Here is a 71,838-nt window from a genome sequence, read left to right on the forward strand (position 1 = left end):
AAAGAACCTCCATACGGGACCGCAGCCATTGCTTTGCGGACCAGCGCGGTGAGCGCACGCACATGCGCACACACTCACACAGTTGTCCGATGGCGCTCCCAGCTTAAACTCGGAGAGCGGAAAAAATGATTCGATATCAATCCACAAGGCTTAAAAAAAAAGTAAATGAAAGTCAGTTTATCGATAATTTCAGTTAGTTTTAGTTAGTTTTGTAAACTCACAATTCAGTTTTAGTTAGTTATCGTTTTTTCCTTTTAATTATAGTTTTTATTTATTTCAGTTAACGACAATGTTTTTTCAATTTCATTTTTCATTATTTCGTTCGTTTTCGTTAACTATAATAACCCTGCTGTAGAGTCTCTAAACCATCTCAGGACCAGCAAATTAAATGGTTTTAGAGTCTATATTTTTCACAGTTTTACATATATTTAATTAAGCTATAGCCCTTAATAGAATAATAACCTTTATATTGCTGTTATATTGTATGCATTACTTAGATGTATCATAAATAATAAAAACTATATGGTTGTGGCAGACTTAAAACGTAATTTCAGGTCGTAGTTTTGAGCGTTTATTTCCACCATCATGTTCATCCAGGTCACATTTCCATCCACATACATCCGAGCTTCTCTCAGATCAGACACACATGAAAATATCCCTACGATGAGCCACGTTGTAGATGGTAGCTAGATAATAACAGCATCAATCTTGAATTACAGTTGCAACACGGTCAAAAAACCTTATTACACTGCACTTGGCTCTGCCGCTAATCCACACTTCTATTCTAACATCTGTGTCCTAGTGAGCATGCGCAGTGCTTAGTTCAATAGCTAACTAAGACAACATAACAAATGGATTTTTACAATGAAATGTAATGCCATTTAAGGCCTTACACGAGCAGTAACAGCAACAACCAACAATAACAAATGAAGAACACACTATACACCTACAAACTGAAGTTGCACCATCTTAAGTTCACATTGGCTCCTACATATATAGACCTGATAGACTACACGTAGGCTACAAAACACATAAAAAAACACATACATACAACCTTTGCATCTATCTAACACATCTGTGCTGCCTCCTGAAATAAAATATTACATCAGAAAAATCAGGAAGTTGAATTCAGATATAAAAAAAGTTTGTTTTGTTTTGTTTTGTTCGAATGTATTCATTGTGCATTACTCTGTCCTTCCAGGGTTTTTCTCAGTGTCTTCCACCTCGGTGATCTCTTCTTCAGGCTTAGCTGATGTGGTAGAAGAGAAAAACTGGCAACACAAAACAAGAAACAAAACTTTTAAACTATTTGTGCAAAAACATTTGGGGTTTGATGAGAGGTAAAGTGTGAGCAGTGTAAGCATGTCTATGTATGGTGCACAATGTACTTACATTAAACGCATCACTTTTTTCCAGGAAATATTTGTACTTTGGTGGGGGGCGTGGAATTGGAGGAAACAGGATCTTAGTGACCCTGAAACACAAAAAATGGTGACCTTGACATGTATCGAGTTTTAAAAAGGAAAACTGGCAGGTAATTGTAATAGAGGAAGTCTATGTGTCCCTTTCATTTTGCTTGTTTCCCTTATTTGGTTATTTCACAGCCCTCTTTTGTGTGTTGGGGATTTTTGCGTGCATGTTAAAGATGTTTAGGGTGGATGCTGCAGCTTATCAGAAAAGAAGAATGATGCCGTTCTCTCGCTTCTCCTTTTTTTTTTAGCTTAACCTCATGTTTGTGCTTTTTCTGACACTCATCACTTTCATAATTAAAAGTCAAGACAAAGTGCATCAGAGAAAAACAACACACTGAGGTGGGTAAAAAAAAAAAGTAAGCAGAAGAAAGATAGGATAAAACAGTACCTCTGATAGCGCACAAACAGCAGCACAGCCAGGAGGATCATGGGTATTCCTAGACAAATGAAAGCGATCACCAGAGGACTGAGTGTGCAAACCGGCGGTTCAGATGGTTCCACCGCTACAAACACACAACACAAAAACACCAATCATTATAGTGACATTTCATAGATTGTAACACTGTGTATTCAGGCTCCCAGACAGTAATTAGTGAACATCTAGTTCAGCCACTGGTTAAACTACTGTGCAAAAAGACAGAGCACTCACACACTGTGACAGTGGGACTCCATTCACTCCACTGACGTGATCCTTCGCAAAATTCATTTAGTATTCTTGTCCTCATTCTCACTCTGTGGGTGTGTGCAGGATCTGCATTCCGTGTTATAAAATTCTGCTTGCCCACCACGTGTTTTGGTCCATCCTGTTTTAAAAAGATTCATCAAAAAAATGGTAGATCTCACTCCAGAAAGATCAACTCTGATTGGTCTGACTCTGAGAGGTCTAAGCACCCCGAACCTCAACCCTGATTTTTATTTTTTTACAGCTGCTCTTTCAGTGCTCGGCAGTCAGGGATCCATTTTATGTCACTGCAAAATGAGCTTTCAAAATCAGTTATATTGTTTTAATGCCACCTGCTACTTTGGCATGATCATAACAGTTCAACATCATTTTTTCTGTTTTCACGTGGACGGAGATGAGTGGACGTAGCCTTAGACCTCACAGGGTTAAAATAAAGTTTGTCTTGTTCATGATTCCTGCTCTGTGCACACCAGACCGAAAAAAAAAAAGGAATGGCATATGTTATATGTGGACTATTCAACACCTGTAGTGATGCATACTGTACCTGGTCACTTATGTCCAGTTCATATTCAAAACAGGAAGACTTTGCACGTTGTCTGTTGTGGGGCAGATCCCAGCTCACATTCAGGACTCTGTCACTGAAGGATGCAGAGATATTCGGAGGTGGAGAAAGGAGCTCTGTCACACACAAGCACATGATTAGTACAGTAAAAGTGACAACAACACAACCTCAACCTGACCTAAAACTTCAGCTTACCAAAGTAAATGATATCATATACCTATATTTGACCCCCATTTGAATTAAAGGGGTCAAATAATAGAAAACAAATAGAAAAAAAAAATCAAACCACTGAAACCACAAACTAGCTGATGTATTCCCAGATTGCTGGTGTATCAAATTAAAAATTAATTCCACTTACACTGTACTTTTCAAAATCAGTGGATAAAACCTGTTTGTTGCTGACAAGTAGACAATAAATACCCAATGACAACAGTAGATATTTGTTATCTGCTCTACTGGGATACTATCACAATATAACGCAGAAAACACACCAAATGTTTACAGAGAAAATGCATCATTTTAAGAAAAATATTAGCTTATTTTGAATTTGATGCCAGCAACACATCTCAAAAAAGTTGGGGCAGGGCCTTGACTGCGTAGCATCCCCTCATCTTTTAAGAAAAGTCTACAAAAAGCTGATCTGGGAACTGATTCTTGTCTAATATAGGATTCTAACTGCTCAGCAGTCCTGGCTCTTCTTTGTCATATTTTCATTTCATGATGCTTGAAATTGGTCAGAGTTCTGGATGGCAGGCCAGTTCAGCACCTGGACTCTTCTAGTATGCTGCTGTAAAAGCTGCAGTATGTGGTTTAACGTTGTCTCGCTGAAGGCCATCCCTGAAAAAGATTCCATTTCGATGGGAGCATACATTCATCCAAAACCTGTATATGCCCTTCAACTCTGATGGTGTGCAAGCTGGCAGTTCCACAGGCATTAATATGCCCACATACATGTACCATCAGAGATGAAGGCTTTCGAACTGAGTGCTAATAATAAGCTGATGGTCCCTCCCCTCTTTAGTCTAGAGGACATAGTGTCCGTGTTTTCTAGAAAAAAATTCAAGTTTCAATTCATCTGACCGCAGAACTGTCTTTGGCTTTGCCTCCATTTTAAATGACCTTTCAGTGCCCTCTGAGGGCACAAAGATCACAAATATCCAGTGTCGATTTGGGGGCATAAAGAGATTTCTCCAGATTCTCAGAATCTTTTTGATGATATTATGAACTGTAGATGATAAGATATTCATAGTAGTCTTCACAATTTTACACTGAGGAACATTATTCTGAAATTCCACTATTTGTAGGCAGTTTTTTGCAGATTGATGAACCTCTGCCCATCTTTACTTCTGAGAAACTAAGATGCTCCCTTTAGACCCAATAATGTTACTGACCTGCTGACAATCAACCCAGTTCGTTACAAAAATGTTTAAACAAAATACAAAATAATGTTTTTTCCTGAAATAGTAAAATGTCTCAGTTTAAACATTTTAAACGTTTTCTCTGTCCTGTTGTGAATAAATATGGGTTCATGAGATTTTCAAATCATTGCATTCTGTTTTTATTTTCATTTTAGACAGCATTAATATTTTAGACAGATATAACTACTCAACAGTAACTGTCTTGTAGAATTACCTAGTGTCAACACGTCATACACGAAGGTGTAAGATGTCCAGTTGTTGTGCTGGGACACATTCAGATGGAGGACTACTGTTGATTCTTCTATTATATTCTCGCTGAGAGCCAAAGGCATCCATCCGACTTTTTCCACAGAAGTGCAGTTTGTAGAGTCAGTTTCTGTTTCGTCGCCACAAACACTGAGAGAAGAACAGACTGTAAACAACTTGTAGCCTTTGAATCATTAATGCGTGCCTTTAAAAAACTAGAATACCTGATACAAACAGTAAGCTGAGCATCCATCTCTGAAGTGTTGAATGACCAGGAGCAGTTAAGCTCATTAGTTGGGTAGAGGAGGCAGATAAAAGTTTCCTGTTCGAGTGTAGGATCTTCATCACATTCCAGCCCTGTTGAACACTTGATGCTAAGCCTAGACAGCTTCACATACAAGATCAAAACATTGAAATGGAAAAAGCATAAATTAATATAAATCTACAGTATATTTAGACAGCACATGTGATATCTGTGAGGTCCTTCAAAGAGAAAAGTGTAAAAATGTATATTCTCATTTTTTTACCTCATAATCACCAGCCATATACTTCTGACACAAATCCAAACTGTGGCCCTCGGCCTCTGCTATAAGAAAACACGCATGTAGAATAAGAGCACAAGAGAAAAAGAGCATAACTCTATGTGAGCAACAATAAGACGAGCGATAAGATGAAAACACACTGCACAGTGTCATCTGCAAATGTTTCATTCATCGGCATTTTGTAATATTTTTTCATAAACCGGGGTATAGAGGAATCTAATTTTCTTGATTAGCTTCCTGAAAGAGGAAGCAAACTTGGACTCCACCCTGATTAAAACACGCTTAGAGAAAAAAACATTATTAAAACAAAGCCCTGATATTTCCTGCAAAACATGTTTTGATGGTCACAGTTCCCTCGCCCTAACACCATTTGCTCGCTGAGTATGCACTTGATTAGTCATCCACCTACCACTCTGTAGCAACCACAAAACCAGCAAACTGGACCACATTACGGGATGAACAGGAAACACAGCCATAGGCAACCTGAGTGTTTTACACACACAAAGACAGAGACACAGATGTAGATTAATCAGCATACGGTCTTCAGCCACCATACAGTTAGCACAAGGGACGCTGTTTTTCCACTTTATAATAAGCAGTTTCCTGTGTTTGATACTTCCCCTTTTTAGATGCCTACACGTAGAAGCTGGGTGATTGTAAGGTTTCTAAGTGGACACATTCAAACACTAAGAAACTTCTGTCCTCATACGAGTCTTAAATTTTAACTATATCACATTGACTTGTCCGTTGTACACTCTCTACAGAAAAGAGTTTGCTCTTAGACAAATGGACCTAACTGTAACTCATTATTCTGGGTTAAAGCTCTCTTATGAATCAAAGCTAACACAACAGTTTCCTACCAGCTATATTACAAATCCCAGTAATAAGAAGCTCTCACCTGCTGTCCCTCCGCCGTCTCTAACTTGTGGTTCTCTGTGCTCTCGCTGTCTGAAGACGATGACACGTTTCTGGGAAAAGAAGAAGCATGACGTCACATACTGTACTTAGAATCAGGAAACCAAGAGTTTCTTTCTGTTTCTTTTTTTTTTCCTTTGCTTGTAAAACAGATCAACATCTTGTGGTTTTGCTCATGCAAACCACAAGATGTTGATCTTAGTTTATTTCGGTTTAACCGCAGGTTTTCAAAGTCAAAACAATAACAACTAGATATAATAACAAGACAGAATACTTGCTGTTTTTTTTTTTTTTAACATACTTGCCAAATTTTATAAATGTCATTGTCCTCTCGTCCTACTGGCCCAACCTACCTTTTCTCTCTCTCCTCTGTCTGTATGGCAGAACCACTTTGACACAATCTAAACCTGCTTCAGCAACCTTCCCCGTCTCTCCCTCTGCAGCCCGCTCTTCATCCACCACCATCAGCTGAACCTGCAGGAAAGACTCTCCTGACACCTGAAGTCTTTTCCAGTGAGTTGGATAAATTTTGAGGTTTTCTCACCTAATGTGCCCTGGTGTTTAAGCAGCTCCACCACTCCCACCGATCTTTCAAATGAAGCTAATGCTTGTTTTATGCTTGAGCGAGGGTAGCATGAAAGCGGTCTGCAGGCAGCCACAGACTGCACGTCTACCTGCAGAGACTGTTTGTTGTCATTGGAGGCAGCGTACAAAGCAGTGTGTGGGCCACTCTTCCTTCTGCTGTTTTTGATCTGTCAGCCAGCCAACAACACATTCCAAGCACTAGTGGATTCAGGGGCCGAGCAAAGGTTTTTGGACACAGGTCTCGCTACTGACGTCTCCCTGGAAACTCTGAGTCTCTCCAACCCCACAGTTAACTGGGTGAGTCACAAACGACATCTGCAAACATCTGCAGACAGGGGCGTGGTGGCCACAGACCCGTCGCTATGGGCGGGCCCTAGGGGGCCGTGCCCGCCCACTGATACGCTTGGGCCCGCCCACCCAAGCCAGATCACTAATCAAGCTAATAATAGTGGTGAACCCCCCGTTGGATTTCATAAGCCCCCCTTAAGACTGAGATCTGGCGACAGGAGTGGGTGGCCATCGGGAGTTTCGGGAGGTTTCCCGAACGGCCGGTCGTATCCAGGCCAAACCGGCCGGTGATCAGATTTTTACAAATTTTTTTTTACCCAATTAAGCACTGCAGCGCTCGTGCAGCCGCAGGTGCAGACAGTGATGGTCGGTCGCGAACGTTTCGGCTCGAAGAGCTGGCTGTTTGAAGTGAATGACAGGAGCTGGCTCTTTTTTCATCAGGATAGGGCTACAAACACAACAGCCCAGCAGTGTTAATCCGGTCTTTAAGTCTGACGTCATTTCCGGGTCCAAATGCTCCTAAATAAACAGCAATGGCATAACCAATGACTGTTCACTATTAAAGATGATTGTAACATACCTTATCAACTGCAGCTATTTCTGTTTCTCTTTCTCATCGGTAAAATGACAGCTGAGTGTGTTTTTTTTAATTAAATAAATATTAGGTTTTGTCAACGGCCCTTTTTTTCATGACGAAAACGAGACGATAACTAAATAAAAACTACCTAAAAGGATAAAAATGATGATGAAATTAATTGACACTTTTGTCAACGAATGAAAACAAGACAAAAATGCTTGTCGGGGAGGACATCCAATCAGAACTTATTTAATTTTGTGAAAGGCAGGGACAAATTAGGAAAACATCCAATCAAACACACAGTTGCGCAAATTTGCTCTAAACCCGGGAAGACCAAACTAGCCTGTGATTTGTCTTTACTTCCGATAGAACTAAGTTATGTAAACAATGTCAGCAGGGAGAAAGAGAGGAGCCGATGTATGGACACATTTGTCCTTTGACGTTGTGACAAACAACGATGTGTAAACCATGTGGGGCGACTGTCTCAGGTAAAAACACAACAAATCTTAAACATCTGGAAACCAGTCACCCAGATCTCCATGCAAAGGTAAGCATTTGAATGTCATGCAGGTTAAAGTGTTTTTTCCAGTTTAGCGTTTGTGTTTAGAGAAAATCTCCACACCGCGGTGGATTAGCCTTTCCTAATCTTAGTCCTGAACACTGCCCTGTACCTTTCAGAGCGTCCTGCTGTAAAACGCTCGGATTATCTCAGTAAGGAGGTATTAATGATCAGGTGTGTGGGAAGCAGGTGAAACACTAATGTTAATATTATTAATAATATTTCATAACTTTGAATAAATGTTTAATTTTGTGTAAGTGTGTATAATGACTAATTCAAGGGAACTGAGGAAAAAGCATTTACATTTTACACTCTTTATATTTTAGTCGACTAAATTAACTGTAGATTTAGTCGACTATATTCTTACGATAATTCGTCGACTAAAACTAGACTAAAACTAAAACTATTCAAATGACTAAATTATGAGTAAAACTAAATTACATTTTCGTCAAAAGACTATGACTAAAACTAAACCAAAGTACAAATATTTCCTGGAAAAAAGTGATGCGTTTAATGTAAGTACATTGCGCACCGTACATAGACACGCTTACACTGCTCACACTTTACCTCTCATCAAACCCCAAATGTTTTTGCACAAATAGTTTGAAAGTTTTGTTTCTTGTTTTGTGTTGCCAGTTTTTCTCTTCTACCACATCAGCTAAGCCTGAAGAAGAGATCACCGAGGTGGAAGACACTGAGAAAAACCCTGGAAGGACAGAGTAATGCACAATGAATACATTCGAACAAAACAAAACAAAACAAAACAAACTTTTTTTATATCTGAATTCAACTTCCTGATTTTTCTGATGTAATATTTTATTTCAGGAGGTAGCACAGATGTGTTAGATGCATGCAAAGGTTGTATGTATGTGTTTTTTTTTATGTGTTTTGTAGCCTAGTCTATCAGGTCTATATATGTAGGAGCCAATGTGAACTTAAGATGGTGCAACTTCAGTTTGTAGGTGTATAGTGTGTTCTTCATTTGTTATTGTTGGTTGTTGCTGTTACTGCTCGTGTAAGGCCTTAAATGGCATTAGATTTCATTGTAAAAATCCATTTGTTCTGTTGTTTTAGTTAGCTATTGAACTAAGCACTGTGCATGCTCACTAGGACACAGATGTTAGAATAGAAGTGTGGATTAGCGGCAGAGCCAAGTGCAGTGTAAAAAGGTTTTTTGACCGTGTTGCAACTGTAATTCAGGATTGATGCTGTTATTATCTAGCTACCATCTACAACGTGGCTCATCGTAAGGATATTTTCATGTGTGTCTGATCTGAGAGAAGCTCGGATGTATGTGGATGGAAATGTGACCTGGATGAACATGATGGTGGAAATAAACAATGAATACGTTCAAACAAAACAAAACCAAAAAAAACAAACTTTTTCTATATCTGAATTCAACTTCCTGATTTTTCTGATGTAATATTTTATTTCAGGAGGTAGCACAGATGTGTTAGATGCATGCAAAGGTTGTATGTATGTGTTTTTTTATGTGTTTTGTAGCCTAGTCTATCAGGTCTATATATGTTGCTGCTCCCTTGTACCATCGAATAAAAGGCCTCTCTCCAAACCAAGCTCCCGGGCTGAATTTCAACCCCAGCCCGCCCCTGTCTGCAGACCTTGCCTGCTTACCTTCCATCAGACTGTGGTGGGTAGTGCACTGTTCTTTGGTGTGGTGTGCTGTGGGGAGGGGGTTCGCACTTAAGAAAGGAACAGACTGGAAAAGCTCATAAAGAAGGCGAGCTCCACAATCGGGGCTGAACTGGACTCTGTACAGCAGGTGGCTGGGATGAGGATGTTAAAGAAACTGAACAACACGCTGAACAACAGCTCACACCCACTGCATGACCTGGAGGTGCTCCAGGAAAGCACCTTCACAGGAAAGCACTGATACCACCTCAGTGCAAAACAGAACGCAGTAGGAAGTCCTTCCTGCCGGCAGCAATCAGACTCTTTAATGCAAACCACTAACCAGAACGCACAGTTGTATATAGTATTTATATTTATGTTGTGTACATAGCTCTTATATTGTGTATATAATATTCTTAGTCACATAATATTTATATTGTGTATAAAGTGTGTAGTATTTATATTGTGTCTTTATATTAATGTTAATTGCTGCTGCTGTAACAAAGCAATTTCCTGCAAGGGATCAATAAAGTTCTCTTCTTCTTCTTTTTCTTCTGGCAAGCAATCAACTTCAAGAGTGCACCGGTGATCTTCTACCTGGTGTGCCCTTGCCTAGCAGCCAGCTCTACAGACTCTGAAAGCCAAAATGAGAGGCCATGGAGAAATACATCCATGATTCACTGGCAGCTGGAATAATTTGTCCATTGTCCTCTCTGCTTGGTGGCAGATTTTTCTTTGTAGAAAAGAAAGTCAAGACCCTTTGCCCTTTCATCAATTTCTGAGATTTGAACAAGATTATTGTAAAGAACTAATATCCTTGCCTTTGTTGCTGTTTCTGTCTTTGAACACTTACAGGGACCCACCATCTTCACTAAGTTGTCTGCATAAAGGAGGAGGATGAATGGGAGACAGACAGACGCTCCCATGATGAGGTCTGGGAGTAATAATTTGGGGGGGTTAAGGATCCAAATGAGGCTGCTGCAGTTATGTTACTGGTTCTGGTAGCTATATGTTAATGTGTGGTGTTGTGCGGCTGTTTTCGTTTTGTGTCTTTCAACTTTTCAGGTATGTTTTTGTGCTGGGTGGGAGTGGGAGAAAGGGTAAGAGGCAGGGTACACCCTGAACACAGAGACAGAACCATTCACACTCACACCTATGGGCAATTTAGGATCAGCAGTTGACCTAACCCAACTAACTGCATGTCTTTGGTCTGTGGGAGGAAACCAGAGTACCCGGAGAAAACCCACACAGAAAGGTCCCGGCCAAGGTCTATTTGAACCCAGGACCTTCTTGCTGTTAGGCAACAGTGGTAAACACTGTTATGTTTACACTCCCTGGCCACTTAATTAGGTACACCTGTTTAACCACTCACGATGCAGCTAGTTACATAGAAGGTATTCAGTGAATTTAAGCATGTAGATAATGTGGCGATGAGGAGAGAGGGGTAGAGTAGATGACAAGAGTGACTGTATAAGAATTGGGAGCTTGAAAGCTTTCCAGTCACCTTAAAAACCGACACCACCCTGGGAATTTCACCCAGGGAATCTAACTTCAAGTTATAGCAGTTACCAAAAAGGCATTCAGGTTCATTATACTTCAGGCAGAGATGTTCAAGTTATAAAAAGTTTTTTATTGACAATAATAAAAAAACAAACCAATCACTCCAAGTTGTGGTTTACCAGTGGCTGAATGGGATGCCTGAAGAAAAGGGCTGAAAGAGTCACCAATTCACGTGTGCGTCTTGTCTCCTACACCTACACACAAAAACTAAAGTGCAACAATTAAAAACACCTGCTTACTATGGAGCAGAATCAACAAAAATGTAGTGCAAAAGAATACATATTATACCAGAGATTTATGACCGGAAGGCTTCTGACAAAGTTTCCACCAGCACTTTCTGTAGCACAAGGTGCAGCAATCAGCAACAGCACAATGGGAACCGAAGCAGCAGCAACATAAACATGACCCTTGCCTGTGAGAGCTGGGGAAACACAGGAATGGAAACCTGGAAGTGTACATCACAGGAGAGTGAGATGGCAATGCTCAGGTGGCCACTACCCTTTATTCTGTGGCCTCCTAACACTATGGGCCAGGTGATTAATACCAGATCAAATATCCCTTCTGCTACAATAAGCATATACTAATGTGGAATGAAAGTGATTTTTATAGATTTTTAAACATGTGCGTGCTGACATGTTGGTGCCAGCAGATTCTGAGTATTTCAAAAACTGCTGATCTGCTGGCATTTTTCCGCAAAACTATTTTTAGTGTTTATAGAGGATGGCCTGAAAAAGAGAACATCTCTAGTGAGCGGCAGTTCTCTGGGTAAAGACAACAGTAACTGAAATCACCACTTCTTACAACCAAAATACGCAGGAGAACATCTGAGCACACAACACATCAAACCTTGAAGCAGCAGATGGGCCACAGCAGCAAAAGACCACTCTAGGTGCCACACCTGTCAGCTAAGAACGGGAAACTAAGGCTACAATTTTCACAAGCTCACCAAAATTGGACAGTAGAAGACTGGAAAAATGCTGCCTGTTCTGATGAGCCTCGGTTTCTACTGCCACAATCAAAGTGCAGGGTCAGAACTGTTACAATAGGAACTACTGTTTGTAGATGTGGGCCACTCAGACGTGTTTGTGTGTAGGAGTTGGAAAATAGCAGAGCATCCAGACCGAGCTGTATTGTAGTTTACCCGCCTGAATTAATAAAGCTAATGAGCCGCAGGGTTAAAGTGGACTGAGTCTGTGCTCTAAGAACACAAAAGTAGCAAACAGAATAAAACAAGAACTAGGCACAGACATGAAAGCATGGGTCCATCCTGCCTTGTATCAGTGGTTCAGACTGCTGCTGATGGTGTAATGGTGTGGGGGATATTCTCTTGGCAAACTTTAGGCACATTAGTACCAAATCATTAAAACATTTAAACACTGCAACCCACTTGAGTATTGTTGTCCCAGTCCATCCCTTTATGACCATTGTGTACCCATATTCTGACGGCTGCTTCCACCAGGATAACACATCATATCACAAAATTCATATTGCTTGATAACAATGAGTTCAAACAGCCTCAAAATTCAACACATCGCAATCCAGCAGAGCACCTTTGGGGTGTGGTGGAATGAGAAATTCACATAAGATGCAGCCTAGAAATCTGCAGCAACTGTGTGATGCTAACATGTCAATATGGACCAAAATGCCTGAAGAATGTTTCCAGAATCTGGTAGAGGCAGGTGCTAGCAAGTAACAAGACTTACCCATTAAAGTGGCCGTATTTTTTGTAATGGATGTATTCAATGACTCAATGAATAGTTTCATGAAGTAAAATAGCATTTCCAGTTAACACATATGACTGTTATATGTGTGTATGTGTGTGCAACATTTTGCTGTCTTCTTATAAACTTTTTGTAATATTTTTTCTATGAATTGGGGATTAGTGGAATCCGATTTTTTTTTTTTTTTTAAATGGCCTTCTATATGCATCGAAAGAGGAAACACACACTGATTAACTAGAAATCTTCTTTTGGCTCCTCCTGTTACGGGTTGCCACCGCAGGTCATCTGAATCTTGAATGTCCTCAGCTGATTGTCCTGCCACCTCACTTCCTCCTTGTCAATCCTCAGGAAGTCCTGAGGAATGATAAGGAGTGTCCAGTCTCACATAATCCTCACCACAAACCTTTTCCTTTGCCATCTCTCTTTACTGTATGCCTAACCTTCAAGTAGTCCTGTTTATTTCATTTCTCATTTCCTCACTCCTGTTTACTTACACAATCTCACTTTATCTTTGCTAATCTTTTCCCTTAAATACCTTTCTGTACATCCTCATTTAAGGCTCCTTATTCTCTTTCCTCTGTCTACAGGATACACCAAACACCTTGGCAGTTTCCTTCACCACTACAGCTGTACTTTCCCAGTCATCTGGTAACTCTTCCCTACCACTCTGTCTCAACTCCTCCATGAACTCAGTGCAACATACCTTCTTTTTCTGCTTCCACCATTTAACCCTCGCCTCTACCTTTATTCACTTCCTGTTCTTTACCTCCAGTCATTCTGCAGACCATCCAATGGTGCGTAGCTACATTCTCCGCTGACCCCACCTTGCAGTGTGCTATCTTTCATATTGCACTTTCTGCATAAGATGTGGTCTAACTGTGTGCACCTTCCCCCACTCTTATACATCACTGTCTGTTCCTCCCTCTTCCATGTTTCCCAGAGCCATTTACATCCCTTTTGAAAAATCCACTACCATTAATCCTTCTACATTTCTCTTCACCTCCACAACACTTGTCACATGCTCTTACCCCTACTCCATTTCTCTTCCTATCTACAGCATGGTTGAACAGTTTGAAACCACCTCCGATGGCCCTGAGCTTGTTTCCTTTCCACCTGGTCTCCTGCACACTATCTGCCTTCCCTGTCATATTACAGCATATTATTCTCTTCACCTTTACCATTCATAGTCCCTACAAATACAGTCCCTACTGTCACCTCCACTCTCCTGCCTTTCCTTCACTCTTGCTGCCTCTGAATATGCCACAGGACCAGAGGTGGCCATCGTTAAACCTGGAACCCAACTTATCTGAGATGAAACTCTCATTCTGGAAAAGAGTTTTGGCACAAATTGCTTTCCTGACACTATCCTCCCCATTTATCTGGTCTTGGGACCGGCACGAGGAGTAAACTAGCTTGTGGCCCTCCCATGGCTGTTTTACTGATTAAATACAAATACTGATGAGTTAGCATCTGCTGCTTCCTTCTTCTCTTCTTTATGTACACATTCACTATTTTATTTTGCCTTTTATAGCACAGCCATAGCTAGCTCCTGGCTATAGCGGCATATTTTGGTGAGAACAGTACTGGATATATTTCTCAAGTGCATGACACGAGGGTTTCATGGTGCGACAATTTATAAATATCATGGTTATGGGCACATTCAAGATAAGAAACACATTGGAAACATTATTGTTCATATATGTATTTTCTCTCCTCAGGTCTCTTTTTTAGCTGTCAGTGCAACGCTTGTCTTGTTTTTCTGTCATGTCTGAGGTGCTGCTATCACCAGTACACTTGATGAAATGACTTGTCTTAAACACTCCAGAAAATATCCAGTTTTATCTGATATGATGCTGTACTCTGATTGAAAAATGTTCCTTTAATTTCTTTTTTGAGCAGTGTTTAAAAATGCTTGACAGTTCATACATTTAGATATAACAAATATATTAATAACATCTTTATATACTTTCAAACATCTTTTTATAAGTATTTGTGGTTGGATAAGTAACATGTGCAAGAAGAATGTGAAAGAACCAAACAGAAGAGTCCATCGGTGTATCTGCCCTTTATCTATTTCTATTTTCTGTTTTTTTTTCCTTATTTGGATATTTTACAGTCCCTCCCTGAGAACATCTGTCTGTGGTTAAGGAAGGTTAACTTGGATAATGTGGTGTGTTTTTCTAATAAAGAGGTACTAAACCATCCTCGCTTCTTCTTTCTGAATTATTTTCTCACATTATATTTTCTGCTGATGCTGATGTTCTCCCCCCACCACCACCACCACCACAGTAAAGTTCACAGAGTTTAAAAGACAAAGTTTATGTCAGATGTGAAACAGCCCAACAAAACAGATTAAAAAACAATCAGTGAGGTGAGACATCTGTGGGGAGCTGTGTGCACACTGCACATCACGAGACAGGTTAGTCCTTCAAACCTGCTTTTGTTCAAGACACTACTGATGTGCTCAACAAGATCACAAAACTGGACAGGGTACAGAGACAGCGTTAGCAAACATGAACACTGAATAATCACATCGAACTACAGACCATGAACAAGGCCTCGCCGCACTTGAACATTTTTAAGTGCTTGGCCTGAATTTGAAATGCCACCTGGTGACTTTCTGTTGTCATTGGTTGAATTGAGTGAACATTTTAATTTTCCAGGATCAAAGGATCCGCTATGGGGGCTTGTTATTGTCCGTATGTTTGGTTTGGTCAGATAACATCAGAGGCAGTGTTACAAGCATTTTTAGATTGTTTTTTTTTATAACTTTAATAACAAACTATCCTTATGTTATGCAATCTTTAAAGTATAGCAAAGAGAAAGTAAATAAGACCTTGTGATTTTTAATAATAAAGAAGGGACTGTAATTGTGTATTCAGAAAACAGAAACACAATCAGATGCCAGCAGCTTTCATCCAATGTGGCTAAAATAAAATATCCTTTTTAGTCAAGTGCATGTGACCGGGAAGAGGAGCCTGATAGGTTCAGATCTGTCATGGTCCTGGGCCGGTGGCCCAGTGTTTTTGTTATCTTTTTGTATTGGTCTTCAGTTGCTGTTTCTTGTTCCTTATGCTTTCCTATCAAGTCTGCGTCTTTGTCTCCCTCTTCTGTCTTCCTGTTTTACTTTGATAGTTGTCTGGTCCATGTCTGTTTTCAGTTTTGCTTCCCCACTTTAGGTAATCAGCGTCACCTGTGTCTCCCAGCTGTTCCCTCTTTCCTCGTTATCCTCTGTATTTAAGTCCTGTGTTTTCGCTGCCTGTTGTCACGTCGTCGTCATTCGCTCCCCTGCTGTGTGTCTTCCGTGTTTCTCTGTGGTTCCCGTTTGTCTTGGATTTCAGTTCTGGTTATGTTTCCTGGTTCCGTTCTGCGTTCACCCAAATAAAGACTGTTTATTCACCAACCTCATCTGCATTGGGGTCCACTTCTTGCCTGCCACACAGCTGATTCATGACAAGATCATTTTATAAAACATGGAACAAAGCACGCAACTCTTAATTTTACTTACAGCAAGGGGGACCGTCCTCCAAGCTCTCTCGGAACACAGAGGAAAAGATCTCCGTAGGGCGGCCTCCTTCGCAGCTGTTTTATTTCACTCGCTCACATGATTAAATCGCTTATGTTTACACAAGACTCAGGTTGCAAGATCACTCACTTCACATGATTAAATCGTGTATGTGTGTGTGTCCTCATCAAGATAAAAGGGACAACAATGTAACATAGAAAACAAATGATCAACTTCTAGAAACAGAAGCTATGATAATTCACAACAATCAGAATAAAGTTACATACAACAATTCCAACAGTTCCCTCCTGTTTATCATAGCTTCACTTGCACATTTTCAGCATTGGATTCATCTATTGCCATCAGTGATAAGTGCCTCTCCAGAGTAGGCAAAGTCCAGGAAAGAACCCACTGCTGCTGGACACTGGTTACTAGCGTCACTGAATTATCACCACACTCTCGCATGTCCACCTCAAACATGGCCGCTGAAAGTAATTATGAAGCTGCAGAAGGGCGCCATTCTAAAGGAGTAAGGCTCAGTTGTTTTCTTCACTGGGTTGAGATGAAAAAAACCACTACAAGGAATTTCCCCCTTTGTAACCAGACTTCCATCTTTACTCCGAAGTAAGTGGCTCCACCTTCTTGCAGTGACTCCACGTATCCACGTAGATCTTTCAGCGATTTTCACTGCTGTTGGTGTGGTCAGTAGAACTTGGTATGGGCCGTCCCACCTCTGGTTCGACCAGCACTTCCGTTTGATGACCTTAACCAGCACCCAGTCTCCTGGCTGTATCAGTGGCACCTGTGGAGAGAAAGAAGATGCTTCTGGCAGTTTATTAGCATCAGTTACTTGTTTACTTTGTAGAAATTTCCTCATCCAGTCACTCAAATCGCAGCTCTCTTCTGCCTTCTCTTCCTCCGTATATACAGGCAGCCTGAATGGTCTGCCGTATATTTCATACGGAGTAAGTCCTAATTCTGATGGTGTTATGCGCATGTACATTTTCACTAGGTCTATACACTCCACCGAAGGTCTCCCCGATTCTGCCATGCTTTTCCTCAATCTGTTTTTTATTGTCCCATTTGTTCTTTCCACTAGCCCTGCACTCTGTGGGTGGTATACACAATGGTTCTTCAGTTCAATACCTAAATTCTGAGACACCTTAGACACTATCTCATTTACAAAGTGTGGTCCATTATCACTCCACAGCTTCTCTGGAATGCCATAATTAGGAATTATGGTCTTACATAAGGCTTTTGCAACTGTCAGTGCATCTGCTTTTGCCGATGGAATAATTTCAACCCATTTTGTAAAAGGGTCTACAAGTACTAAACAGTACTTATAAGTCCTACATTGATTCAGTTCTATGAAATCCATGTGGAGGAAGTGAAAAGGATAACGAGGTGTTGGAAATCTAACCCCTCTTGGTCTCAGATTACCCTGTGGATTGTTTTTACAGCAAGTTAAACATGCTCTGCAAAAATTTTTGGAATAGTTATTAAAGCCTTTTGCATAAAAGTATTTACTTATTATCTGTATCATCCCCCCTGTTGAGACATGGCAAGGCCCATGACTCAATAATGCTGCAGTTTTAAAAAGGGCTTTAGGGAGTACTGGTTTATCATTAATATGATAGATGTTATCCTTCAATGTCACCCCATCCCTAAGCCACTGCTCTATTTCCGCTTTCGGCGCTTGCATGTCTTGTAAAACCTCCGATCGTATAGGCTCTTGCATATGTAAATGTGTGTCGCTGTGGCCATAAAAGCCCTGTGCCGCTTCCTTAGCAATCTTATCTGCAAAGGCATTTCCTTGGGTGATAGGATCTTTGCCCACAGTGTGGGCTGCACATTTACAAATAGCTATGTTTTTGGGTTTCATAATGGCCAAAAGTTACTGTTTTAGCAATTTAGCATGTTTCACTGGCTGACCTGCAGACGTCTGCATTCCCCTTCTTGCCCACTGGGCTGCAAAAAGATGTACCATTGAAAATGCATATTGGCTATCTGTATAAATTGTCACAGCCTTATCCTTATAAAGTAAGCAGGCTTCTATGGGAGCTATAAGCTCTGCTGCTTGGGCGGAAAAACTAGATGGTAGTTGTTCTGCCTTAATGATTTGTTTATCAATCACTACTGCATACCCCGTTTCTGTAATACCTCTATCATTTTTCCTGCTTGACCCATCTATACACCAAATCACCTTCTGTTAATGGCGTATCTAACAAATCCTCCCTTGGTTTACTATTTTGCTCTGCTATAGCTTTACAATCATGTGGTTCTCCATCTTCTGGAGTAGGAAGCAATGTAGCAGGGTTTAAAGAGGTACAGCGCTCAATTGTAATATGCGGCTGAGATAGTAGCAGAGCAATACAGCTTAAATGTCTTGCTGCTGAAAGGAAAGTCATCTTGCTTTGTAATAATAGAACTGAGACCTTGTGTGGTACTTTTAATGTCAGTGGATGAAACAAAACTAATTCACTAGAAGATTCCACTGACATTGCTGCTGCACATACCTTGCACACAAGGTGGGAGTGCTCTTGACACTGCATCTAAACGTTTAGAATAGTAAGCAATAGGTTGCAGTTTGTCACCAAAGGGTTGCAACAAGGCTGAAGTCATGAAACCATTTTTACAATCTACAGTTTGAACAAATGGTTTAGAATAATCTGGTAGGGGCAGAATTATTTCTGTAGTTAAAGCTTGCTTAACTTCAGTAAATGCCTGTTCAGCTTCTAGAGTCCATTTTACATTTTCAGACATTGTCATGGGCACATCATGTATAACAGATAACAATGGTTGTGTTAATTGTGCGTAATTTGGAACCCAGGCTCTACAATAATTGCACAAGCCTAAAAATGCCAGCATCTATTTCTTTGTCTGTGGTTTGGGTGCCTGCATGATGGCTGTCTTCCGAGACTTTCGCCCATGCTGTGAAAGAATGTTTCCCAAATATTTCACTTCCCTTTGCACCCACTGCAGTTTGTCCAAACTGACTTTGTTTCCTGTTTTTGCCAGGTGTTGTAACACTTCTAATGACTGTGTTCTACAATGCTCCTCTGTGTCCGATGGTATGAGAATGTCATCCACATAAGTTCTTCTTCCTGCTCTTGTCGGAGACGGTCGCACTATCTCTCTCTCCCTGCCCTCCCCATCTCTCCGCTTGCTGCTTGCTGTGAGAGCGTCTTTTACACACTGTCCGAATAAGAACAAGATTGAAACATGGATCTGGCAAACTGGGCATTCTCCATCATTGATCGAATTTTTTTCCACTATGAGATCCGGGACAGGGGAGCCTGCGTGTCCGAGTGGAACAGACCCGGTTGGATACGTCATCGACTCTTGGAGCTCGTGGAGACCGGTGTGCTTCTCAGCCCTTGGAGTGGAAGACGTGGAAGACGCATATATATTCGGCTTTTTGGTAGCGGCATCTTCTCTGTTTGGGCTCGGTGGATACCTGCTTTACTGGCAAATTAAGAAAATCTGGACGGCGGTTCGACATCTGCAGAGGCTGCCGACCCAGGTGGAAGGGCTGAGCAGAACCGTACAAACTCAGACTCAAAGCCTGGTGGACCTGAGCCGCAAGATTAGCGAGCTCGCAGGCGAGAGGGGTTAGATCAGGAGATATAGTTCGGTTCTGCACAGTGAGGACGGCAATCAACGAATTTGGAATATTGGATTTTTGAATGGTTTCCCAGTAAGACTGAAGGCTGTTGGAAAAACAAGCAGCCTGTTCCAAAACAATATTTGTTATCAGGAATTCGGCTCCCCTGCCGGCCTTGGGTTGGCAACCATATCTCTCTCCAGGGCTCTGTGTGCGGCTGCTCTTTCCCCCACTCCGCGTTGTGATTTGTGAAGCTGGGTCTGGTGTACCACGGCAGCTGATGAAATTCCACCACTATCAGCGAACTGTTTTGGCTAGGACCTGGCATCTGGCTCCACAATGCCCCCACCTCTCGTCTCCGTCTGCATCCCCTCCTGACCTGACCTCACCTACCGCCGCTGTCCTAGCTTTACATGTGCAAATGCTTTGCTAAGGTGGTTTTTTTGGACCCTGGTATAGTGCTCTTTTTGAGCACTGTACCAGATGACTTTTTTTTAACCTAACTTCCCCATGATGTGTTGTTTTCTCCTCCTGCCAAAGGTAGCGCTGCAAGTCGGCTGCATGACCCGAGGACACATATCCCCCCATGTGTGTTGTGTTTTGTGTATTCTTGGATGGTGTTCTGTAACTGCAATTTCCAATGTGTGAACTTGTTCACCCACATGGCAATAAACTCATTCATTCATTCATTCATTCATTAATACTTGGGAGTAGGGCTGCAACGATTCATCGATTAACTCGATTAAATCGATTCTAAAAATTTATCGACACAAATTTACTGTGTCGATGCTTCGTTTAAACTCTGCAGCGCTCAGCTGTCTCGGTGTAAGCGGCGCTCCTCACTAGCATTAGCAGCATTTGTGCTGACGTTTTTTTGTGGGTTTATTGGGGGCTGGCAAACCAACATAGAACTGCATTACCGCCACCTACTGGACTGGAGTGTGAATCACTCACGTATACACAAGCACACATTCTAAAAAGCTCTCCGTCGCTGCGATGGATTTCATTTAACACAGAGTGGATCATCACTAGAGTTGCCACCTGTCTCGTAAAATACAGAACCCCGTATGTTACGGGACTCCGTGGAATACGGCTCCGTAACATGCCGTGTTCCGTACTTTACGGGACGGGTGGCAACTGTCGCTGACATGCATTTCCACGCCTCCACTGCTCTCTGTGTGTCTGTGTGTGTTGTGCTCGCTGAGAATTTCAGCTGCTATTTTTGTCTTTACTTCAGCTGTAGCTACCAGAACTGGTTTGCTAGCGAGCGCGGGCCATTAGCACTAGCGATGGTTCGGTACCGGAAGGCCCGCCCCCCAGGACCGAGGGGCTCCTTCAAAATATTTTTTATACTTTAATCCCTTATTAGTGACTAAATATAGACCTGCAGTAGAAACGTATTTTCGAGAATGCTTGTGAATACAAAGCATTACACCATTACTCACACATGCGCCATGGCTCCCACAGCCACTAGTTTTTCAAAACACTCATAGCAGGCAGCGGTTTTAACTGCGCAAGCGCAAAGAGGCGAAGCTGTGACGGTGAGCTCAATTAGTGAAAAAGGAAACGTTTTTCCAGCGTCCAAAACAGCAGCTTTTTCTTTTAGTAACAATCATTAAATCTGTGAAACAGCTGGAGGTCCTTCATCAAGCACTTGATCAGCAAGTGTTAAGGTGAAGAAAAGAGAACTTTGTAGCTGCTCCATTCACCGCTGTTTGTTCACAGGCGAAAAACTGCAGTACGGAAGTTAAAATATGCAGATAAACTGTTAATAAAAAAAAGTATTTCTTATCCGATTACTCGATTAATCGCTGGAATAATCGATAGAATACTCGATTATTAAAATAATCGTTTTATGCAGCCCTACTTGGGAGTGTTTTGCTATTGACAGCTGCGACATGCAATTAGCAATAGCTTGTGAAAAGATTGTGGGGATGTTCGTGAACCCTTGCGCCAAATGCGTATAACAGTATTTTTTTCCCTTGTATGTAAAGGCAAACCCGTCCTGTGAATCCTCATGTAAAGGAATAGAGAAAAAAGGCATTACTGAGATCCACGACTGTAAACCATTTTTTTGTCAGGGGTCAACTGATTTAGCAGTGTATGTGGGTCTGGAACACAGGGTGCTCTAGTTTGTACAGCTTGATTCACAGCTCTTAAATCCTGCACTAGACGCCATTTATCTGTACCTTGCTTCCTTACTGGGAATATAGGGGTATTACAACGAGCATCAGGTTTTTCAATCAGTATGCCTGCCTTCAGCATCTCTATGATAACTGGTTCTATTCTTGCCTGTGCGTCTGGTTTAAGTGGATATTGACGTACATAAGGTCTGTAATCAGATTTTGGTTTAACAATTACTGGGTCGGCAGTGCTTAATAGCACTACATCTGCTGCTCTCTTTGACCACAAACTATCAGGAAGTATTTGTAATTCTGGGAAACTCTCTATGTTTACCATAGATCAGGTTGATGCGGAGCTATTTGTGTGTTCATGAACCTTAGTCATGACTGTCCACTGCAATTCGATTTTTTGTACCTGGCCATCAGAGGATTCCCACCAACCTTGACCCATGTCCCTCCAGTCTGTAAGTTTTTCAGCGTTGCACAAAAGCTGCTCCACATCTTCCCATTTAGCTGTGGGAGGTTTTGACAGTGACACACGAGGTACTGATGAAAAATGGATTGAAGGAATACAGGCCTTGGGCTTCAGGAGTCAAAGTTACAACGACTCCACTATACTCTCGTTTTATCACATAGAGCGTATGCAACTTCAGTTTTTGGGTCTGCAGCTTCCTAACTTTTTCTGCATAAATTTGGTCTGGGCCCAGAGTCTGCTTATAGCTGAGAGTGCAGTGCATAGTTTCAGGAGCCTGCAGATCACTCCCTGATTTCAGGTAAGAAGTTATTAAATTTAATAACTGTCTGCCTGTTTGAGCAAGACCTTGTTTTGGAAAATCCAGGCTCCAGTAGTACTAAGTCTGAGGCAGCTCTTCTACCTCATGAACCTGATTTACCACTGTAGCCTGCATTCCCATTGGAGTGGGAACTACAGCAATTCCCAAGGCTTGAAGCATGTCTCACCCTAGTAAAGTCACTGGACACTCTGAACTCAACACCACAGGGCCCTGACTGTAAACTCCTGTCTCTGGGTCAGTAATTATCACTGGAGCTGAAAGGGGTAAGGCACTTAATTGCCCATTATCTGATTTTACAAAAACTTTCTTCTTAGACTTTTTTAATTTGGGGATGTGTTCCTTCACCACTCTTCTATCTGCACCTGAATCACACAGAAATTCAGTTGTTTTGCCATTTACCAAGAGGGTTATTAAAGGTTTTTGACCTGGTGTGGAGATTGCAGCTAATATTAGCTTCAAATCAACATTGGTAACCTCAATGTCATCTGAGGCTCCACCTAGTCAGGCAGAGCTGGTGTAATCTGGGTTCTATGGAGGGTCCCTAAACCTCCTGTTTCGGCGGTCTCTAGCTATGTGTCCCTCTTTTCCACACACCCAGCAGCCATCTCCTCTGGGGACATGCCTGTTAAACTGACCACGGCCTCTTCCCCAGCCTCTGCCTCTACCTCCTGATTTAAATCCTGATCTTTGAGGCCTTTGATCCCCCACCATAAACACTTGAGTTGCAAAGTTATCTGTTTGGCTGTCATCATTATAAAAAACTTGCACTGGTTTTTTATCCTTTTTTGATTTTATCACCTCTTCTGCATCCATCCATCCATCCATTCACTTCCGCTTATCCTGGTCAGGGTCGTGGGGGGGCTGGAGCCTATCCCAGCTGTCATAGGGCGAGAGGCAGGGTACACCCTGAACAGGTCGCCAGCCTGTCACAGGGCCAACACAGAGAGACGAACAACCTTTCACACTCACATTCACACCTATGGGCAATTTAGATTAGCCAATTAACCTAACCCCAGTAAGTGCATGTCTTTGGAATTTGGGAGGAAACCGGAGTACCCGGAGGAAACCCACGCAAGCACGGGGAGAACATGCAAACTCCACACAGAGAGAGGGAGAGGCCTGGGCCAAGGTGGAATCGAACCCAGGCCTTCCAGATGGTATTCTATCTGTGAGGCAACAGTGCTAACCACTGCGCCACCGTGCTGCCCCCACTGCGCCACCGTGCTGCCCTCTTCTGCATGATGAGCCCAATTCATAGTTTCAGCGAGGTTTCCTGTGGCATGATTTACATCATGTTTTTGTATGAAATCAGAATATTTTGGGTGGAAACCAGACATTAATGCTTGTTTAAGTTGCCTTTGATAAGGACTAATTGGGTCTGGGTCCTCTGGTATGCCACTATGTGCTTAAAACACTTCCTCTAGTCTTTCCCTGAATTCAAAAACACCCTCTCCGTCTTTCTGCTTACACTGATGGATTTTGTCATAATTTGGGGTTGGAATTAGTGTTTGTCTAGTCCGCAGCACCACTCCCTCAATTCCCTGCCTTAAAGCAACTGAGTCATGAGGCAGTGCTGCTCCTCCCGCATCTTTCCCAGTGAAATCTCCTCTCACTCTTCCCCAGTCATGTTTAAAATGGTTTCTGAATACAGAAACCATTTCATCCCCATTCAAATTGAACGAGGCTTGTAACCCTGCAACCTCTGTTGCCCACAGGTCTGCATTAATTTTGTGAGATGTCAGACCTTTAACTGCTTCTAGCATTTCTACATTTGTCCACGGTCTAAAAACTAAAATTGTTGGTGCATTATCATTGCCAACACCCCTATGTGGATTAGTTACTTCCACCATAGGAAATGTATTTACTGGCAGCCGTAAAGAGTCTGGGAGTCTTATAGAAACAGAAGCTATGATAATTCATAACAACCAGAATAAAGTTACATACAACAATTCCAACAGAGCCTGAGGCAAAATCTGAGGAGATGGTGTCAAACCAAGGCAGACCAGTGTTTGTCATAACATATAGTCCACAGGCAGAGAAAAATAAATCATTTAAAGGAATTGGGGAATTATTTAGAATGATGATGTAGTGAGTCAGAACCACCATTAATACATTTTTGGACTGGTACATAGTCACCTTCAGCCAGACTCCCAGGAAATGTGGTGGGACCCAAAACCTAGAGGACAGTCATTGCAGTAACTGTTATAATGTTATGGTGCAAAAGTGGAGAGGGTAGTCCTTTGTAATCTGTAGGCTACAGTGTCCCAGCCGCAAAGTGTTTTGCATTGGTAGAACAGAAAGACAGGTAGCAGAGCACAAATATGCCATACACACAGGTAACGTTAAGTACCCCATCGATAAGCACTACCTGGACTTTCAAAATAGTGACCCGTCTGCAAGCCATTGACCTAATTCCTCTTTCAATACAAAGAGGTAACAGACAAAAGAGTCTAAACCAAAGGGAAGCTTTTTGGACTTCCAGGACACTAAATATTGTGGCTTAAATGAGGACTTAGACTTTATTTATCTTATATAATCTTTACTTTTTTATAAACCTTATTTGCCTTTGAAGATGAATTTATGTTACCCGTGGTTGATGCTGCTGTGTGATCTTTTCTTGTCTCATTTGGAGTGAATTTAGTCAATCTTTGTTGATATGTTTTTGGCCTCTTGCATATGTCTAGGTTTTTGAGGACTCCTCCTATTGGTGGAGCTATTCTGGTGGAATTTTGCTTTCTCACCCTTGTTGGAAGTTTGCTACTAGTGTAACACCACAGAATTGGTGGAAAAACACAAGAAAAGATCCATTGTGTTCATGGACTCTGTTTCACTCACTGATGAAGGCTTCTGTGCTAAAAAAACACTGGAGTTTTAGGTTGAATGTAATCATGCTGTAAGAATAAAATCATTTCAGTTTTTTGTGAAAATAGACTGCCTTGGAGTTTTTTGTTTTGTTTTGTTTTTGGTATTTTAGTTTATATGTATCCCTTACAAAGAGCACCTCAAATGGAACTGATTTGAATCCAGGAAGCACTCCTTCTAAAATCAAGTCCTTCAAATCTTTTAATCTTTTAAAAAGTTGAAATGACATTACTTTGGCCTAATGTAACGCTGTGAGAAATCACATTTTTGACCAGGATATGTCCTTCAATGCACATATTAAACAAATATGTAGGACCGCTTTTTTGCATTTGTGCAATATTTCTAAAATTAGAAGCATCCTTTCTCAGAGTGATGCTGAAAAGCTCATTCATGCATTTTTTACTTCTAGGCTGGACTATTGTAATTCATTATTATCAGGCTGTCCGAAAAGCTCCCTGAAAAGCCTTCAGCTGATCCAAAATGCTGCAGCAGGAGTACTGACAGGGACTAGAAAGAGAGAGCAGATTTCTCCCATATTGGCTTCTCTTCATTGGCTCCCTGTTAAATCTAGAATAGAATTTAAAATCCTTCTCCTCACATACAAGGTCTTGAATAATCAGGCCCCATCTTATCTTAAAGACCTCATAGTACCATATCACCACTGTAAGGGTTATACTGGTTAGGTGGTGTATACAGTCAGGCCTAAGTCTTCGGTAAGAAAGACTGCAGCAACCCAGGAGTGCAATGGAACAGTCTTTAATAACGTCTCACAAGTGAATCACAGGGAAGGCACCGCATTGGTAACAGGTAGGTGACTGGTTAGTTAAAGATGTGTGGTTTCTGAAAAAGCATGAACAACAATTCACTAATTAACAGTATAAACAAGCAGGATAATAACAATCACCTCAATTTCCGCTGAGTGTAACACACGCACTATTATATAACATCCACAAGAGGTCGCCATAGACCACAAATAGACATACAGAAACTCAAACTTATCAGGATGTTAATAACAACAAAGTGAGACAAATAAAATACGGTTCTGATATAAACAGTCTCGCGGTACAGTTTAACATAACTGGGTGCCGTCAGTATCGAACAGTCCAGCTGCAGTAGCAACATACAGGCTAACTGGATGTAGCTTAACCTGCTACCGAGCTACGACGGACATTCGGGTAATGAAATATATGTGCAAGATACACACCCAGTTGTCCAGCTGTCATATTGCGTAACCCGACAAACAATGACACTTACGGCTTCATGAACGCACACCCAGTCCTCCGAAACTGTCCTTTTACCGTGATGCTCGTTCGCCGCTTTATTAGGTACGCCGATCTGCCGTGCAGGGTGTAAACAGTGAGCACCGTGATCTCGCAGTTGCGATGTTCACTCTCGCGCTAACCTCCGAAGCAGGGAGATTTGGCACAGCCGCCCCCAAATTCAAGTAATGAATTTGTAAAGCCCTCAAATATCCCCGAAGAATCCAATGACCCATCAGTTCTCAGGCATCTTAGGGAGTGGGATCAACTTAGCCACTGGGCGTCGATACTTAGATCCCTTAATGTCTACCTCGGCGGTACGTATCTTGCCGTCATCACTGGGGATCACCTTTGTGACACGGCCGACCGGCCAGGATGCCCTCGGGAGCTGTGGATCGATAATCAGAACCACTTGGTCAAGCGTGAGATTGGGAGCACTGTTGTACCATTTCCTGCGAGGCTGGAGATTAGGTAGGTAGTGGCGAATAAATCGAACCCAGAAGTGGTCAGCCAGCACCTGGCTATGTTTCCACTGCCGTCGCCCTAACAAGTCACCATCACCGTACACCACTTGTGGTAAGGATGCATCACGCCGCCCCATCAACAACAGATTCGGAGTTATGGGGTCAGGGTCTGCGATGTCCGAGGTTGCATAGCCGAGAGGTTTGGAGTTGAGAATACCCTCCACCTCTACGAGCATAGTCAGCAGGACCTCTCCTGAGACAATTTGGTCCCTAAGGACCACTTGCAGGGCAGATTTGACACATTTCAGAATCAGAATCAGAATCAGAATCAGAAGGTTTTTATTGCCATATGGGTGAACAGGTTCACAGCATTAGGAAATTGCTGCGGTACTTCGTGCTTACAGAAAAAAAAAAAAAAAAAAAAAAAAAAAAAAAAAATTTATTTAATCTCCCTCTCCCACGTACCCCCAAAGTGGGGAGCTAGTGGTGGGTTGAATTTAAAATCGATGCTCTGGGCGGCAAGTTGTCTTTGCAGCTCTGGCTCCATCGCCGCAAAGGCCTGCTGGAGCTCCTTGTCTCCCCCTCTGAAGTTTGTGCCCCGGTCACACAGGATCTCGAAGGGTTTCCCTCTTCTGGCGACAAAACGTCGCAAGGCAAGCAAGAACGAATCAGTGTCCATGCCACACAAAAGGTCTAAGTGTACGCACTTAGTGGTGAGACACTTAAATATGATTCCCCATCTCTTCTCGTGTCTGCGGCCGACCTTTATGGTGTATGGGCCGAAACAGTCAACCCCTGTAGACCAGTAGGGCGGTTGGTTGATACGCACCCGTGCCATAGGCAAGTCTGCCATCGGAGGAACAATCGGCTTGCTGCGCCACTTCCGGCACTCCACGCAGCTCTGCTGGTGTTTTTTGACAGCCTGTCGTCCTCGTAGTATCCAATATGTCCTTCTTATTTCAGCAAATATGCGGTCAGGACCGGCATGTAGCAAACGATTATCATAATCCTGCACTAACAGCTTCGTGACAGAAGGTCTGGTGCTAGGACAATGGGGTGGATTGCATCCCCCTCCAGATTAGCTGCCTTACGCAGTCTACCTCCTACCCTGATCAACCCGACAGCATTATCCAACATCGGTGACAGCTGCAGCAATCGGCTGTTCGAGTGAACCGGTTTCCCTGCCTGCAATGCTGTCACCTCTGTCAGAAAGCTCTCTCTTTGGGACCGCTTCAAGAGGGCCAGCTCTGCTTCGATTCGCTCTGAAGCAGTTGGAAGGGTGTCGGCCGCCCCGTGCAGATCCTGGCAGATAGCCTGCACCAATTCAGACCACGAGCTGAACTGAGTCAGATCTAGCTCAGGGGGGTCATCTGCAGAAAGGTTACCACAGAAGACCGTGCTGCGAGTCTCCTCTGTTCGAGTAGAGTGCAAAAGAGGACAGACAGGCCAACTAGCTGGAGGCTGGTGAAGGAACACTGGGCCGTTGGACCAGCGGTCTGAGCTGGTCAACTCCCCCAGGGACCTCCCCCGGGTGATATCATCGGCTGGATTCTCTTCAGAAGGGACATACCTCCAGCTATTAGCTCCAACAAGCTCTTGGATCTCTGCAATTCGTGTCCCTACGAACACCTTGTATTGCTGAGATTCTGACTGAATCCAATGCAAGACGGCAGTCGAATCAGTCCATAGGATTATTTCCCGCAGCGGCAGAGTCAGCTCTGTACGCAGGACGTTAGCCAACTGTGCTCCAGCTAATGCAGCACATAACTCTAAACGAGGAATGGAGAGCTGTCGCTTCGGTGCCACGCGAGAGCGGGCCATCACAAAGGCCACAAGAACCTCATCATCATCAGTTAGCATTCTCAAATAGGCCACAGCGCCGTAGGCCCTCTCCGAGGCATCGGAGAAGATGTGCAGATCAACAGATGTTGCTGTTGAGACCGGGGGTGCATAACACCTAGGCAAGCTGATGGTGGGTAAAAGTGGCAAATCCCTTTCCCAAGCTAACCAAGCTGGACGGAGCTCATCTGGGATTGGCTCGTCCCATCCCTGATTCCTTTGCCAGAGTGCCTGAACAAGGATTTTGGCTCGTGTGGTGAAGGGGATGATGTAACCTAGCGGGTCATACTGACTTGCCAGTACCCTGTACACATATCTCAGCGTGGGCTCGCCAGCTGGGATAGCGCGGTACCTGTAGCCCAGTGTGTCTGGGCCGCAGCGCCACAGGAGGCCAAGGGAGGACTCCTGGGGTTCAGTCTTGCTAGCAGTTAGCCATAACTCACAACCTGCCGATCTGGCTTCAGTGGGCAGGTGAGCAATGACCGCTGGTACATTGCTCGCCCACTGCCTCATGTCAAAGCCTCCGCAAGCCAGGAGGTCCCGCATCTTGTCTATCAGCTGTCGCGCCTGGTCTTGAGACTGCAGAGACTGTAAACAGTTATCCACATAGAACGCATGCAGCACAGAGTATAGTACTTCTTCATTACCCACGTTGTGGTCCTTCACATGACGCTGTAAGGCGTAAGTGGCACAGCATGGGCTGCACGTGGTTCCGAATGGCAGTACCCGCCACTCATACACATCTGGGCGGCACTCCCGTTCCCCGTCACGCCACAGGAAACGCAGCAAGGGGCAATCTTCCGGGAGGAGCCGCACCTGGTGGAACATGCCGCGTATATCCCCACTGATAGCGACAGCATGTTCTCGGAATCGCAACAACACTCCGAGCAGGGTGGAGCCGAGGACAGGCCCAGGCAGCAAACCATGGTTCAGGGATATCTGCCTGTAGTTGAAAGAGCAGTTGAAAACAACTCTGGCCTTATTGTTGTGGTACACCATATGGTGAGGGATGAACCACGATTCACCTGAACGGCTCACTTCCTCTTCACTGACCTTCATGGCGTAGCCTGCTCTCTCTAATTTGTGAATCTCCTCATTGTACACAACCAATTGCTCTGGGTTACTGCATAGGCGACGCTCCGTAGCTCGGAGGAGCGGCATCACAGCAGTGAGGGGTGCACGAAGAGAGGGAGCATTCTTCCTCCGTAAGAGTGGAGTGGCATAACGGGACACCCCATCAACGGTGACGCGAACAGTTTTCTGTTCCAGTAACTCTAGGGCAGCTTTATCCTCTCCTGATCGGGTCACCTCCTTACTGTTACGGAAGGGTAGGATGTCGAGCTGCCAGAGTCTCTGAACGTTTTGCTGCAGTTCTTCCAAAGGCGAGAGTGTCGCCAAGTGTAGGCAGATATTCTCACCAGAGGGTGGTGGCAGGAGGTTGACTGGTCCCTGTAAGGTCCAGCCCAAGGCCGTACGAACCGCTACCGGGCCCCCGCTGGGACCAACTAGTATGGGCCGAGTGGGTATTATCAGGTGAGCATTGTCAGACCCGATAAGTACCGTGGGCCTGACGTTATGAAAGGATCTCAGTGGGATGCCTCTTAAGTGTCTATATCGCTTGACTAGGGGTTCGGCTGCACATGACTGCTCTGCCAGGGTTAGTTCCTCGGCAGTAAAAGCCTGCTGTATATTATACTTCGCTCCTCCCCTCATCAAGGCGGACACCCTGAAGGATACAGAGGCTCCTTGCAGGTGCACTATTTCTTGCCTAATGGTTCTCAGTGACAGAACCTCCTCAGTTCCTACAAGGCCGAGATGACGAGCAGCAGTGGGGAGGATGATTGTTCGTTCTGAGCCGTCATCCAAGACTGCGTATGTGTCTAAAGTTTTCTCCCCATTTTGGAGTCGAACCGGGACCACCTTAAGCATCACCCTCGCTGAGTGACTAGCTTGGCCCAGGAATACCATGCTGGCAGTTGTAGTGACGGCTTGACTACTCTCGGGTGGGACTACGTCGTGCAGTACGAGTAGATGTTGCCCTCCACATGTAGCACAGGGCTTTCTCAAAGTGCAGTTGTCAGGCGAATGTCCTCTCCCACATTTCCAACATCGTTTCTTGTCCTTTATCCAACTGGCGCGGGCAGTACTGTTGAGCTTTGCGAAGTCCACACAGGTGTTGAGGTAGTGCTCCTGAGTATTACAATAAGGGCAGAAAGGTTTGAACCGGTCTCGCTTCTTAGTCTGGGGTGTCGGATCAGGACCGGCCGCAGGCTTAGGGACCTTAGCTCCCTGCTGACTACCAAGCAGAATAGTGGCAGGTTTAGCTCTTGACTGCTTTATGGCCCTCTGTTCCTTGCTGTCAATATGGGCCGGTACGGATGGAAGTGCTGCTGTTATCTGACGGGACACTTGCATAGTCTGCACCTTTCTCTCGAGCCAATCAGCAAGGTCTGGGAGAGTGTATGTACGACCGCTGCCACTCTGGATAATCCCCCGGCTGAAACAATGTTCCGCGAAGGCATCTCGATAGGGCAAGGGCAACTTGGTGAGTAGGGTGTCCACATGAGACCCACACCTCAGCTCCGCAGATGACGGGCCGTCCATTGTACTCAACATTCCCACCAATGTTCCTACCGCAGTAGCAAAGTCCTCAAATCCTTGATAATCACCAGGCCTAACCGCTGGGGAGTTCAGGATAGTCTTGAGTTCTCCCTGGACAAGCTGTCTGGGCTGGCCGTATCTCTGTGTGAGGGCTTGCATGGCGCTGGTATATGGAGTCGGACTATTGACGTACCGCTTCACCACTTGCAGTGCAGAAGGGAAGGCGAGATGGTCAAGGAGAATCTGATACTTGTAATCCTCACTTAAATGCCTGTGGGGACCAAGTAAGCTGTCCAAACCTTTTCGGAGCATGAGAAAATCACTTTCTTTCCCGGAGCTGAACACAGCCAGTTTGGGCTTAGGGATGCCGAACGAGGAGGCTATTGCCATCTCCAGCATACTGGGGAGATGGGCGCCCTCTGTCTGGCGATGGTCTGCAAAGAAGTTGCCTGGAGGAGAAGGTAGTCGTGGCGGAGGCAGAGGGTACTGAGCAGGAAAAGAAGGTGGAGCGGGCTGCCAGTACGAGGGGGGTACACTGTACTGTTGGTGTTGCTGGGCAGACACAGGCTGTGATGGCATATCACGAGGCTCCAGAGCCCCAGGCAGCCTAGGTAGCTGTGTAGCAGGAGAGCCCGGTGGAGAGGTCACTGCAGAAGGGGGTGTGATGCCTGTGACGCGGGAGGCGAGTCCACGGGCGGAGGCGAGAGATCCAATGGAGTAGAAGCTACAGCAGTCTGCCGCAGCCCCACTGCAGGGGTCAGTGATGTAGCTGAAACAGGGGCATCAGCCGGCCCCCGTGGTGCATCTAGGGGCAATGCTGCAGGCGAGGTCTGATGATGAGGAGAAGATGGATTCCTTGTGGGCGCTCTCAGACAGGGAGGCTGTGCAGGGTACCCCCGTTCCAAGTGAGGAAGACTGCTATAATGAGGTTGGAGTGTAGCAGGCTGGTACTGGGGATAGTAGGGGGGAGCACTCTGTGCCTGTGAAGACAATTTCACCTGATCCATTTCCACTTCCAGTTCTTTCATCTGCTGCTGCATCATCTGCCAACGGGCTTCCAACTGCTGCCATCTGTCCTCCGAACTCCTAATAGCATACTGACTTGCTACAGGATCATTCAGGATTCGGTGGTGGCTGGATGGAACCACGTAAGTTGGTATTGGTGGAGATGCCGCACCTACTGCTGGATTAGGAAGCGGATGATGTGGGTAGCTGAGTTCGTAGTCCTCCAGATGTCCCGGAATGCGTCGCACCCGGCTGGGACGGAGACTACGTGCTTGCTGTCCATCATCAAATTCTCTGGGTGTAGCCATAGCGCCGCCTGTATACATCCGGCTCGAAGGACCACTTGTAAGGGTTATACTGGTTAGGTGGTGTATACAGTCAGGCCTAAGTCTTCGGTAAGAAAGACTGCAGCAACCCAGGAGTGCAATGGAACAGTCTTTAATAACATCTCACAAGTGAATCACAGGGAAGGCACCGCATTGGTAACAGGTAGGTGACTGGTTAGTTAAAGATGTGTGGTTTCTGAAAAAGCATGAACAACAATTCACTAATTAACAGTATAAACAAGCAGGATAATAACAATCACCTCAATTTCCGCTGAGTGTAACACACGCACTATTATATAACATCCACAAGAGGTCGCCATAGACCACAAATAGACATACAGAAACTCAAACTTATCAGGATGTTAATAACAACAAAGTGAGACAAATAAAATACGGTTCTGATATAAACAGTCTCGCGGTACAGTTTAACATAACTGGGTGCCGTCAGTATCGAACAGTCCGGCTGCAGTAGCAACATACAGGCTAACCGGATGTAGCTTAACCTGCTACCGAGCTACGACGGACATTCGGGTAATGAAATATATGTGCAAGATACACACCCAGTTGTCCAGCTGTCATATTGCGTAACCCGACAAACAATGACACTTACGGCTTCATGAACGCACACCCAGTCCTCCGAAACTGTCCTTTTACCGTGATGCTCGTTCGCCGCTTTATTAGGTACGCCGATCTGCTGTGCAGGGTGTAAACAGTGAGCACCGTGATCTCGCAGTTGCGATGTTCACTCTCGCGCTAACCTCCGAAGCAGGGAGATTTGGCACAACCACAATAGAGCACTTCCCTCTCAGACTGCTGGCTTACTTGTGGTTCCGGGGATATTTAAGAGCAGAATGGGAGGAAGAGCCTTCAGCTTTCAGGCCCCTCTTCTGTGGAAACCTCTTTATTTTTAAGATTAGGCTTAAAACTTTCCTTTATGATCAAGCTTATAGTTAGGGCTGGATCAGGTGACCCTGAACCACCCCTCAGTAATGCTGCTATAGGCCTAGGCTGCTAGGAGTTCCCATGATGCACTGTTTCTTTTCATTCACCTTATTTACTCTGTTTATACTCCACTCTGCATTTAATCATTAGTTATTATTAATCTCTGGCTCTCTTCCACAGCATGTCTTTTGTCCTGTCTCTCTCCCCTCAGGCCAACTGGTCACAGCAGATGACTGCCCCTCCTTGAGCCTGGTTCTGCTGGAGGTTTCTTCCTGTTAAAAGGGAGTTTTTCCTTCCCACTGTCGCCAAGTGCTGCTCATAGGGGGTCGTTTTGACTGTTGGGTTTTCTCTGTATTATTGTAGGGTCTTTACCCACAATACAAAGCACCTTAAGGCGACTGTTTGTTGTGATTTGGAGCTATATAAATAAAATTGAATTGAACTGAACTGAATTGAAATCATAAAATCTGATTCCTTATAGGAGCTAGTCTTAATAATCATCTTTTGTATGCTGATGACTTGTCTAGTTATAGTTCAGGCTCTACAGTCGGCTCACATTATGGTTCTACTGTAGTTATATTTAACTCTACAAAGACCCACTGCTACAGCCAAGGAAGATCAGAGGCTCATTTATCCTCAAGTGTTCAATTCAAACCAATTTTATTTATATAGCACCAAATTACAAGAGTCACCTCAAGGCGCTTGTTCAAAGCAAGATTCAGGGAAAATCTTTAGGAATGATTTATGCAAATGTGAGCATAACTGCAAACTACACACAAGCAAATGTTCATTCTATGTCCCATTCAGAGCCCACTGTGACCCATCTGTGGGACAGTAGGTGTCAGTTATCACATGACTGTCAGAACTTTGCTAAAGTTCTCAAGATCAACAAAGTGTTGAGAATGTATGGCTGTATAAGTCACCTTAATTGACAAGGTACCTCTATTAAAAAAAAAATCATCAGAATGACTACTTCCACATCTTTTTAATATTCCCTTTATATTGATATTGATATTAAATTGAGTAAACAGTACCCCCAACTGCACAGACACACAGCCAGGGTCATCTGATGACCGAGTTACAAACACACACACACACACACACACACACCCACACACACCCACACACACACACACACACACACACACACACACACGCAGACACCCCCACACAGGGACACACAGAAACTGATGATTCTTCTGAGGTTTCAAACATTTGAACTTTTATTGAGCCTTCCAGACACAAACTAGTCGACCAGTAACTGAGGCTGGCTCATCAGCCATCAGTTGAATCATTGTGCAGGATGACGTTGACAGTATCGCTCCATTCACTCCACTGAGATGATCCAAAGCAGGTGTCTGTTATTCGTGTCCTCATCCTGACTCTATAGGTGATCGTGGGATCTACAGTCGGCTTTATGTAGGACTGCTGAGCTCTCAAGTACTTTGGTTGTTCCTGTTTTTGAAAAGATTAAAAAAACTCTTAAGACTGCTGAGACTCTCTGAGTACAGCTGAAGCTAACCTGTGCTATCAGAATATGTGATCTTGGCAATTAGGCAATTAAGTAAAAAATGTAACCAGCGTATATCAAAAGATATTTACACATTTTACACAAAAAGGCAATTTTTGTTTTTCCCTAATTAAAGCCTTGAAAATGTTTTCAAGCTCACACGTTTAAGATCTTAGTTTGTTTCGTTCATTGTTCTGGTCACATGCACACCAGAAAGATCAAAGGTCAGACATACTGTACCTGATCACCTATGTCCAGCTGGTACTCAAAACAATGAGGGTTAGTGTCTTCTCTGGTGTGTGGCAGATCCCACGTTACAATCAGGGCTCCATCTTTGACTGATGCAGCGATGTTTGGAGGTGGAGAAAGGAGCTCTGTCTCACACACACACACACACACACACACACACACACACACACACACACACACACACACACACACACACAGTCTCACTGAGTATCTGCTGTGGACTGTGGACAAAGTACCACCTCAGTCTAAACCGAAGCTTCAGGTCACCAATAAATTATAAAAATACTGATTCCATATCTTTACATCTGGGCCCAACCTCAAGTGTTCGTCGTAGCCCTCAAGAAGTCAAATGATTATATAAATTTTGAATCACTGATGGAGAGAAAAAGGTCACAAAGTTTAATTTGTAACATTTTGATAATGATTCATAGGATAACCAATGATCAGTAAGAACAGTCGCAAAAAAGAAAATCATGTCATCATGTGAATAAAACCATTTATGACATTTGAGCCCGAGTGGCCTCAATACATCTGCTGGAAAGTCTGGAATCTTAACCTTTAAACATATTCCTGTTTATGAATATTCACAGTGTAGGGAATGGGAAAAAAATGTCTCCAGCTTTCCATTCAAACCTGCATATTCTTTTTAAAAGACACTGGTGGCTCTGTGACGTTTACTTTGTCTGTCTGTGGCCCCAACTGAAATGTTTCAGCAGCTGTTCAGCGGGCTGTAGTAATATTACGCACATGTAATTTAAGATGTCCAGACAATAAATCATAATGATTTTACAATATTTACTTAAAATGTTGCAAAGACATACACATGGTTTTCAGACAGCTAATCTTATATAGACAGAATTAATATATAACTAATGAATTAACTGTACTTAAGTTTACTGATATTTCCTACAGATAATCAATACCTACTGATCCACAGACATCAGTAGATATTTATTATCTGATCAACAGTATTATCATTTATAATTACTTAGTAGTTTTGAAGTATTACCTAGCATGTCTGTGTCATACACGGAGGTGTAAGACGTCCACCCGTTCTGCTGCGACATGTTGAAATGGAGGATAACGTCTGCCAGATACTCGCTGAGAGTCAAAGACGCTGATCCAACCCTTTCTGCAGACGTGCGGATTAGAGACGCAACCAGGATGTCATCATCACAAACTCTGGAAGAGGAGACAGAGGAGATGCACAATCAAAACTGCGTGTGAGTTTACTGCACCTCATTTGTAAATTAAAAACATAAGAATACCTGACATTAACAGAAAGCTGAGTATCCGCCTCTAACTTGTGGAATGACCAGGAGCAGTTGAGCTCGTTTGTCGGGTAGAGGAGGCAGATAAAATTCTCCTTCAGATCTGTGAGGTCCTCGTAAGAATCCCACCCTGTTGAATTCTGTATGCGAACCATTGCCAGCTTCACATGCAAGAACATACAATCAGAAGATTTAAATACAAATAAAAAGTTACTGAAAACAAGCAGCAATTGAAGGCAGCATGGTGGAGACTTGGCAGAGCTGTTCAAGGATGGAAACAGTATTTGGTCCTTCAAGTTGTCATTGACTGTGATTTTATATGTATATCAATGTCTATAATTCCTAAATAGTTCATACAAAAATGTTGTTAAATTAACGCTGAAAGTTTGCATTTCAGTGACATCCTCATTGCTTTGTTTAAAATCCTCTGTAATTGTGTACACAGATCTTATGGATCTAATGGTACGAGCACCATGTCTGTAAGGTGTGTGAAGGCCTTTAGAAGAGAAAAAGGCATATTTATTCTCACCCCATCATCCATATTCTCCTGACAGACATTTGAAGTGTGGCCCTCAGTCTCTGGGGGAAACAGTGAAAGGGAAACAGGAGATGAACCTGGACACCAACCCGATTAATGCAAGAAGAAAATCCTTTGTTTGGAGATAACATCGACTTGACTTTCAGTCAAATGCGTTTATAGACATTCCTCTGAACCCATTTGTTCAGTATGTGCTTCCATTACAATCAGTCATTCACCTACCGCTCTGTGGGAGCCACAAAACAAACAAACTGGACCAAATTACAGGATGAACAGGAAACAGCTTCATGGCCACCCTGAGTTTAAAAAAACAAACAAAAAACCCATCAGAGCAAATATTGGTGTTTGAATACTTGCTCATGAATTTTAATATTTATTTCCACGTCTTTTTTATATTTCTTTGTATTAACATTGATATTAACTACACTAAACAGGACCCCTGACTGCACAGAGACACCGCCCGGGTCATCAGATGACTGAGTCTCACACACACACACACACACACACACACACACACACACGGAGATATTAATCAGCATGCAGTCTTCAGAGGGAACAGGAACACCCAGTGTTGTACCACTTTGCAAAAAGTAATTTCCTGTGTTTGATGCTTCCCCTTTTTACACTCTTACATATAAAAGCTGGACACATCTCAGTGCACATAATCACAAAGAAACTTCTTTCCTCACACGAGTCTTAATTCTCCCCTGTGAAATTTTCTCTGGTGAGCTTTGACAACAGAAATATTTCCACTGCAAACAAATACTTGTACATTTTCCACAGAAAGGAAAGAAAGAATAAGTTTGTTTTGTTTATAGATTCAGAAGCTAAATAGACCCCAACTATGATCCACTGCTCTATGTTAAAGCTCTCGTACGAGTCAAAGCTAACAAAAAAAACCATCTGCCAGTTATATTATGCTAACAATACTGTAAATAGCAGTAATAAAAATGTGCTACCTTCTGTTGTTCTCTCTCTCTCTACCGTCACTGATTCTCTGCCTGAGGACAATCACACATTTCTGGAGAAAGAAGAAGCATGACATCACATACCGTAGATTCAGGAAACCAGGAAATCTTTCTGAGTTTATTCTGCCTCTCTCACGCACACTGCAAGATGCCGATCGATCCATCGATTATCCAGTTATTATTTTCCACTTAACCGAAGTTCAGTCACGATGGCAGCAGGTGGAGCACAGCGTTCCATGCATCTTTCTCCCAGCAAACATTTTCCAGCTCCACCTGGAATAATAATAACAGCATAACATGAAAACAGGAAGACACAGCAAAAACAGACTGCTGTTTGTTTTTCCTTGAAAATTTTTAAAATTTTTGCAGTCAGTAGCTGCTACAGTATAAAAAAGTTCAATTTTTCAAAATATTGCATTTTTTTGTGATAAATTCCTGTGTTTCTTCACCTGAACTTGATTCCTGCAAGCACCACAAAAACAGCTTTTAAAACCTATTTCAGTGTAGGGTACATTAAATGTGACTGGAACAGGGTTTTTTTTTTTTCCTAGCTTGTGTAAACATTCTTATCATAGATATTTTAATAATCACTCTTACATTTCTGTAATAATGCAGATATTATTGACCTATTTGCGTTGGAATCAAGCTTATGGCCCAGAGGAAGCGTGGCATTTCTTTTTGACACAACTGGATTCATACGTAGCGTACTTTGACATAATTTGCTTTTTTTTTTTCTTTTCCTTCATTAAGAATTAGGATTCCATGTTCAGTTTGGATAAACATTATTACTGAAGTAATCCAGTACAAAGCTGCTTTTCCTCAGGGTTACAACAGCTGCATTATCAGTGGATGGAAGGATACTGTCAAGGTGTGGCAAAATAAATAGATAATTTATATCAGATGAGAAAAACATATCACACTTAATTCATCATACTTTTTAAAAACTACAGTTTAACAAAAAATATAATTTAAGACAGACAATGAATGAAATTAAACAAAAACAGGTCCAATAATTAGGCAGTAAGGGTATTTATCAGCTCTTAGAAACCTCTCTTTTCTGTATAGCTGCTGATTCTGTGTTCTGCATAAGTCCATCACTGTTATAGCCAACCACTAGATTTTACTAGAATCTAGTGGTTGGCTAGTGTGAGGAAGTAAAAAACAATAATATAACCAGTATTGTGTTACAGAAATCTCAAATAAATGGATCTACACACACAGGTTGTCTTTGTGAGGTTTTACTTTGCCTAAAATGACAATATTTCTCTATATTTCTATATTTAATAAAATAAACGTAAGATATAGGCTGCACACATTTAGCATTTTGGTCACAAAGGAAGCATACACAAAGTACACAAGCATTATACTACAGCTGTTGTAAAAAAAAAAAAAAAGATTTACAAAACATCTTGTTGCATATTAATAAGCAAAGCAAGATCATGAGGTCAACAACGGACCGTTATAATGCACTTCTATGCACAAAGATGGTGCAGAGCATGAGAAAGTGGTCGAACATTATTCTTATGCACAGAAGTGTTGAAACTTTTCAGCACACTGATGAAACTTTTCAGCATGTTGAATATAAATATAAATTGCACTCTCTTGATGAACATACCCCCCCCCCCCCACCCCACCCCCCGCTGTCATGCTATCAAGAAATTACCTGCATTACTATGGCTGTCATCGCGTGAGCTGTAGGTGGGTGTCCCCACACTGTTGCAAAGCTCTTTTCTTCCACTGCTGCTGCCTGTTTCCAACAATTGTGGGGACAACACTGAGGACAGGGATCGGAGAGAATCAGAATCAGAATCAGAATCAGAATCAGAAGGTTTTTATTGCCATATGGGTGAACAGGTTCACAGCATTAGGACATTGCTGCGGTACTCCGTGCTTACAGAAAAAACAAATAAGTATAAAAACTATAAGACAATATACAAGTATACAAATTGCAAATATACAGAGATATTAGAGCTATAACTATAACACAATATTACAAAATTACAAAATATACAGTGCAGAGACTAATTAAAAGATAGAAGAATGTAAACTATATTCCACTAATATGTACATCAGTGCAATCAGACAGGTGCATAGACATAGGGTCATCAGCGTTTGTGGAGGGTGGTGGTAACAGTCTTAGGGTAATTGTTCATGAGTCCAACAGCAGAGGGGAAGAAACTGTTCTTATGGCGGGAGGTTCTGGTCCGTATGGACCGTAGCCTCCTGCCTGAGGGGAGAGGGTCAAAAAGTCTGTGCCCAGGGTGAGAGTGGTCGGCTGTGATCCGACCTGCACGCCCCAGTGTCCTGGAGGTGTACAGGTCCTGGAGAGATGGGAGGTTACAGCCAATCACCTTCTCAGCAGAGTGAACAACGCGCTGTAGTCTCTGTTTGTCCCTAGTGGTGGCTCCAGCGTATCACACAGTGATGGAGGAGGTAAGGATGGAGCTGCTAAAATAAAATAAAAAATAAATGTATATGATTAGGATGCGAGACAAAATCCTGTAAAACTTTTACCTACATAATTTACTTTGTTCGTTTTTTAAAATTTCTTTGCAGTCATGCATAACACCCACCAGGGGGTGGTGCAACATCTTATAATAATGACAGCTCTGAAGGATAAGCCCAAAGGAGGCCAGTCTTACCGTTTGACATATTTATACAGTCGTCCCTGGGATTAACGCGTTTTTTTCGGGATAATAGGTATTTATATAACTCCCCATAACTATGTTCATCACTCGGACGAAGAGATCAGTTACGCCTTCGTCTTTAGCGGAAATAGAAGTTACGGCTGAGGACAAAAGATACGTGGTGCCTTCAGGAGAGCTGTAATGCTCTTCTTGTCTGTTCATTACTGTACTCATTTCATCCTCATCACCTTCATCGCCATCAGTACTGCACAGCTACACAATTCATCATCTTCATCATTCAAGATGTATTAAGTGAGTGGGAAAGGTTTATATGAGTCTGTGTGAAGGGTTCTTAAGCCTTAAAAAATATATATAAATAATAAATATAACGCCGTAGGGGATTTTCACCTATCGCTGGGGTCTCTGGCACGTGACCCTCGCGATAGGTGAGGGGTCACTGTTTCATTATAATTACAACAGTTGCTATTTTTAGAAGTGTAGTTATTACGAGTAAATGAATGTTTCCTAGTAATATAAAAGAAGTTCCCTGACCGGGAATCGAACCCGGGCCGCGGCGGTGAGAGCGCCGAATCCTAACCACTAGACCACCAGGGAGACGTACTCTGCGTTTCCAACATCTACATATGTCCACGACAATTAGGTATCTGGGTTCGTTACTTTTTCTGGGCTTTGCAAACGATAAATAGTTTTATTTTCACTATTGAAACACAACGAAATTAGTTTGTGCAACCACTGAAAGATCAATGCTCACATCCACACACTCATTGCGACCACACTAAAGCACTCACACATTTATACATAAATATATTAAAAACACAAATTATTTGAAACATCAATGCATCACATATTGCACATTGCATATTCCTATGAAGTACAGTTGTGCTAGGTAGGGGGGTGGAGGGTCATTTGGTTATTTAGTTTTGTTATGGCCTTGGGGATGAAACTGTTTCCTGGAGGCTGGGCAGGGATGGGCTGGAAGCGCCTGGCAGAAGCAAGCAGGGTGAAGGTGAAGAGATGATTAGCAGGATGAGTCTTATCCTGCAACATGGCATGTACATGGTGGAGATAGTGAGTCTTTTTTTTTTTTTTTTTTTAAAGCCTGTCAGGACTGGCAGATTTCTACAGGCCCCCTTGTTAAAGTTTGTCCTTTATTTTATTTATTTATTTGTGTTATTTTTCCAGTACACATAGTTGTGTCCTTGTAATGCCAGAGTTGACAGGCTGAGAGAGAAGAGAAAAAAAGAGAGAAAGGGGAGAAAATAGGAAAAGGGGATAGCAAGAATAGAGCACAAGCAAATAAACCACAATGGTTCATCAACTGCTGCACTTGTAAAAAAAAAAAAAAAAAAAAAAATACCTGGAAAAATAAATTATAAGGAATAAACAAAATAGAAATAAAGCATGGCTACACAAACCAACAGTCCACCCACGGCCACCCAGAAAGCACCCCGGGAGCAGATCCCACAGCCAACCACTTAACTTATTTTATATCCTTGATATTGCCTCAAGACTTTGATAGCTCTTGAAGATTTTGTTAAACCATATTCAATGAATGATTTGAGTATTTGATTTAACACATTTAAATGTATTTAAGGTGTAGATTTAAAGTAGTTTGTTTTGGCATTTATTAACCCTTGTCTCTTCTGAGGTCCATTTCTGATTGGCAGGGAAGAGGTGATTTTGTCATGGGGAATTTTGTTAAAATGTTTTCCATTAATATTCAGATTTGTTATAGTTTTTGTTGGGATGCTCATGTTATTCATTTCATGGTTTAATACAGGCAGCTTATGAGATATGATGTATTGTAAATATCTATAAATATATATAATTGTAAATATCTTTGGGAATGACTCCCCCCGTAGTTACAAGGAAGGCAAACTATAAATAGAAGGTTTTTTGTGCTTTGGTTGGACTGGCGTTACTGCTAGGTGTGTGTTGGATTTTGTCGCGTTGTTAGGGACAACACTTAGTGAGCTGCGAGAGACGACACAGACACGCACTCTCCAGTTTGGAACCCTGTCCCTTTATTAAAATGTTCCCCCACCCTCTTCGGTTACACGACCCACAACAAATGTTCCTACCCCCTAACTGAGCTGATACTACAGATTTCACTGTGTTTCACTGTTTTTGAATAATTATCAGTAAAAGAACGACAGAGCTCTGGACATTTGAGTCATCTCTCACATTTTATTTTATCTCCATGCACCTCAAGCCATGCAGTTGCCATCCTGAAAAGGGTTGTTTTTCCTCAAAAAAAACCACAGGCACCCTCTTTTTTTTAACCTGTTTGTCTAAGCAGTTTAATACATTTTCCTCACACAATATTGCAAAACACATGGTCATCTCATCATGTCTTGCAATGTTGGCTGTGAACACCACAGACTTCCAATATTGACTTTCAGTCTTGTCCTTCGTACGTGGAGATTTCTCCAGATTTTCTGGATCTTTGATGACATTATGTACTATAGATGATTAAATATTCAGTATTCCCAATGGTATATTGAGGAACATTAGTCTGAAATTGTTCAACAATTTATAGACACAGACACAATTTATTGCAGATTAATGAAGCTCTGCACATCAAATCAACATTAGGTAATTGTTTTCATAAAATGGCAAATTTTATCAGTTTAAACATTTGACCTGTTTTTTGTGTTGTGAATAAATTTGGGTTCATGAGATCTACAAATCATTGCATCCTGTTTTTAGTTACATTTTACACAACATTCTCGACTTTATTGGAATTGGGTTTGTACAATGTGTGTCCAGCCTGAAATAGATCCCCACTCTTCTGCAAAATTTTGTATTTGCAGAATTATGTTTAGTCTTTTGTGTGTTTCCATCAAGGTGCTACAGTGAGTTTACAGTATGTTTGTGTGATTTTATTGAGTTTATTGTAATCTTTTTGGATTGTTTCATTTAGTTTTCCTGCTCCTTATGGCATTTGTTTAATAGATTATTACACTATTCAAGAATAAACATGTGCATGTGCTGAGCTGAACTTGAGAAAAAATTGCAAATTAATGTAGTCTCAAATTAATAACTGCTGTCCACTTTAATAAGAATAAAGTTATTCTGTGACACTGAGAAAGCAAAAAGAACAGTCAGTTGCATTATGACAGTGACTCAAATTTATTTTAAATGAAACAACAGTGTGAAACAAGAAGAACCTGTTCATAAAATTATAAAGGTGAGGCCACAAATCTAAAACTTTATTGTCAGGCTATGAGTCATACATGTGAAGGCAACAAGCAAAGCAAACAATGAGGCAAAGGGCAGGAAAAAGTTCAAAAACCAAACCCCAAAAACCGGATCCAAATTCAAATCAGGGACTCATACGAGAAAAACTATCAATGCAAGTGTTAGAGCAAGTGAAGAAAAGTAAATCTCACAACAAAAACTAAATATCACTGCTAACAAGAGAATTTGAAAAGAACTCTCAGGATCAGTGCATCAAATTTCTTAAGTGCTGATCTACTGGAGACACTGTTACAGAGTGGGAGGTCAGGGACATCCTGTGCAGGTCAACAGTCCATCACAGAGCCAACGCCGAGAGAAAGACAACGATATGCTCTCTGTTTTCATGCAAAACTTAAATGTGTTGGTAAAAATGTTACACACATACAGATGCAGTTAGTATCTATTGTATCATGAATGGCCCTAAAAGGCCACAGTATAACTCTACTTCAGCTAATTAAATCATTCACTAAGATAACATAAACGGGTGTTTTATGACCACAAGATCTGAGGTCTGTGTGAAAACTACAGCTAGATAAACGGAACAGGGAAGAAAAAGCTTCAGAGCAGCAAACTGCCAAATGTTACAGGAGCCTTGCAAAACATCCAAGAAATATTATTGTTGAACTATCTGTGACATCATGCAAAAAGCCCTGATGTGCAGGGCAACTCTTAATTAAAAAAAGAAAAGAAATTTTAAAAAATTAAAACTTTAGGAAAATAGACTTAGGAAAGATTTAAATGCTTCACCTGCATGATAAACTAACTTCTGTAATGGATTGCGTTTCTCAGCTTCATCTCTGGCCTCACTGTCATACCTGGACTGAACCTTTTCTTTTTCTTCTTTCAGTTCTTGCTCAAACTTTTTCTTTAACTTCTCCATCTCCTTCCTCTCCTCCTCTCTCTCCTTCCTGTCCTTCTCTCGCTCACCCTGGAGTTGTTCATTAAGTTTCTGCATCTCTTTCTGATATCTTTCCTGTATTTCCCTCTCAATTTTCTCCTTTTCTTTCTGTATTTGTTCTTCTTTCTCTCTCAGGATGCATTCTTTCTCCTCTTCAAGCACCCTCTCAGCCTTTTGGAACATCTTGTTGGTGTAGTGGCTTCCTCCATTGTTCTGGACTATCTCTCTGATCTTCTGGAGCAGCTCAGTGACCTGAGAGCGCTCCTTCAGCATATTATTGAAGACGTGGTACTGATTATTACATCTGGCCACGACTTCCTGCAGCTCTGGGCTTTCTTCTAAGAACTCTTCAATAGGAGTTTTACCAAGTTGGTCCCCACCAGTAAAGAGAACCATGCTGTATCTGTCTGCATCATCACCAAAGACTTCCTGAATCCATTTCACCGTCTGCTTCTCTTCTGCAGTGAATCTGCCCAGTCTGATGACCACCAAGAAGATATGTGGTCCTGGAGAAGCATAGGAGATGCACTGGGAGATATCTTTTGTTGTTTTCTCCTTCCCAAACCTGGTATCAAACAGGCCCGGGGTGTCAATGACAGCAACACGCTGCCCATCCACTGTAGCTTTGCCTTTTTCACAGTCTACAGTCATAGACTTGGCACTGAACTTGGATTCAAAGCAGTCACGACCGAAAATGGTGTTTCCAGTAGCACTCTTTCCAATTCCAGTCTTCCCCACCATCACAATCCTCAGCTGCTCATCATTTGTTCTGGTGGATCCTGTGTAGAAATGTTAGAATGAAGATCTAAATCAGGCTGGAAATGCATTATTCTTCTGTGGTTTTTATAACAGGTGCTCTAATTTGTTAAGCACTGTGTGTCCAATTCTAGCCCCAGATGTGTTTCAAATGACCTGGTAGGTGGTAAAATGATGGAATTCAACTTCTCCAGAGATGAGTCACAATTCTGCTGTTAATGAAGTCATAGTCATCATCAGTGATGTTGAATGAATTACTGTCCTCATATAAATTCCAAATTTTTGTATACTGGCATGTGAATGCCACTTTTCTAGCTTTACTGACCACTCTAGGTGGTCTAGAATACAAACCATGTTCATATTTATTCTAAGCACTTACACATTTTTTCTACCTTGCATCTACATCTAATTTGGAATCCAGGACAGAATCACAAATATCTGAATGTGTACATTTTTAAATTGTTCTCCAAAGTCTGGGCAATCAGGGTACAAAGAAATTCATCACTGTAACTGACGAACGCCAAAAACTACATTTTGTTTTCCAAAACATGGCATTAGCATTATGGTTTGGAGCTATGATTAGAGGGTTAAAAGCAGGGCAGCAACTATTGATTATTTTAATAATCGAGTATTCGATTGATTAATCAGATAAGAAATACTTTTCTCTTATTAATGATCAATAATAAATATTCAGAAGAGAAAAAAACAGGTGTTTTTAAATGAACTGCTCATTGGTTTCTGTTTTAGAAACTGCAGTGTTTTTAACAGTTTAACTGCAACAACATCTGTGAGAAAATCTAAAGCCTTTCATTGTATTTACATGCTGCGTTAAAATCATGTTTCTTAAAGAAAACATTCTTAAATGAAAAAAATAAATAATCATGAATACAGTAATGCCAAATAAAATCAGGTATGCACACAACCTAAACTAAGGAATAAAAAGGCATATTGTATCTCCTGGATGAGGTCAATTGGGTGTGTATTTATAAAATTCAGATTTAATAAAATTTAACTAATGTAACCTCTTTGGTCATTGTGTACACAATAGTGTGCATCATATAATTGCATATTGTACTGTAGCATTATTTTCTGACATCTCCTGCCTAAAAAAAAAGATGATTTTTTTTTTTCGCAAAAATTCCTGTATCATAACCAAAGGGGAAATTTTATTTATATTTTATATGAATTTAAATCTGCAAAATTGTGTTAGTAAAGCCTTAAAATAAAGATGATCTAATGATGCCCCACAATTAGACTCACCCCTGCTTGCTGCAGATATCGCTGCTGTATAAAGCAGGACGGCTGCTTCAGTGATCTGCCTGATTTAAACATTGTTTCAGACTCCTTGAATGACTCCTTGCAGCCCGAGTTAAAACTACGGCTGTTTGCTATGAAAGGATTTCTCTGTCGAGACTGCAGAACATCCAGTTAAACTCAGCCATGAGCACTGCTGTAATACTGGAAAACAGGACTTTAATGTGACTTACCAAGCTTACCAGCCATGTTTGGGATGCAGTTGTTGTCCCTGTCCAGGTTAAAGAGTGCAGTGTAGATGCTTCAGCTGAAGTAGAGTCCGAAGTGAATGTCAGGGTTTGTGTGCAGGGTCTTATGTAATGATGCAGTATGAACCAAACCACACCCAGTAATTGTACTGGCCTCAGAGTGAAACTGAAACCAAAATTATCACCTTTCCATGGTGTACCCTGTCTATGACAGCTGAAAAAAGCTCGGAGAGGCTTCAGTGTGTAGCACTAGGAAACTACTGCCATTTCCTAGAAATGGGGAGGGGAGGGGTGAGGCACCAGCAGTCTTTCTTTTTTGTAGTGGGCAGCTGTGAGTGCATACTGTAGCGATTCTCTTAGTTAGAGAGCGTGTTGATGTTGTGGGATTTCGGACTGTTCGGGAGGTTCGTGAAGGCAGCATGGAGAGAGAGAAAAGACCGAGAGCTTGCCTGTGTGTGTGTGTTGCTGTTCCGTTGTTGTAGTTGTGGTTGGCGTGGCTGTGGCCTACAGCAGCCGTTTTCTGCTAATAAAGACGACCTTTGTTGTGAACATCGCCGACTGTGGAAGTGTGTTTACAACGTTACATTGGTGTCAGAAGTCAAACTGCTAACCGTCGCTAGCCCTGCTTCGGCTACCTCAGTTGACAGCCTGCGCTAACTATGGCAGCGCAGCGAGATGTGGCCGGGGCCCGCCCGAACATCAAGAGAGAGGCTATGGACAGTGACTTTGGGGGCACGCTGGGTCCTGAGGGAGCGGACAGTGCCGGAGAGCGTTTGGCCCGCCTCAGACGGACTGCCAGAGGCCTGGCGGCCGCCGCTGGCTTTAGCCCATCGACTGCAGGAATATACGCGGGCGCGGAGACGCCCGCCCCGAACAGCGCGGGGCCCGTGCTTGGCGATAGTGGCGCCCGGCCCTGCCAGGCAAATGTGAAAACCCCCAAGTACTCCGGTAAGGCTGACTGGGAGGCCTTCCATGCTCAATTTGAACTGTTAGCGCATGCTGCGGCCTGGTCCACAGACACTAAAGCACTCCAGCTAGCCTTGTGCCTCACTGACGACGCTTTGGCATGCCTGCTGCTGCTTAGCCCAGCGGAGAGGGGTGACTACAGGGCTCTGGTTGGTGCTCTGCAGCGGCGGTTTGGGCAGTGTGGCCAGCCTGCTGTCCTGCGGTCCGAACTGACGAGTAGACGGAGACAACCGGGTGAGCCGCTTCGCGCTTTGGCTAATGACATTGAGATGCTAGCGAAGAAAGCATATGCCCACATGCCCATCGACGTGCAGAACGAGCTGGCCAGAGACCAGTTCATCCGCGCCATTATCCCTGGTGAGCTGCGCATCCAGACTCAACTTTCCCACCCCCGCAATCTGCACGAGGCCCTGGAGATGGCCTTGGAGAGGGAGGCCGTGGTGGCTTCTGCGGGGTGCGACCATAGCGAGTATGACCCGGTGGTGAGGGCTGCGGTGCCGGAGGCCCCGGGCCAGGGGGTGCCAGCTTGGGCGGCCGAATTGACCGAACTGGTTCGAGGCGTGTCTCTACAATCTTCACGCCGCGGTGCTCGTCCTCGCCGAGACCCTCCTGTTTGCTGGACGTGCGGACAGCTGGGCCACATCAGCGTGCGATGCCCAGACCGTGCCGGTGTTCAGGGAAACGCCTCAGGGCCTGCGTAGGCGGGACGGCGCAGGCCCCTTCTTCTGTGTCCCAATCCGCCGGGGCGCCGGTGGACAGAGCCCAACGGTACAGCTGGGGGTGCGGGGCTCAGCTCCCCCCAGAAGCAGACGACAGCACGGAGCCCGCGAGGGTGGTGGGCTGGACGCGTGCAGGGGATTTTTGTCACATCCCCATCACCCTGGCAGGGGCTCCGTGCACAGCTCTGGTCGACACTGGCTCCACTGCGACCTTGATGAGACCTGACGTGGTGCCGGTAGGAACCCAGTTGGAACCAACTACAGTAAAACTGCGTACAGTGACTGGTGAGTTAGCCCCGATGTTGGGAAAAGGACTGGTCCCTATTCAGGTGGGGGGCCTGGGAGTGAACTTGGAGGTGTGGGTGGCAGCGGTGCAGGACGTTTGCATATTAGGCCTGGACTTTCTGCGGGCCTCACAGAGTGTCTTAGACCTGGGGAATAACACGCTGACCTTTCCAGGGGGCCCCATGGTTGACCTGGTGCGCCCCGCACAGGCCCCGAACCTACACCCGCCAAAGTCGAGAGCAGCGGGGGTGCACCATGAGGCACACCTTCCGCCCCCGATCTACCCCCCTGCACCCCTGTCCCCTGACCCTGATTTAGCCACCGTGGTGGGTTCTCCTGCCTCAGACCAGCACACTGTAATGGGGGAGGGGGATAGACTGGCAGTAGTGAGGGACATATGGACACGTAGCTGCCAAGATTTAGATCATCCACAGCGGGAGGAGCTGTGGCAGGTGCTGCTGGAGTTCAAGGACATTTTTGCTCTGTCAGAAGACGGGGTAGGCTTAACTCACCTCCTGCAGCACGACATTGACACGGGAGATGCACGGCCTGTGAAGTCACGCCCTCGCCGCCTCCCCCTGGCGCATCAGGCTGCGGCTGATAGTGCGATCGGGAGATGCTCAGGGCTGGCGTCATTGAACCCTCCAACAGCCCCTGGGCCTCGGGGGTTGTGATGGTTAAAAAGAAGAAGAGCCCCAAAATGAGATTCTGTGTCGATTTTAGGCCGTTGAACAGTGTGACTAAGAAAGACTCATACCCGCTGCCCCGCATCGATGAGTGCCTGGATTTGGTTTCCGGCTCTTCCTGGTTCTCCTCGCTGGACCTGCGTAGCGGGTATTGGCAAGTGCCCCTCAGCCCCGCAGCCAGACCAAAGACTGCTTTCAGCACAGGCAGGGGGCTGTGGCAATTCCGTGTTCTCTGCTTCGGCCTATGCAATGCGCCGGCCACGTTTGAAAGGTTGATGGAAAAGGTGCTGGCCGATATTCCCCGACAGGAATGTTTGGTCTACTTGGACGACATCCTGGTCCACGGAAGTTCCTTCGAGGCAGCTCTGGCATCCCTGCGGCAGATTCTACAGCGGATAGCGGCAGCGGGCCTGAAACTCCACCCTGATAAGTGCTGCTTTATGAGGAAAGAGCTGGAGTTCCTGGGACACAAAATCGGGGGTGAGGGTATCAGTACGCTGGAGGAGAAAGTGCAGGCGGTGAAGGACTGGCCAACCCCCACAAACTTGAAGGACTTAAAGAGCTTCCTTGGTCTGGCGTCCTACTACAGGCGGTTTGTAAGGGGGTTCTCCTGTATTGCTGCGCCCCTGTTCCGCCTGCAGAAAAAGGATAGTGACTTTGACTGGTCAGCAGGATGTGAACAGGCTTTTGAGCGGCTGAAAAACGCCCTAACAGAATCTCCCACCCTCGCCACCCCGGACCCCAGTCTGCCGTTTATTCTAGACACAGATGCCAGCGATGTCGGAATGGGGGCAGTGTTGAGCCAGGTGGGGCCAGCGGGGGAGAGAGTGGTGGCGTACTTCAGCAGAACCTTTAATAAGGCTGAACGACGCTACTGTGTGACGCGAAGGGAGCTCCTGGCCATAGTACGGGCAATAAGTCACTTCAGGTACTACCTTTGTGGCCTGCCCTTCACTGTCCGGTCAGACCATTCAGCCTTGCAGTGGCTAATGGCGTTTAAGGAGCCAGAGGGGCAGATTGCACGCTGGCTGGAGGAATTAGCGCCATACGTCTTCGAAGTGAAGTACCGAGCGGGGGCTCACCACGCCAACGCAGATGCCATGTCCCGCCGCCCCTGTGCTCCAGCTGGTTGCCGGTACTGCGAAAAGCGGGAAGCCCGGGAGGAGGAGCTCCGGGCTGGGGGAGAGCATGATTCCGGGTGTAGCGGAGGTGAGCTGGCCTGCAGAGTGGCACAGGTGATTGACCCGCTCGAGTGGAGAGCGCAACAGGAGCAGGATGTTGACCTCCGGCCAGTGCTACAATGGGTGGAGTCTGGTCAAAGACCGCAGTGGAGCGGAGTGGCTGGATACTCACCTGCAACTAAAGGACTGTTTGTGAAATTTTCAGCTCTCCGAGTAAAGGACGGAGTGCTGCAGAGAGCCTGGAAGGAGCCAGCTACGGGGGAGGAGAGGTGGCAGGTGGTGGTCCCCAGGGCCCTGAGGGAGGCAGTTTTGAAGGCCTCCCACGGAACCGCCGGGGTGGGGCATTTTGGAGTTTCCAAAACCCTTCGGCGGCTCCGGCAGAGTTTCTACTGTGGGCAGCTCAGGAGGGATGTTGAGGACTTTTGCCGCCGGTGTGACCTCTGTGCAGCGCACAAGGGTCCCTCAGACCAGTCCCGGGCCCAGCTACAGCAGTTAGCAGTGGGAGCCCCGATGGAGAGAGTAGCAGTGGACGTGATGGGGCCTTTTCCACGCACAGACAGAGGAAATCGTTATGTCTTAGTTGCCATGGACTACTTCACAAAATGGCCGGAGGCATATGCCATACCCGACCAGGAGGCGGAGACGGTGGTCGACAGGCTGGTGGAGGGCATGTTTGCCAGGTTCGGGATGGCAGAAACCATTCACAGTGACCAGGGAAGGAACTTTGAGTCGGCTGTTTTCTCTGTCATGTGTGAGCGCTTAGGGATGCGAAAGACCCGGACGACACCGTTACACCCGCAGAGTGATGGGCTCGTCGAGCGCTTCAACAGGACCCTGGCGAAACAGCTGGCCATCCTCACTGCAGAGCACCAGCGTGATTGGGACATGCATCTTCCCCTTGTTTTGTTGGCGTATAGGTCCGCTGTGCAGGATTCCACCTTGTGTACGCCTGCCCTGCTCATGCTGGGGCGAGAGCTACGGACGCCAGCGGAGATGGCACTGGGGAGGCCTCCGGACGCTCCGGTAGTCGTACCGGGTCCGGAATACGCCAGGAGACTGCAGGACCGGCTGGAGTCGGCCCATGCTTTTGCCCGTGATCAGCTGGAGAAAGCGGGAATGAGACAGAAAAGGAATTATGACTTGAGGGTAAAAGGGAAAGACTTCAGGGCCGGTGACCTTGTGTGGGTGTACAGCCCGAGGAGGAAGAAAGGCCGGTGCCCTAAGCTGGACTGCCACTGGGTGGGGCCTTGTGTAGTGGTAGAGAAGCTGGGGGAAGTGGTTGTACAGGGTTCAGCTGCCGACTAGGGGGAGACGAGTGGCCCTTCATAGAGACAGGCTGGCTCCATATAAGGGTGATGTGCGCCCGGTCCAGTCGACCCCCCTGAGAAATGAAACAGCCACAGCCCCAGACTCACTGACTGTGCCCCCTTCTACTGCCCCACAGCTTCCTCCACTTTTGCACCCCATCCCAGATCAAAAGCAGGGTGCTGCAGGACAGCAGACACAGCCCCAAGTGTCGTCTACAAGGGGGCTGCAGAGGCAGAGAAGACCCCCAGGTCACCTCAGAGACTTTGTACGGGATCCCTCGGGGCGAGGGATTTAGTGAGGGGGGGCAATGTAGCGATTCTCTTAGTTAGAGAGCGTGTTGATGTTGTGGGATTTCGGACTGTTCGGGAGGTTCGTGAAGGCAGCATGGAGAGAGAGAAAAGACCGAGAGCTTGCCTGTGTGTGTGTGTTGCTGTTCCGTTGTTGTAGTTGTGGTTGGCGTGGCTGTGGCCTACAGCAGCCGTTTTCTGCTAATAAAGACGACCTTTGTTGTGAACATCGCCGACTGTGGAAGTGTGTTTACAACGTTACAATACCTTTCTCTGGCTACTAGGGGGAGAACAAATTTCAAAGCCCTCTCACAAGCCAGTAAAGAAACTTTGCTTACCTATTTCAAACCTCAATTCGATTGTATTTACAATGAGAAAATTAAAATGCAAGTAATCTCAGGCACTTGCCATAGTAGGTACTAGGGATGCGCCGATCCGATATTCAGTATCGGTATCGGTCCGATACTGGCCTAAATTACTGGATCGATATCGGAAAGTAATAAAAAATGTAATCCGATACATTAAATAACGTTTCGCTCACATTAGCTGCATTACAGGGCTCCGTCGTCTTCTTCTTCTTGTGGATTTGCGGTTGACCAAACCAGCTTAGAGCTACATTACCACCACCTACTGGAATGGAGTGGATCAGCAAATAACCCCCCTCAGTTCTCCGTCGCTGCGACGGATTCCCTTTGACATTGAGCGATCATTGCTGACATGTTTTTCCGCCTCCACCGCTCTCTGCCTTGTTTGTGTGTTGTGCTCGCTGTGCTGAGAATCAGCTGTTATTTTTTTTACTACTTCACCTCCCGGACATACTGCTAGCGAGCGCAGCTATTAGCACTGGTGACTGTCCGGTACCGGAAGAACCCCTTCCCCGTCAAAATATTTTTGATACTTTAATCCCTGATTTGTGACTAAATATAGACCTGCAGTAGAAACATATTTAGGAGAATGCTTGTGAATATAAAGCATTACAAGATTACGCTCAAGCAGCCCCTAGTTTTTCAACATAAAGTCAGTCAGTCAGAGTCAGTCAGAATACTTTATTGATCCCAAAGGGAAATTACTAGACACTAAACACTGATAACACAACAGCAGCAATCAGCTGATTTAGGTGCAGTCTGTCTGCACAAGCGGAAAGAGGCGGAGCCAGCGAGCTCAGATGGAGCAGAAGGAAATGTTTTTCTAGTGTTCAAAAAAAAGCCTTTTTGTCCCTGTAACCTACATTAAACCTTTACTGGGAAACAGTTGGAGATCCTTCATCAACCACCTGATCAGTAAGTGAAGAAAAGAGAACTTTGTAGCTGCTCCATCCACCCTGTTTGTTTCACACAGGGAAAAACTGCAGTACAGAAGTTAAAATATGCAGATGAACTGTTAATATGAAAAAAGTATTTCTTATCCAGTTACTCGGGTAATCAATATAAATAGAATACGCAATTGCTAAAATAATCGATAGTTGCAGCCCTACTGAAATTTGCAACATGCCATAAGCATCACCTTCTCACACAGAAGCAACAGGATTCAGGTGATAGTTATTGTTGTAAGTAAGTAAAGTTTATTTATATAGCATTTTTCACAGACAGAAAGAAGCTGTACAATAATTAAAACACAATATCACCCCCCCACCCCCAGGAAAACACTATGTTAAAAACATAATAACATTACCATATTAAAAAGAAAAAGAATAAAAATAAAGTCAGAAACCAGAAAGCCTGGTTAAACAGAAAAGTTTTCAACTATTTTTTAAATGATGCCACAGAGTCAGCTAAATGGAGCTGGAGTGGTAAACAGTTCCAGAGCTTTGGTGCCACTGCCTAAAAAAGCTCTGCCTGCCCTGGTCCTTAGTCTTGTATGTGGGACAACTAAAAGACTTTGATTTTGTTGTGTGAGAGACTGTTGACTTCTTTTTAATTTTATTTTAATGTTTTTAAATGCCTGGATCAATTTTAAGTATCGGATTTATATCGGTATCGGCCGATATCCAAATGTAAAATATCGGTATCGGACATAAAAAAGTGGTATCGTGCCATCCCTAGTAGGTACTTTAAGCAAAGAAGAGAACCAAATAAATATGTCAAAACAAATAAATATCAGCAGCAGTTAAAGCTGCTGATATTCAATTTGATTTCATTTATATAGCTCCAAATCACAACAAACAGTTGCCTCAAGGTGCTTTATATTTTAAGGTAAACACCCTACAATAACTACAGAGAAAACCAACATTCAAAACGGCCCCCTATCAGCAAGCACTTGATGAGAGTGGGAAGGAAAAAATCTTTTAACAGGAAGAACCCTCCAGCACAACCAGGCTCAGGGAGGGGCAGCCATCTGCCGCGACCTGTTGTGGCAGAGAGGAGAGAGACAGGACAAAAGACATCCTGTGGAAGAGAGCCAGAGATTAAAGGAGTCACTCTCGTGACCCCTCTAGTGATGACACTCCCTGACCAATCAGTGGCATGCTGTTCTGTGACATCATATTTTTGGATCACCTTGGATCGCTTGGAACCCTGGCTGAGTGGGTACTAAAAAAGTACCTGGTACCTGGTACTAATGGAAATGCCTACAAACCGTGCCGAGTCAAGTCGAGTCGTGCTGAGTGGATACTAATGGAAACACAGCTTTAGACCCAATTCCTATTAGACTGCTCAAAGAAGTCCTCCCATTAATTAATGCTTCAACCTTAAATATGATCAATCTGTCTTTATTAGTTGGCTATGTACCAAAGGCTTTTAAGGTGGCAGTAATTAATAAACCACTACTTAAAAAGCCATCACCTGACCCAGCTGTCATATTGGCTTCTCTTCATTGACTCCCTGTTAAATCCAGAATAGAATTTATAATTCTTCTTCTCAGATACACGGTCTTGAATAATCAGACCCCATCTTTCTTAAAGACTTCATAGTACAATATCATCCCAGTAAAGCACTTTGCTCTCAGACTGCTGGCTTACTTGTGGTTCAGAGGATAACTAAGAATAGAATGGGAGACAGAGTCTTCAGTTTTCAGACCCCTTTTCTGTGGATTCGGAAGATTTTTAGATTAGGCTTACAACTTTCCTTTTTGATTAAGCTTATAGTTAGGGCTGGATCAGGTGACCCTGAAACCTCCCTTAGTTTTGCTGCTATAGGCCTAGGCTACTGGGGGGGGGTTCCCATGATCCTGTTGACAGCTGGCTGTGACACACTGAAGCGCACTGCAAGGTCCAGCTCAGGAAATCCTCGCCTCACATGACACAGGAAAAGAAAAAGGGTAGATTAGTAGAATAGAATGTAGAATAGAATAGAAAGATGCAAAGGATGATGGCACAAGATGGCATTCAATAGCTTTTCAGCTCTCTTGCTGGCCCCTTAGTTTTGCTGCTGTAGGCCTAGGCTACTGGGGGGGGGTTCCCATGATACAGTGACTCATCTGAAGAATGAGATGCAGACTGTCCACTCACTTTTAGGACAGCAGGATCCTCCATGTCCTCTTGATTTTCAGAGGAAAGGTCCCAGGTACTCTCAGGAGTGGAGGACTCCAGTGACCATTCCATGTCAGATTCCCCAACAAAGTGTTTCTTTTCATTCACCTCTTTTTACTCTGTTTATACACCACTCTGCATTTAATTGTTAGTGATTTAATCTCTGGTTCTCTTCCATACAGTGGTATGCAAAAACCTGGGCACCCCTGATAGTTTTCCTGATTTTATATAAATCATTGGTGCAACCAATGAGCGTTGGGACAACACTGGTGCACTGAAATGGACACTTTCAAACTGAACATCAGAGACCAACCAAACACTAGACATGGAGCGCAAATGTGACAGCCATCCCTACAGAAGTGCCACATAAGCTGATTAGTCATTTATCAAGTTGGAAAAGGTTAAAAGTTGCAGTTGAATGGATTCTATGTAAGTAAGAAAATGAAGCAACTTGTTGCAGCCACAGATATTGGTCAACTGTAATATGCAAATGTGGGGAACCACATTTATTATTATAGACTTTAGTTAGCTGGACAGATTTCCCAATGAGAACCATGCACTATCTGGATGAACAAAGGTGAAGCAACAGCACAATCTACAAGCTGGACCCAGCATGTGAAGAAGGTTCTTTTAAGAACGATGGCTGTGAGAAGCTTCCATGTCAGGAGATACAAAACATCCATTTATTCTAACTGAGACCAACATATCTCAACTCTTATACTCTATTACATTCAAGAACAACTGGGACATGGTGGGAGAAACCCCATTCTCTCTGAGTTAAGAAAAAGGTACTGGATTCTACTAAGTTATCAGATGATGGAACAAACTTTTGGGGATCGGAAAGAGAACCTGTAACTTCATTAGATTACAATAAGATACACAGGATGATGGCACAAGATAGCATTCAATGGCTTTTCAGCTCTCTTGCTGGCCCCCATCATGAAGGAGTTTGAGAGCGCATCACATACATGATCAGGAAATTTCTAAAAGTTGTTCTTTATCAAAAGTGTTTGGATGATGAAAGAATTCACACGGTATTATGTGAGCTCGAGGCCATAAATCACCATCCAATTACCAACTTGTCTGAAGATCCTAATGAGATAGAGCCATTAACTCCAAATCATATTCTTGTGATGAAATGTAATCAACTATATCCCTTTTACAAAGAGGACCTGTATATAAAAAGATGGAGACAGGTACAGGTGAAGGTGTTCACATTTGGAAAAGAGTAGAGTTTTTAAGAGAGAGTATTTTTAAGAGTATTAGAGCTTTTTCTCAAAATACTGTTTCTACTTTTTTCTCTAAAACATATTTTGACTTTTTTCTCAAAAACTTATTTAAACTTTTTTTCTCAAAATTTTGACTTTGTTCTCAAAATGAACAATTTAATTTTTTTCGCTCAGTCTGGCCCTAATACTCCTTCGCAATGGGGCTATTATTATGGCATAACATTTGTGTGTCAGTCCATAACTGAGATTTGTGTATGTGTAAGTGAACTGTCCATAAACGAATCCACGTGTGCATCGCGATTTGCATTTTGATCCGTGTTCAGATCCGTGTCTGTAATCAGATTTGTAAACGTGCAAAAAAATCTGCACTGCAGATATTAATGGTTGAAAAGTCTTAAAGTTTTGCTCGAGTCACTGAAAACACACACAAGTCGTCAGTTAAAGGTCGCCCAGTTTTACAGCTAGCTGTCTTTACACACGTGACTTTTGCTACACTTCTGCCGCCACAGAATCAGTGACAGATTTGTCCGTAATCGAGGGCTCTTTCACCCTCAGCTCAGGCTCACAGGCGGGTTGCGTTCAGGTCTGCTGGGACTTATTACTCAGTCTAACAGCGTCACATTAGCCTGCTGGTAGGTGTCTGTGCCAGTGCAAGGCTGGCTGAGATGGACACTATACTGGATTCACCACATGCTAACTGTAAGTAGCTGTTTCTGTTTGTTCAGTAGCTTCATCAGCAGCTCCTATTGGAGACGTGTGAAAAATCAAATGCATCTGTAACTGGAACAGCTAATTACTCAGCTGATGGGTCAGCAGCAACATGACATCAGCTGGCAGAGGGCAGCTAGCTGAAGCAACTAAAACTGTATAGAGTCAGTGGAGGATCTGATCAGTAGAGGCAGACTAGGATATGACTGATGTAAGAATGGTCAAAGTACTCAAAGCTTTATCACACTGAAGGAATTATGGAACATGAATACGCAGAATAACTGTTTATGACTGCCTCTGTGTCCAAAGCCCAGTCACAGTAAATACAGAGGGATGCTTCTCTGCAGCAGTCAGTGATCTCTGTCTGTACTGACTGCACCATTTATTTACTTAACTATTAAAACTATTAAACTATTAAAGTAAGCATGTATTATCAGCAAAGTTTCCAAAAAATTAAATTTTATTAGTACTTTAAGCATATCCACGGCAAATGCCATCTTCAAACCAAGCAGCTCCCACTATACAAACATCAGTGTCATCAGAAATTAAGCATTTTATCATTGTAAATTCAATTAAAACACACACACAGTGTAGATTTGGATTGGAGCATCCATTAGAGTTACAACAGTGACTGAATATGAAGTAAAAATATGAACCATATTTTTACATTTATTGGCCTAATCTTTAATTGTCTGTTCCAAATCTCTTCAAGGCCTTTCTTGGTGAAAAAGAAGTTTTGCAAACCCAACGCGTCTGTCATGAACATCCTCCAGCTGCAGTTTGATCTCCTCCCTGCTCCTGCTGCTGTGACTCCAAAAGGAGGTGCAGAGGTCAGCATGATCCACTCACATACAGTCTCACAGAAACCTTCACTATATTATTATTGGTTGTTTATATTATGTATTTGCTATTATTTATTGTTATTCTGCTTATCCATGTTTCAGAATTCCTCCAGTGTGATAAAGCTTTGAGTACTTTGACCATTCTTACATCAGTCATATCCTAGTCTGCCTCTACTGATCAGATCCTCCACTGACTCCTATACAGTTTTAGCTAACTGCTTCAGCTATTGTAGCTGCTCTCTGCAGCTGACTTCATGTTGCTGCTGAACCATCAGGTGAGTAATCGTCTGTTCCAGTTACAGATGCTTTTGATTTTTCACATGGCTCCAATACGAGCTGCTGATGAAGCTACTGAACAAACAGAAACGGCTACTTACAGTTAGCATGTCGTGAATCCAGTGAAGCGTCCATCTGAGCCAGCCTTGCACAGACACCTACCAGCAGGCTAGTGTGACGCTGTTAGACTGGTTTTGCACAGAGGTAACTGCTTTTTGCAGTGATTGTTTGATTTTGACGGAAAAGTCTGGGATTTTGGGGAATTAGCTTGAGTTTTTGGATTTGTGTTTAGGAAATTGGGAAAATGAGCAGTGGATTCAAGAAATGTCTGTTAGCAATTGAGATATACTGTAATACCAGACTGAAAATTTTTATGAATGTCAAACTCAGCTAAAAAGGTTTTTAGTTGATTAAAAACAACTTTCTCCAGATTAAAAAAAACAAAACACAACAAAAAACAAGAGCTTACCGAAAATTAGCAAGGACAGATTGGTCTAAACTCTTCTTTTTTAGGAGAGGTTACACAACAGCACGTTTAAAAGAAGTCAGAACAGCACCTGATCTGAGATGTGTTGACCACAATTGGATCTAGTGAAAATTGTGCCAAACCCAGTATTGCGGCGTATATTATTCAACCTTTTACCAGTCCACAGTCATATCATCACAGATGTGTTCTATTGCCTCCAACAACATTTCCCTGGTTTAGGGCATTTGGTCAACACCACCATGCCTCCTTTTCACCAGATTGAACTCTGCTTCATCTATGAAAATATATTCATGGTGCTTTTCCATGGAATCCAGTTCAAACACTCTTTACAAAAAGAAAACTGATAGAATGTAGTTCACTGTAACTGATACAGAGATGGACTTCTAAAAAAAGCTTACAGTATATGCATTTCAGATTTATGTTCATTACAGTAAAGTTTACAAGTAAAAGTCTTTACAATGTAAAAGTAGCAACTGCAACTACTAGACAATAGCAAGAGTGGGCCTATAAGTATAAAACTGTATCCTGTGGAACTGCATTCAGAACTGAATTTAAAATTCTTCTCCTCGCATTCAAGGTCGTCAATAATCAGGCCCCATCTTATCTTAAAGAACTCATAATCTCATATCATCAATTGAGCACTTCTCTCTCAGACTGCTGGCTTACTTGTGGTTCACTCTTGAATCTTGAATCTCTAGGAGATTGCACTCACACATTTAGATAGGAGCAAGTGTGGGTGGCAGCTTTGAGAGCAGGAAAGTGCACAGAGAAGTTAGATAGCATAAGCATGCAACTGAATAACCATGAAATGTTCAGGCAGAGTGTAAAGGTGTCAGACAAAGCAAAAGAGCAACAGGAAACTGTTGTGGGAGCTTGAGAACCGACACAGACTCTGCTGACATGAAACCACATCCACCGGTATTTTTTTTTTTGGGGGGGGGGGGGGCTCAGTACGGCTCGCTGGTAGATGATCACGAAGACTTTCTGATCATCTGGTAATGACCTTGGACAAAGTGATGGCAGTGGAGGTAGAGTGTCCAAGTGATTCATGACATCATGATGCATTATACAGTCTGTTGGGATGAATGACCTGCGAAAGCGCCCCTTTCCTGCAGCGAGGATGTTTCAGTCTCTGACTGAAGGAGCTACTAAGCTCACCCATGGTCTCATGCAGAGGGTGATGGGGGTTGTCCATGATAGATGTCAGCTTTGCTAACATCCTTCTCTCACCCACCACCATCACAGACTCCAGAGGACATCCCAGCACAGAGCTAGACCTCTGCACCAGTTTGTCTGCACCAGCAGACCACTGCATAGAAAAGGGCAGATGCTACCATTGAGTCATAAAATGTCTTTAACAGAGTCCTACAGACACCGAAGGACCTCAGTCTCCTCAGCAGGTGGAGTCGACTCTGGCCCTTCTTATACAGGACGTCTGTGTTTGTAGTCCAGTCCAGCTTGTTATTGAGGGGAACACCCAGGTACTTGTAAGAGACCACTGTCTCGATGTCCTTTCCCTGGATGTTCACCAGTGCTGTAGGGGGTGACTTCCTCCTGAAGTCTATGGCCATCTCCTTTGTCTTGCTGGCATTGATTTGGAGAGCATTGGTCTCACACCAGTCGACAAAGTCACAGATGACCCCCCTGTATTCCTCGTTGTCCCCATCTGATACACATCCGATGATGGCCGTATAATCTGAGAACTTCTGTAGGTGGCAATGGTCTGAGTTGTACCTGAAGTCTGAAATGTACAGACTAAACAGAAAGGGTCAGAGGACGTGCCCTGTGGCGCCCCCGTGCTGCAGACTACCACAACAGATTTACAGTCATGGCACCTCACATACTGTGGTCTGTTGGTGAGGTAATAAATGGTCCATGCAGTCAGCTGCCTGTCCACCTCCATCTTCCCTCTCAGCAGTGCAGGCTGGATGGTGTTGAAGTCAAAGAACATGACCCTCACAGTGTTCCCCGCCTGCTCTAGGTGAGAGAGGGATCTGTGCAGCAGGTAGATGACAGCGTCGTTCACCCCGATGCTGGGCTGGTAGGCGAACTGCAGGGGGTCCAGCGCTGAGCTCACCAGAGGGTGAAGGTGGTACAGGATGAGCCTCTCCATGGTCTTCATCAGGTGAGAAGTCAGGGCCACAGGTCTGTAGTGGTTGGGCTCCCTGGGATGTGTGATCTTTGGCACTGGAACTATGCAGGAAGTCTTCCACAGTTCAGGAACCCTCTCCAGATTAAAGCTCAGGTTGAAGATATGCAGGACCACCTGACATAGCTGGTCTGCACAGTCCCTGAGCAGTCTGGAGCGAATTCCATCTGGACCTGCTGCCTTCCTGATCTTTGTCTTCCTGAGCTGACTTCTCACCTGATCGGCTGTGAGGTGGCTGTGAGGCTGAGTTGGGGTGGGAGGTGGGGCTGGCTCTGTTGTGGGTGGGGGTGAGGAGAGTGCAGGCAGCAATAGCACTCCACCAGGAGAGATGGGGAACAGCATATAGAGGGGGTTAAATGGGAGCTGTGGGGTGGGGGACGTGGTTAATGGCCCAGAGTTAAATCTATTGAAAAACAGATTCAGGTCATTAGCCCACCCCCAGTCAGCAGACACTGTGGCTCCTCCATTGTCCTCAAAGTGGCCAGAGATTTTATTCATGTTTCTCCAGACTTCTCGGACATTACTTTGTTGGAGCTGTAAATGACCTTCAAATGGTTAGACGTGTTTAAGCAGTGTTTTCATTTATTCCTTCGGTAAATGTTTGTGAAGTTTGATGTATGGGTGAATCCGGCATTTTGTTTTGAAGTTTATGCTTTTATTTTGGAAGATGAACTACCACCGAAACAGAAAAAAGGATTTGGTAGTAACGTCAGATTTACGATGGTAAAAGTATGCCTGTAACAAAGAAATATGAAGGTTGTCGGGGGACTTCCGGGACGCTCGACAAGATGGCAGCATAAAACTTGTGCTCCCGGCACATTAACCAAAAAAGCCCTTAAAACTCGCATGCTGGTAAGCAGACTTAATATAATATGTTGAAAAAAGAAGGGCTATGAGGAAGGACAAACACAACAAGTCAAAATTAAGGAAACAAAGCGAAGTTATCACTGAAGAAACCGAAGCTAACGAAAAAGGCATATTGGCTGGAGCTAGCACTGCTAACGTTAGCACCGTGGATGCCATGGAGGGCGGCGAAGATGACATAGATCTACGGATGATTTATAAAGAGATCACAGCCTTTAGAAAGGACAACACGCAACAACTTAACGATATAAAAGAAGAGATAAACAAGACTAATACAAGGATTGAGGAGGTGGAAAGCCGTGTTTTGGAGACAGAGGAGCGAATACAGACAGTTGAAGATGTTCTGACGGAACTTGCAAAACTCCAGACCAAACTCAGCTCGCAAATTATTGACCAGGAAAGTTACTCAAGACGAAGTAATGTAAGGATTTACGGAGTGGCTGAGGGAGAAGAAAGAGCTGCTCCGTCAGTGGCGGACTTTGTCGAACAATTGCTAAAAGATGGTCTCCAGCTCCCCTCGACAACTAATCTCCAAATTGAACGGGCGCACCGTGCTCTGGCCGCCGCCCCTCCAGACGGAGCCCCACCGCGGTCCATTGTTGTACGCTTCTTAAACTACAGAACTAAAGAAACAGTCATCAAAACTGCTTGGCAAAAGAAGGGCTTCCTCTGGAAAGGCAAACGGGTTAACTTGGACCACGACTACGCACCAAGTATACTCAGACAAAGGCAGAAATACGCTGAAACCAAGAGAGTGTTAAAAGAAAAGGGAATACGCTTCCAGACCCCGTTCCCAGCAAAGCTGCGTGTATTCTACCAAGATGGAGTACGACTCTATAACACGGCGGAGGAAGCGACAAAAGAGCTGTCAGAGAAGGGTTTTCCTGTCACTGTTCTCAAACAACCGGAAACATTCATGGAGAAAATAAAGAACCAAACGTGGATCGCGGCAGAGAGGAATCGGAAAGAACGCCAGCGACGTGCACGAGAAGACACGATGCGAGCAGGACCGTCTGCCAAAGACAAGCTGCAGCAATACCGGAGAGAGCCTTAGAGGAACGGCCAATATGCAGATATGAATAGGCATTACCACTAAGAACACACAACTTAAGGTAATTAAATAAATAAACAAGTAAAAACAGTAATTTCAACTAAGACAAATAGATAATATACTTTACTTCCTATAGTGATGAATAGGTGCAAGACTGTTGCTTAGAAATTATCTAAATGCCGGGACTGTGTTTTATTACACACAAAGACTGAGAATAATATACAGGGACATACTACTTGAGGGCCCATCCCTGACAGGGAGGCTTTCCCTCACAAAGACTGTGTTACATCAGGTCTTACAGGGTTACATTGTGAAAACCCCACAGATGGGAGTCAAGTTCAATTTTGTTTTCTGTTTTCTGTTAGCTGTCGTTCATTACAGCTTAGAGTTCAACAGGTCAGGTGGTATGATAAATAACAGAGCTTCTTGTCCCAATGGATGTGAACCAGAATGTTAAAATATTATCTTTTAATGTGAATGGTATTGTAAACCCACAGAAGAGATCCAAAATATTGGCCAAACTAAGAAAGGAAAAGGTCCATATAGCACTTCTTCAAGAGACACATTTGTCAGACAAAGAGCATAAAAAATTAAAACAGGGCTCGTTCAAACATGTCTTCGCATCATCACATGAATCGGGACACCGAAGAGGAGTCGCAATTTTAATATCACAGCATGTACGATATGAACACTTATCTGATAAGATAGACAAGGAGGGTAGGTATGTGCTGATTAAAGGAAGGATAGAGGGCTTTCTAGTAACTATTCTTAATATGTATGTACCTCCTGGAAGTGACTGGTGTCTCTATAAACAATTGTTTGAGCTAATGTCATCTGAAACAGAAGGAATGCTAATAGGTGGGGGAGATATGAACATTAGATTAACAAAATTTGATACGACAGGCCCTGATTTAAAACAACAAAAGACTGTCAGAACGAAGATAAAATATGTCATGAATGAAACAGGCATTATTGATGTATGGAGAGACTTCAATCCATCTGGCCGTGATTATACTCATTTCTCTGCCCCCCATTCTACATACTCTAGGATAGATTATTTTTTTATATTTAGCAAGGATAGACATAGAATCCAAAAATGTGACATTGGAACAATTGATTTATCGGACCACTCACCAATATATTTATCTGTGTATATTAACAATACACCCAAAGCCACAACTTGGAAGCTTAACTCAAACATTTTAAATGACCCCAAAATTAAAGAGCAATTCAAAACAGAAATTAATTTATACTTTCAAGAAAATGACAACGGGGAGGTGGGACCATCTGTGCTCTGGGACGCATATAAAGCAGTTATCCGAGGTAAAGTTATAGCCTGCACTTCACTGTTAAAAAAGCAAAAGACAGAAAAGCTTGAAAAACTGCATAAAGATCTAAAAATTTTACAAATGCAACACAAAAATACTCTGGATAATAACAAGAAATTGCAAATGAAAAAACTACAGAATGAAATTGATAAGATTCATACTGAAGAAATACAGAAGAAACTACTTTTCCTAAAACAAGGATATTATGAAGCAGGAGGTAAATCCCAAAGATGGCTGGCATTTAAATTAAGAAAACAGCAAGCTGATAGCACGGTTTACAAAATTAAACATCCAAAAACAGGAGCAGTATATACAGAATTAGACAAAATACAGGAGTGTTTTGAGGAATATTATGCAAACTTATACGCACAGCCCAAACTGAACAATGATAAACATATAGAGAATTTTCTAAACTCCCTAAACCTACCAAATATTACAGAGGAAGAAAACAATAATTTGGCTAATGAAATCACAGATTTGGAAATAACTGCAGCAATTAATAGACTGAAGGCACGTAAAAGCCCGGGCACAGATGGTTTCACCTCTGAATGGTACAAAACATACAGAGAGGAATTAACCCCAAGACTAAAGACAGTATGCAATTGGGCCCTCAAAGGAGGAGACACCCCCCCCTCCTGGAAAGAGGCAACCATCACGGTCATCCCAAAGGAAGGAAAAGATAAATTGAATTGTAGCCAGTACCGGCCAATATCAATTTTAAATCTGGATTATAAGATATATACGTCCATAATATCCAAACGACTCGATGGAATTATGCCCAAACTTATTAACTTAGATCAGACTGGATTCTTTCGCCAGAGGCAGACACAGGACAGCATTAGACGGACCCTACATGTAATAAATCATATTAACAAGTATAATACTGAAGCAATGCTGATTGGGTTAGATGCAGAGAAAGCATTTGACTCAGTAAGCTGGTTATTTCTCTATAAAGTCTTAAACAAGTTTGGATTCAATAAAACTATTATTAAAGCAATCCAACTAATTTATGACAAACCAACAGCAAAAATAAAAATAAATGGCAGCTTGTCGAGATCATTTATGCTGGAAAGATCGTGTCGCCAGGGCTGCCCACTCTCTCCAACTTTATTTGCCCTGTTTATTGAACCCCTCGCACAATGTGTAAGACAAAATAACTCTATAAACGGAATACATATACAAGGAGATGCCCAAAAACTATCCCTCTTTGCTGATGATATTTTGATCTACTTAGGCCAACCTGAAAAATCCTTACCTCAATTAATGGCTGTACTAGAAGAATTTGGAACATTATCAGGTTATAAGTTGAACATCCAAAAAACCCAGGTCATGACCTTTAATTTTGACCCTTCACAGGAGTTAAAAAATAAATATAGCTTCAAATGGGGGAAGGACTCTATGAAGTACCTAGGAGTGGTATTAAGCAAGAACACCAATAAGCTATCTGAAATGAACTATGGCCCTGTAAATTCAAAAATCAAATCTGACTTGTCAAGATGGGGTCTTATACCATCTCTGGGACTAATTAATAGAATTGAGTCAGTCAAAATAAGCATTTTGCCTCGTCTACTTTACTTATTCCAAACTCTCCCCACTGAACTTACAAAACAGCAATTTTCAGAATGGGATAAAGTGATTTCCCGTTATATATGGCAAGGACGTAAACCGAGAATAAAATACAGAACATTACAACTGTCAAAGGACAGGGGGGGCTTGTCTTTACCATGCTTAAGAGACTATTACTACTCGGCCCAATTAAGACCCCTGATATGTTTATGTGATTCCACATATAAAGCAAGATGGAAAGACATAGAGGAGTGTTTTACTAGAGATCCCCCAATACAGGCTGTTATAGCAGATAGAAAATTACAAACCCATCTGAATGACATAAATAACCCTTGGATAAAATTAACGCTAAAAATATGGAATAAAGTCTGCAGAGACAACAACCTTACCAAAGCAGAGAAGATGCTACGGTGGTGTGCCTATGACAGTGAATTTCTACCTAACCACTATGATAAGAGATTTAAGGAATTGACAGACAAAGGCCTCACCTCTTATTTTACCTATGAACACAAGGGACAGTTGGCAGACTTCCAGACCCTTAGACAAAAATATGGTCTAAAAAAACACGATTTCTTTAGATATTTACAAATGAGAAATAGATATGAAGAAATTCAAAAAACAAGTACAGGAAAAAATGACGGGAAAATCTTAAGCGTATTTCGAATGGCCTATAATGTGGGGGCACCAAAAAAAGTCATAACAAGATTATATCAAGGACTTCAGGAAAATAAATCTGACACAAGTTATGTTAAAAAGAAATGGGAAAAAGAAGCAGGCATTAGCATAGAAAAAACTGATTGGGAAATAGTATGTAAAACACAGTGGAACACAACTTATTCAACAGACTGGAAGGAATTTGGATGGAAAAATATTATGAGGTTTTTCATCACTCCAGCACAGAAATCCCACCAAAATACAGGAACAGGTTGTTGGAGATTATGCGGAAATACAGAGTCCAACCACTACCACATATTTTGGACTTGTTCCCAAGTAGTACTTTTCTGGGAAAAGATTCACAGATGTTTACAAAGTATCTTTCAAAGAAGCATACCTTTTGATTTTGCACACATGTATCTAGGCCTAGAGATAACAGATTTTACTACAACATCTGAGAGATATCTACTTAGAATTCTTCTGTTATCAGCAAAGAAAACTTTGACAAGAAAATGGCTCCAAGTGGATATACCAGGGATAGATGACTGGCACAATACTGTATACCAAATATATGTGATGGAGAGACTCACAATGACTATGAAACTACAAAAGGACAGGATTGGAGGTCTGTGGTGTAAGTGGACACAGTATATTAGGGCATTAAGACCCGATTTTGTTTAAATATTGACTACAAATATATTACAAGGCCAGAGTGAGAGCCTAACAGGGGAGGGAAGCAAGGTAAAGGGATCTCGGAGTGAGGGAATTACAAATCATTTTCTGGTTTATTTATCTATTTATTTAGATTCAATTATTCCTTATTTATTTATTTTTTAATATTTATTCATTTATTTTTTTTCCTACCACCTGTCCTACTGCTTTATTATTCTTTCACTGTTCCTCATCCTTTATTTCAAAAAAAAAAAAAAAAAAAGAATCTTTGAACTTGCAGAAGCAAAATTTGAATTGTTTTATTTTGGATGACCACCCTGATGTCTAGGCTGAAGGGGGACTTCAGCAACGTGGAGGGTGAAATGATTGTTTCTGCACTTATGTCTTGACACCGGGGGACAGAGATGTGGATATATACATGTGGGAGTATGCGTCTCCATTTGTATATGACTGCAGGGATATCAGCTTGTGTTGTTGCTGTACTGTCACCAGTGTATGTATCTTATTCAGAAGTAAATAAAAAGGAAAATTAAAAAAAAAAAAAAAAAGAAATATGAAGGTTGTCAAGGTTAATAAGCACCTGGCTGACAGTGTTAATGTTTATTTCAGGCAATAAATTCTGTGCACTCATATTGTTACTTGATCGCGTCCGTATATGGAGTAATGAGTAGCTGTAAGCTAGCGATCATAATCTATTAAAGTGAATGGGGATGCTGTAGTTTTGTTATCATTGTAGCTGCAGAAACAAAATGTACTCTTTTATGTAGCAACATGCACTATTGCATGTTAGTGCATATAGTGCAAATTGTGCTATATGCATATGACACTTTACACAAGACTGTTTACAATAACCCACTGCTGTACCACTGCACAAACACACTTCATTCACTGCAACTTCCTCTATATGGTTTACCTCGTGTGTATATTATAAGTTGTCTATTTTGTCTATTTTTATATATTTTAATAATTATTATTATTGAGCCGGAGCAGAAGTGCAGAGTAAGATTTTCATTGTTCAGTGTAGCTGACTGTTTACTGTGCACATGACAATAAAACACTCTTGAATCTTGAATCTCTAGTAGATTGCACTCACACATTTAGATAGGAGCAAGTGTGGGAGGCAGCTTTGAGAGCAGGAAAGTGCACAGAGGCCAGATAGCAGACGCATGCACCTGAATAAGCATTAAAGTATAAACCAAAGTAAAAGAGCAACAGGAAACTGACATGGGAGCTTGAGAACCCACACAGACTCTGCTGACGTGAAACCGCATCCGCTTCATGTTTTTTGCTTTATTTTTTTTTTTTTTTGGGGGGGGGGGGTCAGGACAGCTCGCTGGTAGATGATCACAAAGACTTTCTGATCGTTAGGTAATGACCTTGTGCGTAATAGATGTTGAATCATAAGATAATTATCTAATCTAATTTCATCTAATGTGTTGTGCAGCTATTAGTACAGTAGCAGTTATCTCACTTTATCCTCATCGACAACTGTGTTTAAATCAGCTCTTTTTTCCTAATGCAGATTCAAAATGTCAGCCAAAGATGCACTGAGGAGCCAGAAAACAGGCACTCATGGGAGCCAGCCCTGCTTTAGAGCAGAGGGCCTTGGAAGTTGGTTAAGAGGGCACAAACAGTTCACAGCTGGTTAACTGAGCCCAGCAGTGTCACGGGTAAGACCGTGTCAAATATGTGATACTCTTTAATCCTCCTGACGGCACACTCAACATGAACACAAAGTCTGTCTGTAGTCTGTAGTTTTTTTCTAGAAAGAAGATCTCAGATGAGGAAACCTTTGTCAGCCATGACTTCATCACCTTCCTCAAGTAAAGACAGGATTCCTGATACTTGTGTGATTTCCCTGTCAGATAATGAACCTGTATACAGGTCACTGACAAATATCACTTTGCCTGATGGAGAGATTCCAATCAGGCCCTTAAAGGTGGTGTTACTGTTGTAGTTAGAGTGCATTTCAGAGGTGAGAACCTTTGAGCTCGGTCTCTGAACATGGATTTCTGTACAGGCTATAAAGGGTTGACAAGTTGCAATACCTGAAAAGAACACATGAGGCAGGCTTTCCACTTTTTGTCCTACATGGATGAAATTAGTTTCTGAATGCGTAACATTAGCAACTTCATAACAGAATTTCATAAATCATATTTGAAAGTAGTCTGAGGCTTTGATTATGATCCATTTCACTTGGTACACTTTTTTCTTTTTGTAGAGAAGCATTAATCTTCTCTGAACTGGAGATGTTAGCCTGCTGCTGTAAATACAGTAATAGATAAAAATGCTGGTCTCTGGATCATCTTTTCTTTCTGACCCATCTTAAAAGGTCGATACTTCAGCCAGCCCTGCTTTAGATCAGAGGGCCTTGAAAGTTAGTTAAGAGGGCACAAACAGTCCACAGCTGGTTAACTGAGCTCAGCAGTGTCACGGGTAAGACCGTGTCAAATATGTGATACTCTTTAATCCTCCTGACGGCACACTCAACATGAACACAAGTCTGTCTGTAGTTTGTGTTTGTCTCATCTCTTCTGGGCTGAAACGTCCACTTGGGCCTAAAAAGGGTGGAATAACAAGGGAGACCTTTTTTCTAGAAAGAAGATCTCTGATGAGGAAACCTTTGTCAGCCATGACTTCATCACCTTCCTCAAGTAAAGACAGGATTCCTGATACTTGTGTGATTTCCCTGTCAGATAATGAACCTGTATACAGGTCACTGACAAATGTCACTTTGCCTGATGGAGAGATTCCAATCAGGCCCTTAAAGGTGGTGTTACTGTTGTAGTTAGAGTGCATTTCAGAGGTGAGAACCGTTGAGCTCGGTCTCTGAACATGGATTTCTGTACAGGCTAATATAACTCTGGTACGAGGGAAAGTGGCTCTGAAGCAGGGAGGCATGAGCTCATTTACAGTTTCTCTCAAAGGCCAAATTGGAAGTGATCCCAACATGAAATGCAGAAAGTTTCCCCAGGTTACACAGATCCTGTTGACAGCTGGCTGTGACACACTGAAGCGCACTGCAAGGTCCAGCTCAGGAAATCCTCGCCTCACATGACACAGGAAAAGAAAAAGGGTAGATTAGTAGAATAGAATGTAGAATAGAATAGAAAGATGCAAAGGATGATGGCACAAGATGGCATTCAATAGCTTTTCAGCTCTCTTGCTGGCCCCTTAGTTTTGCTGCTGTAGGCCTAGGCTACTGGGGGGGGGTTCCCATGATACAGTGACTCATCTGAAGAATGAGATGCAGACTGTCCACTCACTTTTAGGACAGCAGGATCCTCCATGTCCTCTTGATTTTCAGAGGAAAGGTCACAGGTACTCTCAGGAGTGGAGGACTCCAGTGACCATTCCATGTCAGATTCCCCAACAAAGTGTTTCTTTTCATTCACCTCTTTTTACTCTGTTTATACACCACTCTGCATTTAATTGTTAGTGATTTAATCTCTGG

At 43.1% G+C, this 71,838-nt stretch overlaps 3 protein-coding genes and 1 non-coding gene across 6 annotated transcripts; all 4 read right to left on the minus strand.

The window, feature by feature from the left end:
- Nucleotides 1–542: 542 nt before the first annotated feature.
- Nucleotides 543–6,250, minus strand: LOC115796122 (interleukin-5 receptor subunit alpha-like). 2 transcript variants are annotated; one of them, XM_030752379.1, is made up of 11 exons: nucleotides 6,191–6,250; nucleotides 5,821–5,890; nucleotides 5,332–5,405; nucleotides 4,908–4,963; nucleotides 4,605–4,768; nucleotides 4,349–4,530; nucleotides 2,699–2,832; nucleotides 2,122–2,275; nucleotides 1,861–1,975; nucleotides 1,393–1,474; nucleotides 543–1,271 (listed from the first exon to the last, which is right to left on the minus strand). In XM_030752379.1, exons 3-11 carry the CDS (start codon nucleotides 5,396–5,398, stop codon nucleotides 1,185–1,187), a joined length of 1,041 nt encoding a protein of 346 aa, XP_030608239.1. In that variant the 5' UTR covers nucleotides 5,399–5,405; nucleotides 5,821–5,890; nucleotides 6,191–6,250; the 3' UTR covers nucleotides 543–1,184. The 2 variants fall into 2 exon arrangements, with proteins under 2 accessions (XP_030608239.1, XP_030608238.1); XM_030752378.1 differs by having other exon boundaries at nucleotides 4,908–4,966; nucleotides 6,191–6,246.
- Nucleotides 6,251–35,306: 29,056 nt separating this feature from the next.
- On the minus strand, nucleotides 35,307–38,659 carry LOC115796405 (granulocyte-macrophage colony-stimulating factor receptor subunit alpha-like). Its single transcript, XM_030752807.1, has 7 exons — nucleotides 38,608–38,659; nucleotides 37,871–37,944; nucleotides 37,640–37,689; nucleotides 37,108–37,271; nucleotides 36,849–37,021; nucleotides 35,831–35,964; nucleotides 35,307–35,535 (listed from the first exon to the last, which is right to left on the minus strand). Exons 2-7 carry the CDS (start codon nucleotides 37,935–37,937, stop codon nucleotides 35,356–35,358), a joined length of 768 nt encoding a protein of 255 aa, XP_030608667.1. The 5' UTR covers nucleotides 37,938–37,944; nucleotides 38,608–38,659; the 3' UTR covers nucleotides 35,307–35,355.
- Nucleotides 38,660–41,786: 3,127 nt separating this feature from the next.
- Nucleotides 41,787–41,858, minus strand: trnae-cuc (transfer RNA glutamic acid (anticodon CUC)). Its single transcript has one exon. It is a non-coding gene; the product is annotated as a tRNA-Glu (tRNA).
- Nucleotides 41,859–44,396: 2,538 nt separating this feature from the next.
- On the minus strand, nucleotides 44,397–47,759 carry LOC115795990 (GTPase IMAP family member 4-like). 2 transcript variants are annotated; one of them, XM_030752159.1, is made up of 2 exons: nucleotides 47,646–47,759; nucleotides 44,397–46,181 (listed from the first exon to the last, which is right to left on the minus strand). In XM_030752159.1, exons 1-2 carry the CDS (start codon nucleotides 47,659–47,661, stop codon nucleotides 45,214–45,216), a joined length of 984 nt encoding a protein of 327 aa, XP_030608019.1. In that variant the 5' UTR covers nucleotides 47,662–47,759; the 3' UTR covers nucleotides 44,397–45,213. The 2 variants fall into 2 exon arrangements, with proteins under 2 accessions (XP_030608019.1, XP_030608020.1); XM_030752160.1 differs by having other exon boundaries at nucleotides 47,655–47,739.
- Between the last annotated feature and the right edge of the window lie 24,079 nt (nucleotides 47,760–71,838).

Source organism: Archocentrus centrarchus, chromosome 17, assembly GCF_007364275.1.
Source record: "Archocentrus centrarchus isolate MPI-CPG fArcCen1 chromosome 17, fArcCen1, whole genome shotgun sequence".
NCBI lineage: Eukaryota > Metazoa > Chordata > Actinopteri > Cichliformes > Cichlidae > Archocentrus > Archocentrus centrarchus.

Excerpts from the sequence above, each read along its gene's own strand:
- LOC115796122 (XM_030752378.1), bottom strand. The coding sequence starts at position 5,398 with ATGGCTGTGTTTCCTGTTCATCCCGTAATGTGGTCCAGTTTGCTGGTT. Across the intron at positions 4,967-5,331 it reads TTTGTGGTTGCTACAGAGTG|CAGAGGCCGAGGGCCACAGT; the intron begins GTAGGTGGATGA and ends GTTTTCTTATAG. Across the intron at positions 4,769-4,907 it reads ATATGGCTGGTGATTATGAG|CTGTCTAGGCTTAGCATCAA; the intron begins GTAAAAAAATGA and ends TTGTATGTGAAG.
- LOC115796405 (XM_030752807.1), bottom strand. The coding sequence starts at position 37,937 with ATGAAGCTGTTTCCTGTTCATCCTGTAATTTGGTCCAGTTTGTTTGTT. Across the intron at positions 37,022-37,107 it reads CAGCTTTCTGTTAATGTCAG|AGTTTGTGATGATGACATCC; the intron begins GTATTCTTATGT and ends CTCCTCTTCCAG. Across the intron at positions 35,536-35,830 it reads AGCTGGACATAGGTGATCAG|GAACAACCAAAGTACTTGAG; the intron begins GTACAGTATGTC and ends TTTCAAAAACAG.